At 38.3% G+C, this 72,089-nt stretch overlaps 1 protein-coding gene across 1 annotated transcript; it reads left to right on the top strand.

The window, feature by feature from the left end:
- The first annotated feature begins 28,221 nt into the window (after positions 1 to 28,221).
- Positions 28,222 to 62,642, top strand: Nampt (nicotinamide phosphoribosyltransferase). The gene is made up of 11 exons (XM_042684546.1): positions 28,222 to 28,468; positions 37,412 to 37,568; positions 39,064 to 39,167; positions 42,618 to 42,746; positions 46,345 to 46,503; positions 46,906 to 47,042; positions 51,622 to 51,847; positions 53,930 to 54,049; positions 55,595 to 55,735; positions 57,618 to 57,752; positions 59,819 to 62,642. Exons 1-11 carry the CDS (start codon positions 28,412 to 28,414, stop codon positions 59,927 to 59,929), a joined length of 1,476 nt encoding a protein of 491 aa, XP_042540480.1. The 5' UTR covers positions 28,222 to 28,411; the 3' UTR covers positions 59,930 to 62,642.
- Positions 62,643 to 72,089: the final 9,447 nt, after the last annotated feature.

Raw genomic sequence — 72,089 nt, 5'->3', positions numbered from 1 at the left:
CCTTCTGGGTGGTATTTTTTCAAGGGTCAACAACAGAGCCAACCACCTAGTCACTTTAGATCCCAGAAACCTGAGTGTGGCCCTAATACTTGTCTGTCTCCAGCCTCTCTCTCCTTCTACTCTCAAAATCTGTCCCTCTCTCCTTCTCTTCTTCTCTTCTTCTCTTCTCTATCCTTCTTTGTCCCTCTATTTTTTTCTGGGTTCAAATTCAACCCCACTTCTTCTCAACACCATTAGAATTCATCATCCAAACTGCTTTTTAAGTCTCATGTAGATCTTGTTACTTCCAGTTGTCTTAACTATACAAAGCATTTGTCATTTGGGAGCTTGTCTGAATTCCTTTTCATATTGAGGAAACTCCCGTGGCGTGATTCCTGGTTCACGTTCATTCACTTGTTCTGTCCCCTGGAAGCCAAGGCTCGAGTACCAGACTTGGATGTGTCCAGTGAGCTATCTCTGCATGATATTTTGTGACTGCAATACTATGAAGAATAGAATAGATAGGGAAGCTTGGGATGTGTATTATGGGGATGGTAGCAAGCCAGGATCTAAGAAGGAAAAATTCTACTTGTGTTAGCATTAGAAAGAGACCATGCCCAGCCTCTAATCCTATATTTGCTAAACTTTGCTCTAGTCTTCTCTAGAGCTTCAGGAGCTACTAAACATCTGAGACCAGTTATCTGTTTTAGCTGCTAAAGACAACTATATATCACTACTTATTGGAGATGGCTATACGGAAGACACAAGTTCTCATATATGTTAGCTGTCTCATATGGACACCAGGTATAAGGTACTCACTGAAGGCATGGTTTGGGGGAGACTAAATTGCTGACACCATAAAGCAGTATAAAGGACATGAGAATTTTTTGGTGATGGGATTATTTCTTATAGGGTTGAACTTTGTGAAGAAAGGAGATGGCAACCTCAAATGAATAAACTTCGGGCTCATAACTTAGAAACTCCAACTGTTCTAGACTGGACAAAAAAGAAATTCTTATCTCTGAACTTCAGTGCACATGGAGCTAAAAACTAAAAGCATAACTTGATCCTGTGGATTACCAAATTACCTTGTCAGTTGAATTTACAGCTTTGCCACCATTCTTTGTGCAAAATTGAAAGCATTAAGTTTCATTGCTGTATCTTCAACACTTAGCAGAAAGCCTGGCCCTCATCCAATAAACCTTTGTGAAATGAATGAACGAATCATCAAATGAAAAGAACTCATGTTTGCATTTTTTCTTCTAAAATATAGCCAAGTAGCTAGTAAGAAATGCCTGCAAAGATTACACATTACATACATATTTCAGTGTCATTAAAATCTAGTGACTCTAATCTTATCACTGTATCTCAAAGACAGAAAATCTCTCTACACTGCCCTCCCCGCCCGCACCTCTCTACTACTCCTTCAGTGTTTGGCTCCTGACTGATAATGCAGACTTCACATGCTACCTTTTCAGACTTCAGTGATCTGGGCAAGTAAGACCTAGGCAACTGTTCTTACTCTATGAATGCGGGGAAAGAGTGTAGACTTCCTGCTCTTACCAGATTGCTTTAGTGTACTCTGAAAAGCTCATCCTGTCAAAATCCCCATTTCCATATGATCCACTAACTTGAAATCTTCAGCATCTCATTTAGAACAAGTAGGTACCTTCTATGTACCCAGTCAGGGGTTGAGTCTCAGATTTGCCACTTCCTAACTATATGACCATGGACAAATAATTTGACTTTGCTGTTCCTTATTTGTTAAATGGGCATGATGGTACTTCCACTGGAAGTGTGAAAGCAAAGCATTATTATGTACAAACAAACAAACAACAAAAAAACAACAACATGGCACAGTGCTGACCATGGCCTGATGTCTCTTTTTACAACTGATTTGAGTCCAGTTTGGACTCAGGGTTTGGACTGATTCTTTTCTTTGTCTTCTTACTTCCACACTTCCCAGAGCCCCATATGTTCAAGAAAGCCTGGTAATTTCACAATCTTTCAACAATATATGCCATTGGCTGGTGGACAACATAAATCTCTTGCACTTCAGCACTTGGCTCTGATTCTTTCCAGAAAATCACAATCAATGCCTCTGAAAGATAAGAAAGCAGCCAAATCTGCTCTTTATCCCAGAGTAACTCTCACCTGCACTGAGTTCTGCTTAGCTCTAGCACTCATTCTACTGGTTCTGCTCAGAGATCTCCCCTTTGGGGACACAGTGAAGTGTATAAACAATTGTGTTTTCTGCTTTGCTACCGCTACTACAAAGGATGGCCCACCTCTGGAAAATGGCCCAAAGTGTGCCTGCCTTCTGATTTATGAGCTCACCCTTACCTTGTTTCCAAATAAACCGATAATTCTCCTTCTAAGATTTATTCTACAGAACTGCACCAAAAAAACTATTTAAAAAAATATGTAGAAGAAGGTACCATTGGACATAATTAATAATAGAAAAAAATCATCCAAATGCCCACCCACAGGAATGGTTTATGCAAATTATAGACTATAAGATATGTTACCCACCAGCCAGTAAAATAATGCATTCAGTGTGTATATTCTGCCATGAAAAGCCTACAGAACATTCCAAGTCAATCACAGCTATTTCTCAAGGGAGCAGTCTTACAAAGGGATAACAGAACCTTTCCCCCTATTACTTACAAGTATATATTACTTTCACAATCGTTTCGAAAGAGAACCTTAAGACACCACAACCCTTAACCTCCTAATTTATGTGGTTTATTAAGTTTGAATTCTTACAATCAATGTGCATGTTGTTTGGAATAATATTCAAGTATAAGCTTTATCTTTCTCAATGATATTCAATCAAACTCCTGTTCCCATTCCCACCAGCCCCACTTCCAGATCAGAGGCAAACTTTCAGTATCGTTCTTACAACAGGATACTTTATCTTGTGAGACACACATGGAGTCATGGGAATGCAGGTGTTGGATAAAGAGCTGAAGATGGATACATTCTCATCCTGATAACTTGTAGCTCAGGACTCATTCATTCATTCATTCATTCAAAAAATATAGTTATTAGCCAAGTACTGGTGGCTTACCTCTGTAATCCTACCTACTCAGAAGGCTGAGATCTGAGGATCAAAGTTCAAAGCCAGCTTGGGCAAGAAAGTCATGAGATTCTTATCTCCACTTAACCAACAGCAAAAAAAGCCAGAAATGGAGCTGTGAATCAAGTGTTAGAACACTAATCTTGCTTAAAAGAAAGCTCAGGGACAGCACCCAGGCCTTGAGTTCAAGTCCCAGGACTGTCATATATATATGAGAGAGAAAAAGAGAGAGAGAGAGAGACCACCTCTACTTTAGGCACTGTTCTTGGAGCTGGAAACACATTAGATCCTTCACCTCTTTCTCCATGGTTTGACTTTCCATAGTTTCACTTAGCCATAGTTAAATGTGATCTAAAAGTACCAACTAGAAAAATTGTAGGCATCAACAATTCATAAATGTTAAATGGAGCATTCTTCTGGGTAGCATGATGAAATTTTAGGCCATTTGCTCCATCCCACCAGAGAAGTGAATCATCCTATTCACTATGTTGTAACCATCCCAGTTATTAGACTAGCTGTAGTATTTGTTGTAGTACTTGTATCCAAGTAATGCTTATGTAATGACCTAACACTACCTGAATCACTTTCCTCATTTCATCTGATCATGTAAGCATGTATCATCTGTCCTCACAAGAAGAGTAAAGTACAAGTAAATTACCTAATTTGTGAGGCTAATCATGTAACATTTGTTACAGTATATATTGTTATAATTATATTTGTTATTCTTAATAACTCACTGCACCTAACTTATACATTTAACTTTATCATGTATGTCTATGTATTGGTCAGCTTCTTGTGACTATGTCAGAAATCTTGAGGCAATTGACATACAAAGAAAAAAGTTTATGTTGCCTCACAGTTTTAGATTCATTGCATCCATTGGTCATGTGGCTTTGGGCCTATAGCAAGGCAGCATATCATAGAAGAAGCATGCAATAAAGCAAAACTGTTTACCTCATTTCCAGGAAGTGAGAGAGGAAGCAGGGGCTAGGGTCCTACAGCCCCCCTCAAGGGATTTCCTCAGTAACCTAAGGACTTCTCACAAGGCTCCATTTAAAGGTTCCACCATCTCTCAATAGTGCCACTCTATAGACCAATTCTTTCACACAGGGTGCTTTGGGAAATATTCAAGATTGAAACTAAGGCAGTCTATACAGGGAAATAATAATTCTATCTGGGCTTTGCCACTAGCCATGGTTTGGGGCTACCACTAGTGGTGTCCACAGATAAGAGAAGACTAATCAAGCCTGATAATGCCATACCTCAATGGAACATTCTGGTAAAAAGCCTCCCTAATTAAAGAAAATGATTTCACTTGCTCTGTTTTTCTAAATTTAGCACCTTGGGTATATTGAAGTGGTCATCTGAGATTCGCTTTTCAAAGTCAGTCATATATCTGAGGTGTTCCTGGCCATAAGTATTTTTTCAATAAGTTTTGATGCCAGAGGTGATGAAAATATGTTGTGATATAGCCAATGGAGAAATATAGAAATTACCCCAGTTATAAGACACTCTGAAATAAGATCATTGATCACTTAAATGAATTCAAATAGCAGCCTTTAAAAACATGATTGGAGGGGCTGGGGGTTTAGCTCAGTGGAAGAGTGCCTACCTGGTGAGCACAAGGCCCTGAGTTCAGTCCTCAGCTCTGGAAAAATAAAATAAAATACTAAAATAATTATTTAAAAAAAACTTGATTGGAGGGCTGGGAAGGTGGCTCAGTGGTAGAGCGCTTGCCTTGCATGCATGAGGCCCTGGGTTCGATTCCCCAGCACCACATAAGCAAAAAGAAAAAACCTGGAAGTGGTGCTGTGGCTCAAGTGGTAGAGCGCTAGCCTTGAGCTGAAGAGCTAAGGGACAGCGCCCAGGCCCAGAGTTTAGGCCCCATGACAGGACTCAAAAACAAAACAAAACAAAACAAAAACATGATTGGATCCTTTTCTTCTTTTCCAACATGTAGACTCATTGTGGTGGGGGAAATAACGTCAAACTCTGATAATGAAGAATTTATCCTTAAGTTAGATCAGTAAGTTAAAAGCACTCAGGGATTACTTAGATATATTCAATTTCTTTTTTTTAACATTTTTCATTATAAAGATACTGTACAGAGAAGTTACAGAGACATGAAGGTAATGAGTACATTTCCTGTTGAGCATTGAGCTTTATCTACTTTTTTCAAGAGCTTACACTTTAACCACAATTCACAAATGATCTAAATCCTTATCCTACTGTATCGCATGACGGCCTGTTATTTGACAAGTGTTATCCCAATTGAACTTTCTTCTAGGAAACTTCCATAATTCCCAACTGTGGCTATGGCCATTGTCCTTCCTATAATGAATGTTCTGTTTTTGCAAGCCAGTATTCCAGCCTTAAAGGGTGACCAAGAACCTCCCATATATGGCTATATGTAAGTGGTAGTATATTCCTGATTTTAGGGGAAAATACTCAGTCTTTTACCACTAAGTGTGTTATCTGCAGGCTTCTTATCAATACCCTTTATTACACCAGAAAGTCTTCTTATAGCTATAATTTTGCTGAGAGTCTTTATCATGACTTGATCATTTTCAAAAAGTTTATTCTCGATTTCTCTGAATATTATAGCTTCTCCTCTGTAGTCTGCCAGTATGAATTATACTGATTGGCTTTTTTTTTCTTAGTACTGGGGCCTGAACTCAGGATGTCATGCTTCCTAGCTAGACAGACACTTTGCCATTTAAATCGTAACTCTAGCCCTCCTCCCCTTTTTTTTGCCAGTCATCAGGCCTGAACTCTAGGCCTGGGTGCTGTCCCTGAACTCTTCAATTCAAGGCTAGCACTCTACCACTTGAGACACAGCGCCACTTCGGATTTTTTTTGCTTATGTGGTACTGAGGAATCGAACCCAGGGCCTCAGGCATGCAAGGCAAGCATTCTACCACTGACTCACTTTCCCAGCCCAACTGTAGCCCTTTTGACTGTTTACTTTTGAGACAAGGTCTCACTTTTTGCCCAGAGCAGCAGCCTGAACCATAATCCACTATTTACATTTGCCACCATAGCTGAGATGACATCCTACCATACCAGCTTGTTCTGTTGAGATGGAGTCTTGCGAACATTTTTGCCCAGGATTGGCCAGGAGCCAGGAGCCTCTGATCTCAGCCTTGGAGTATCGAGGATTGCAGGTGAGTCTCTCACACCAGCCTTTTTTGTTTTAATTCCTTCAGGTGCAAGCTAAGTATTGATTAGACAGACCCGGTTCTAACCCCTTTCTTAGTCTCATAATCCTCTATATCCTGTTTAATAAGCACCTTACAAATTTTGGAATGTTGGGGTTTTTTGTTTCATTTTTATTCAACTCAAAATACTTTGTAATTTCCACCTATGAATGCTGCTTTGTCCTGTGAGCTATTTAAACATATATTATTTACTTTTCAAATGTTTGGGATTTTCCAAGGAGATTTCTAATTTATTTCCAGTATAGTCAACATACACATTATGGTTTTAATCATTGTAAATTTTATAAGGATATTTTTGTTGTCTAGACCATGTTCTATTTTGGTGAATGTCCTCTGTGCACTTGAACACAATGTGTAATCTGTTGTTATTGGGTAACATGTTATATAAAGGTAAATGAGGTCAATAGGGTGTTAGTGTTCTATCTTGTCTTATTATGGTAATTTTGAAATCTCTTACTGTGCTTGTAAGTTTGTCTATGGCATTTGTAGTTTTATATATTTTGCCATATATATCTTGAAGCTCAATATTTGGGCACATCATAAGTATTTGTATTCACAACTGTTATGTGTTCCATGAATTAAACCTTTCTTGTTATAAAATTACCACTTCTATGTCTAAATATTGTTATTTTATTTGGAAGTCTACTTTATCCAATATTAATATAGCTACTGAAGCTTAATTTTTATTAAATTTACCATTAATTAATGGTAAATTATCCTTATAAACTACCTTTGTCTTATACTTAAAGCAGTTTCCTTGGGAAGCATATAGATATGTCTTGGTCTTTTGTGTAATCCAACCTGTCCATCACAGCCTTTTAACTAGAATATTTAGACAGTTTTCATTTAATTTGATAATTGATATGTTTGATTTGAAATCTAGTGTTCCAATGTTTATTTTCTAGTTGAATTAGTAATTCATCTAAAATGTGTCCTACAGAAACACATACAAAACTAGTTTTTCCATGTGTTACTTTTTTCTAATTTTTCTGAATTATTTTGGTGCCTAATTTTGTGAATCCATTTATCTCTTTTATTAACTGACTTTAATTACTTGTCATTTTAACTTTTGTTGTACTATTTAAGAGTTTATAGCATTAGTGTGATTTTCTGGTGTTTGCAATTCTTTAGTGAAGGGCCAGATCCCCAGTTGATATTTTATTCTTTCTGCCTGAGGGACTTCTTTAAAATATCTTCCGGTGAAATTATGCTGAAGATAAATTCTTTCAGCTTTTATATGTCTGAAGATGTCTTCATTTTGGCTGTATTTTAAAACTATTTTTCCTGAGTATAAGAGTTAATTTATTGGGTTATTTTTCTTTCACTACTTGTTTTTACTCCACTGTCCTCTCCCTTATTATTCCCCATAAAAGAAATCTGAGGTTATTCTTATTTTTGTTCTCCTTTATATGTCTTTGGGATATAGATGCCTTTTGTTCTGAGAACTTTTAAGATTTTCTCTTTACCACTGAATCTTATAATTCAATTTCGAAGTGATCTGGTGTAAATTTCTTCGTGTTTCTTAAGCTTGAGATATTTTATATCCAGGGGTTTATATTTTTAATTTAGTTTTTTCTTGGTGGTACTGAAGTTTGAACTTAGGTCCTCATACTTGTTAGGATACTGTTCTTGAACCATGTTTCAAGCCCTGTTTTTCACTAGTTATTTTTGAGATAAGGACTCACTTCCTAACTATGCATGTGCCTGAGCTTAAATCTATCTACTTTAGGCTTCACTTCTTGTCTAGGATCACAGACTTGAGTCATTAAACCTAACTTCCCAACATAGAGATAGAATCTCACACACTTTACTGTCTGGGCTGACCTGAAATCATGATCCTCTCAATCTCAGCCTCCTGCATCATTTAGGATGATTGGTGTCCACTACTGTGCCTTGTTGTATCTGTTATGAAGAGATATTTTGATACTGTTCTGTCTGGGCAGCCTTTGAACCATGATTCTCAGCTTCCCAAATACTGATGCTTATTAGGTATGAGCCACTAGTGTGCAGCTTCTAATCACATTTTGAAAATGTGTAGGTTTATGTCATTGCATATTTTTTCTGTACTCTATACCCACCAAATTTGATATTCCAAATTTGATTTCAGGCCTCTTAGAGTTTCTTATATCAATGTTTTCCCTCTCTCCCTCCCCATCGCCCCCCCTCTTACTTTGGGTAATCTATATATGTCTGTTATCAAGTTTACTACTCTTTTCTTCTGCAATACACAATTGGCTGTTAATCCTATCCATTGCACTTTTTATTGTGAAAGTTATCATTTTCATCTCATTACTCAACACTTGTATTTTTTTTATACCTTCCCAGTCCTTATCAGTCTTTTCTCTTGCTTCTGGAATTTGTGGGATACAGATTAAATAATAGTCATAATGATCTTGCTTACCAATTCTGTATTCCGAGTTATTTCTAGTTATTTCATTGGTTTTTTTTTTTTATTACAGCTAAGAAATGTGGGTCATATATCTCTGCTTTTTTACATGTCCAGTGTGGCTGAGGAAAATTCTAAGAGGTCTTGATGGCGGATGCTCTTTTATCATTCCTGAGCCTTGATGAGAGGCTATAACTTATCATTTTATTACATTCTATGTCAAACGGGAAAGTAAAATTCAAATGCCAAATCAAATTGAATTAAGACAGGAGTCATTTTTGTTAAAATACAGGTGATGTCATTTTTTTTCTTTGTGTGTAGGTACTGGAGCTTGAACTCAGGTCCTTGTGCTAGCTAGTAGAGCTAGAGCTCTACTACTTGAGCCACAGCTCTACTTCCTAAGGGTGATTTCTTAACAAGGAAGTTAAAGAATGAAGACAGAAGTCAGAAAAATGTATTCTGATGGTGTCACAAAAGATATAATGTTCACAGTTCCACAACTTCAAAGAAGTGAATCCTGCCAAAAGTCTCATGGCTTTATAAAAGGACCTTAAACTTCAGAAGAGAACGCAGCCCCACGTGACACCTTGACTACCTTCTCAGCCCTTGAGAGGAGAAACAAGTTGAGCTTTGTGCAGACTTCTAACCTACATAACTGTTAGGTTATAAATATGTTGTTTTAAGATGCTGCCTTGGGTTGAAGGCATGGCTCAGGTGGTAGAGCACTGGCCAGTGAGCAAAAGCAAGTGTCAGCTAATGAGTTCAGGTCCCTCTCTTGGACAATAAAAAAGATACTGCCTTAGTCAATTTGGATTTCTATAACAAAATACCAAAGACTTAATGGCTTGTAAACAATAAGACTTCATTTCTCAGAGTTTTGGAGCTGGAAGTTTGAGATCAGGGTGCCAACATGGTTGGGTTCTGGTGAGACCATCTTCCTGATCTCGTACTGCCAATCTTTCATTTCTACCTTCGCATAGTAAAAATGAGAAAATGAAAAGTCTGGGGTCCCTTTTGTAAAGCTCCTAATGTTGTAAAACATCTTTTATTATTACTACACTGGAGTTAGGATTTCAGTATACGAATTTTAGCGGGGGCATACACATTCAGTCTATACTGGTAGTAACTATTTAATTAAGCTGCGCTAAGCAATGAGCACACCTGGTAATGTTGATTGTATGCCAGGTATTGTCAAATTTCACTTGTTTGTGAAAAAATACTCTTGAACTTTGTCCCTAGCACAGTTAGGTTACTTGGCAACAGTTCAGTCCTTTCATGGGTTGCTTTTAAGCTTGCTTAGGTAGGATCAGAGTAGTGTTTAGCCTAGGATAAGTTTTTGTTTTTTTCATGACTATTGAGGCAAAAGTCTTCTGAATATGTTACTTGATTCTTCACAATTAGCAGGGTTTCAAATTTTGTCCATTAGGTACAGGAACTTTCCAGGCCCTGTGTGAGCACCAAGTATTGTGTTCTATAATCCTTTTGGTAGTTTTATTTCCAACTTTGGCTGATGTCATCAGACATATGGGCTTATTAGTGTCCAGCTGAACACTGAAGGATAGCCCAAGCTCTCTCTGTGTGCTGCTCTTTCCTTTTTGCTACCCTGCCCCAAAATCCTAGCTACTTTGACCTCACTATTCTCCTAGCTCTGAGTCTTCAATTCAAAGAGACAGCTAGATTCTTGCTGTCTATAGGTTTTACTTGTATGTTTTTTTGAAGCTCAATGTTTGGGTATGTAAGTATTTACAATTGTTCTGTGTTCTCTATGAATTAAACCTTTCTTGTTATGAAATGACTCTATCCTTAATTACTTTATCTGATATTAACATAGCTACTGTAGTTTAATTTTAATTAATGAAACCAATAACTAATGACATGTGTAATCCCATCCTTATAACCTATTTTTGTCTTATTCTTTTTTTTTTTTTTTTTTGGGTCCGGTCATGGGGCCTGAACTCTGGGCCTGGGTGCTGTCCCTCAGCTCTTCAGCTCAAGGCTAGCGCTCTACCACTTGAGCCACAGCGCCACTTTCAGCTTTTTCTTTTTGCTTATGTGGTGCTGGGGAATCAAACCCAGGGCCTCAGGCATGCAAGGCAAGCACTCTACCACTGAGCCACCTTCCCAGCCCCAAGTCTTGTGAAACTCTTTTTTTTTTTTTGTCTTTTTTTCTTTTTTGGTACTGGGGATCGAACCCAGGACGTTGCACTTGCTAGGCAAGCGCTTTGCCACTGAGCTACATCCCAGCCCTTTTGTCTTATTCTTACAGAAGTTTCTTCTTTTGTTTAGCCAACCTGACAATCTCAACCTTTGAATTAGAATGTTGAAAAAAATTTTAACTTGATTAGTATATATTTATTTGAAATCTGGCTTGTTCAAATGAAATTAGTATTTGATCAGGTATCTATCATCCTGATTTTTTGTAATTTAAATATTTTTATATTCAAATAGTTTGACAAAGGTGTTATAAGTTAACATGTCCAATTATGTGCAGTGCATCTTGATAGAGTTGGCCCTTCCACAATGCTCCCTTCTTACCTATCTCTTTCCTCACCAGTTATATAAGATTCCCACTTACTTTTTCACATACATACTTTGAATTTATGACTGTCTACATTCACTACTTTCTTTTCTATTTGTCCTCCCCCTTCCACTAGCTCCTCCCCTCCAAACCATGTTCTAGCTTCCTGATAAAATTTTGTTAGGGTGTCTGTTAATTATTTAAAGGGTTTACACAATGGACTTTTACTCCTGCATGTCCCATACTTTAGTCAATTCATCATATACATATCTATAATCCATATACACATATATGCATATGTCCCTATGTATATTTACATGGAAGGTTGCATTTTTTTATCTAAGATCCACATATGAGAGGAACAAAGTCAGTTTTGTTTTTCTGGGCCTAGCTAGTGTGAATTTTTTTAGCACGTTATTTCCTTCAATGTCATAATTTCATTCTTCCTGAGAGCCAAATAAAACTCCTGTGTGTGGGAGGGGGGTGTTTTGTGTGTGTGTGTGTGTGTGTGTGTGTGTGTGTGTGTGTGTAACATCTTCTTGATCCATTTATTCATTGTTTCTATAATTTGGATATTGTGAATAGTTCTTCAGTGAACATAGGTGTGCAGTTGCCATCATTATATCCTGACTTTTAATCTTTCAGATAAATTCCCAGGAGTGGTATTTCTGGATTATAAGGTAGTTTTAATTTTAGATTTTGGAAAATCTCCATGCTGAGTTCCATAATGGTTGTACTAATTTACATTCCTACCAATAGTGTAGTAGTGTCCCTCCTCCTCCACATCCTCACCAGCATTTGTTATTGGCCATATTCTTGATGATAGCCATTCTGACTGAAATGAGATGGAATCTTAATGTTACTTTGATGTGTACTTCCTTGATGACCTGGGATGTTCTTCATGTATTTATTGGCCATTTAAACTCCTTCAGAGAAATGTCCATTTAGCTCCTTGGCCTATTTATTGATTGGGCTATTGATTCTTTGGGAAGTTAGTTTTTAAGTTCCTTGTATAATTAGAACCTTGTTAGATAGGTTGCTGACAAGGATCTTCTAAAGACTGTCATTTTAGCTTAGTGACAAAATCCTTTACTGTGCAGAAGCTTTTTAGATGAATGCAATGCCATTTCTCAATTTTCACTCCTATTTGCTGAGCTCACGGAATTCTATTCAGGAAGTTCTTGCCTATGCCTAGTGTGTTCCCTACTTTTTCTTTTAGTTGTTTCAAGGCTTCAAGTTTTATATTAAAGTTTTTTATCTATTTTGAATTGATATTGTTACAGGATAAGAGAAAAGAGGTCCAATTTCATTATTCTGCATGTCTCTTATTGAAGAGACTATCCTTTCTCTAGCACATATTTTAGGTTGTTTTGTAAAAAAAATATCAGTTGGCAATAGGTATATGGATTTTTTCTAGGTCTTCTAGTCTGTTACATTGGTCTTCATATCTGTTTATTACTCAAAACTGACCCTCTTAACACTTGAGCCACACCTCTTCTTCTGGCTTTTTGCTAGTTAAGTGGAAATAAAAGTCTCTCAGTTGTCTGTCTGTGCTGGTTTTGAACCTTGACTCTTAGATGTCAGCTTCCTGAGTAATCCTGCTAGGATTGTAGGCATGATCTACCAGCATCCAGCTTTAATTTTTTGTTTGTTTCACTCCAAGATGGCCAATTCCAGTTAAAACGCTCGAGAAATATCAAAGACCCATTGGTAATGAAAAAATTATGAGTATAAGCCAAGTGTGGTGGTGCATGCCTGCAATATAGTACTCAGGGGACTGAGGTAAGAGAATCACAAGTTCAAGGCCAGTCTGAGCTATACAGTGAGATGTTGTCTCAAAGATTGGAAATTGCCAGGTTAACAGCCCCCATATTCTTGCCATACAGGCTGAGTATGAAGGCAAGAAATACTGAGGGGAAATACAAGAAATAATGCCCTGTGGTAGGATGACACTGTTTCTGTCTTTTCACTATTCATGCTGCTTTTCATAAGGTAACTATGAAGATGACCAAATAAGAGACTGACAACTTTATTTTTATTTAAAGTTAAATAAATATGCAATATATACTTAAAAAAGAGAAATAATGCCCTGTGGTAGTATATTCTTTAGACAGACAGAAAATAGAGGTAGATAGATAAAGGCAAGTAGATAGACAGGGGTAGGCAGATAGGTAGGTAGATAGATAGATAGATAGATAGATAGATAGATAGATAGATAGATAGATAGATAGATAGATAGATGTAGGTACATAGATATAGGTAGGTAGATAGATATGTAGATAGATGTAGAAAGAAAAAAGAAAGAAAGAAAGAAAGAATATATATATCCTCCTCAGCAATCTTCACTATTCACAGTCTTGCTGGATTCCTACTAATGCTGACTAAAGCTGGTCTCCTTAATCAATGGATAAAGATGATAGGGTTGGAATTCAAGGCAGGGTTCAGGTAGTAGAGCACTAGTCAATGAGCAAAAGCACATCATACTAACAGTCAACAATAACTTGCCTTCTATTAACTAGCCCAAAATGTGAGGAATATCTTAATACTAAGAGAACAACATAAGGAAAACTGAGAGGACTGGGAGAAGGCAGCTATGAGTTCATATTAATAATAAAGAGACAATGGAGATGTAAATTGTTGACTAGTTCCTAATTTTCAAAGATATTTTCTGAAGAACTTCTATAACCCACATTCAGACATAATACAGATCTGCTTGCATAATTAGTCTGACTCCTTAGGGTAGTTTTATGGTTTTCATTTCTGGCCCTGTCCTGTCCACAGTTGTTTTAGAGCACTGGGCCATATATTTTAATTAATTAAGTAATAATTAATTAATTAATTATTAGGATTTATATTTGATACTTATAGGATTGTCAACAACTTCCCAGAAAGTTTTAATAAAAGCTTAAAATGAATCTAAGAAATCCACACTTCTAGGGAAAGACTATTCCCGGAAGAAAATATAACTTTGGAATCATAACTGGTAAAACCTCTACCTGAGCCTCTATTCAAGGAAAAAGAATTAATCTAAAACTAGATTGTTATTCTTCTGCAAAGGAGTTTTGGAATATCTTCATATTAATTATAACTCTTGATAGCTGCCTCTTTGACTGACAGGCTACCCTCAATTCATGAGCTTTCTGTTGATGGTTTGCTTTCAACTCAATGAGAATTTCTGCCATTCTCATTCTCAAGTGGTGTCAGTAGTCTTCTCTGCTTATAGGATTAAGAGTAAATTTCAATCAGGAGTTTTGAACCAAGAGAAGACACTGAAGCCATTTCTACCTTCTTACTCCTACTCAATCATGACTGCAAAAAAATAAGCACATAATTATAATTGGAACACTAGCATATCAGCATATGAACAGCAGGTTCATAACTAAATGTTCATTTTGCTTGTTTCTTTACCAAGCTTTGGGGATAGTCCCTTAAATCTAAACATGATAGATGTGGGAAATTATTTTCTTTGGCACAGCTAGAGAATTACTTCGAGTTCGCACTTCTAGTTTTTGATCTCTTCGCCTACTGAGATCTTTAGTTCTAAATTATGTTTTTGTAGTATAGTCCTTAGACAAATTTCTCTTTTAACCTATAATAAGTACCCCATAACAGTAGCCAGTTGCATTTTCAAAGTTGCCACACCAATATCTCAGGCATTGTTCCTCCTATAGCAAAATTCTTTAGCAAGTTCTGATGTGATTTTTGCCTATGACTTGAGGGTCACATCTTGTATCTCTGGCAATATGGTATTTGAAATACAAACTCTTATTTAAATCTTGGTAATAAAGTTTATAATGAAAACTATTTTCAGACCAGTCAGTGGGTTTATTTGATGCCTCTTATATTACTTCATTGAATAAAAATCAAGCTCTTTTTACTCTTCTGAAGGAGATACTTGACTTGATACTCATCAAGTTCAATTTCAATGGAGATGGAGAATGCCTCTTTTATAATTCCAAAGATCTGAGTCCAAGTAGGAAAACTGTAAACAGACCTCTAGGGATTGCTTGAAGATTATTTGTTTCTGTGTTTTTCTTTGGATTTTGTGCACTTCCAGCTCTTGAAAATCTTGGGACCAACTCTAGAAGTATGTGAGCCAAAGGATTAGCTTAATGTAAACTCGGAATTCTTTTAAAGCTTTCACTAAAATGTGAGTAAATTGCATTGCAGTGTGTGTATTATAGTATATTATTGTGTATAGTATAGTAAACCTTGGCTTGAGTCAAGGTGGGAATTACTCTACCACTCTCTGTATGTCACTCACATATTACCCCATAGAACTTCTCTTCAGCTGGTAGGTAATGCCTTAGACAAATAATCCGTCTGATTCAGGAAGTGGAAGTTTCTAGAGTGGAGGATCTTAATCCGTGGTAAGGCTGAAAGGGACGAGATACAGCATGAAAATAACAAGAGAAACTTGGTCAAAATATGGTGTTTACCTTCTGTCCTCATACCATCCCACCTCCAAGATCAGGATGGAAACACAAGTGTTGGGAAAACCAGACATATCCATTTGAGAAAATTCCCTAGATGAGTCTGATACTTCCTGTTTTACAATCACATAGAAAGAAGCAAGGGGTACAACCAAGAGCCATGCGTCCAAATTTGGGCTGAGAACTGAAAGACAGAAAGAGAATCAGATTTAAAAATCAGTGCTTTAATTTGAATCTCACAGAAAAATGAGAAGCAGCAACGAGCTAACAGACTAATCTGTTCAACCAAATGGACAGAAGTGATTAATGGAACAGAAGAGTGGAACAAAAAAGGTTGGAGCGGAACAAGCACATAACAAAGACAGTTGATGACATGAAAACTATTAAGAAAGGTAGAGAGAAAGAGAAAGGAAAACATAACAAGTTTGTTCTAGGAAGCCAGTCTGGATATGGGAACTTGCGTAAGAGACTGATGACTAAGATGCAATTACAGGTGCAGGCTGGAGAAAGACCCTTTGGAAATAACTCCAGTTTTATTTTTGAGGAAGTGAACAAAGATTTGAGAAAAGGCAAAAAAGAAGAACTGAGTTGCAAATTTAAGGAACTAACACGAGAAAGAAACGTTGGAGAAAAAGATATCAAAAGAAAAGAACAGATAACCCAACATGGGGGAAAAACCCCACAAAACATATTCGAAAGTCTGGGCTGTGAGAGAACTATTAAAAGTCCAATATTTCATCAGCCCATAAATCTCATGTCTGAATGCTCTTTCAGAAAAAGCCCATCACAAGCAGTGTTTCTTTCAGTATAGTGAAGCAAGACCATTGTAATGATGGTGGAGGACAAAATGTGTTCCCACTTAGGAGCTCCAGGATGAGGATGAGTGGGAATGGATTTAGTCCATTCTTTGTGCCAAAATAGAAGAGAGGAACTACACAGTGATTCTCACCTCAATTCTAAATGCATTGATAGTGGCTACTCTGGGAATTGATTTCTATTTATTCACTTAAGTCCAAAGTAATATATTGCATTTAGAGCCATTTGTACCTAAAAAGCAACACTGGAATGATACTTGACACTAGAAGAGCTCTCTGTGAGAAGCAGGTAGACATCTATGTAGATACTGACTGAAGAAAGCAGAGATACATGTCTCTCATCCCTTATCGCATGATTTCATGGCAATAGCAATCAATAGTCACTGCACACACCTGGAAGTATTATCTCATTCCTCTTTATCTCAAGGTACTGAGGGATTCTGTCAGAAGACATAATTGAAGAGAGATTATTGAAAAACTGTTTGCAAAAGTATAAGAGTGAGGAAAATCAACAGTTTTAGGTGGAGTATTGCAATTCTCTACATGACTGACAACTCCTGGGCAAGAAGGGATAACAAAAACAGGAGTTACCAGAATTTGTATGAGGGGATAAGCTAGCCCTCAGGAGAGATGACATTTGGTAGAGAAAAAAACCAAATCATGGTCAAATGTGTCTTTCTTCTGTGTAGTGCAAAAATCTCATCTCCTGTGCCTCTTAAGGAGGAATATTCTGATATCAAGACTAACTGGATTCTTTATTCATCCGCCTTTAGTTCACATAGTTGGATTTTGACTTTCTTTGTTTGTGCCAGTATTTCTGATTGTTCTAATTTTTCTTATGAGAAGAAATACCTCCCTTTGTTTCCACATTATAAATGGATTCCAGCTTCTCACTCATGCTGCCTATTACAAGAAATTCATTCCATTTTTTCTTCTGGAAGAACATGGACTTTTTTTTTAATTTGGATTTATTGCCTTCTGGGCCTGCTGAATAAATGTCATTCTAATATTTCTTTTGTAAAAAAGTGATCATAAGAATAGTAAGCAATTACATTACTGAGTTAGTTCAATCCTTTTTTATATCCATCATTGTCTTTTCTCTTTGGCTCTCATGCCCCTTGTTTAGATAAATGATGTCACCCACAAATTAATGCAACAATGACATCTTTCTCTATGTGTTAACTTTTTCTACCTAACTCTAGAATACCTTACCTGACTACTGTGGAGTGGGCCCTTACATTTCATATAGACTGATCAAAGATGGGATACAAATCTTTAATTGCAAAATTAGCTCATCTTTAGAGGTAATATATTCTGAAAGTCAATCTTTAATACCTCGAAGTAAGAGAAATCTTTAGCTGCCATCAGTATTATTCCAACTCTGTTCTGCTGATGGTTTTTGCTGTTTGAACTGATGCAGAAGCCACTGCAGCCAGAATACCAGCAAGTACTGCTAGTGCCAGATGAGCCAGTATCAGTGATGAAAGTGGAACCACCTGTACCCCATCTTCCCTACATATCTACAATCTGAAGCAGACCTAAGCCACAAAGACAGCTAGGGGAGACATAAAACCACACTGGCACCGAGTCCTGGACAGGAAGGACTTTATACCCTAAAAAGCACATTCCACAAATGTATTTTCAAAAGAAAAAGGCTGTGTGCATTATGCTAGCATAATGATGTCAGGAACAAATGACCTAAACGATTCTGCTCCATTTCATTTTCATTCACTGAGCCAAGAGCAATAAACCATAACTGTCATCCACATGCATCCATCTGGATGAGGCTTCAGAAGACCTAATTTTACTGAACAGACATGAAGAAGTCAAGTGCCTTTCAAGGAGGAATGCAAAGTGGCTGATAAATTTAACCAGGTCTTTGTCATAAGCATTAGAAAGAGCCAATTAACCAATACTTACTAGTTTCTACTTTAGGACTAGCTTTGTAGTAGGAGCTTTCTGGCACATAATAAATAAAAGGGAGCTCCCACATCACTGTTTTCCCCTTTCAAAATATCCCTAAGGTATGTATTCAAATGTTTTTCTTTTTCTTTCATGCTATTGCTTCTAACACATTTATAAGATTATTTCTTTGTTGCTTTGTATGTCCCTCCTCCAAGGTATAACACCTGCTTTCACTGTATTTGATGTTGGTATAATTTGTGGAGGGGAAGGGAAAAAACAAATCGTTTAAATAGGGATACAGTTGGACCCATTGCAACAATGAGATGTACAAGTCATTATGTAGAAAACGAACTTTACAACTTTGGTAGGGGGGAAGGAGGGAAAAAAGATTGGGTGAGGAGGGGGGTGGAAGATGGGAAGGGACAGGAAGGGGAAACAAAGGAGGAGGTTACAATGCTTGATAAGAAATGTACTCATTGTCTTGCCCATGTAATTGTAACCCCTCTGTACAGTATTTTCACAATAAAACAAAACAAAACAAAACAATATATATTCAGCCATCAGAAGGCTGCTGGAGAAAATCATTCAGCAAGGACATTAATACCACCTCTACAAATTTATAATTGTGCTGACTTTCTCTGGGTCTTCAACACAACCCAAAATCTATGTTCCACAACAGCTATTTCAAATCTTTCTCTCTGAGTCTATTCTCTTCCCACTCCTAACAGATGATATTCAGGTAGGTAGAAGTCATCAAGTCTGGAACTTTTTCCATTCACTGGACCACAGTTCCAAATATGTCCTTGCCTATACCCACTCTCAGGACTTTCCTGCCAGTCATAATACATGGGTTCCTTTTCCCCTTGGGAGCTTGCTGTCCTTAACTCCTTATTCTTTGGTATCCTCTGCCCTCATTTGTGGGGCTTATTTTGGTTTATCAGCTTCTTGCCATCTGCAAGCCATATAGGCCTAAATTCCCTGACTGCTTGCTTTTTATGCTCTTACCATTTTCTCCCCTCTGAAGAGGTAACCTTGCTTGCTGTTAGAGAAAAGGAGCAAAGACTGCTCTAGCTACTTTGGGCTAATTCTGGAACATTGCTGTTTCTCTCTGGCATATCATATTTGTGAAAGTTCTCTTTAGATCTTGGGTCTTTCCACACTAAGAATGTATAATATCATGCTGAGTAAGTAAAATATTCTGTTTTAAAATAGTGTGCTTTATTATACTTACTCTTTTTAGTTATTTTTCTGTCTAGTTTCTTGAATTAACTTGTTTTTTATCTTTCTTATTTAAAAATATATTGTTTAAGCGGGGAGCCTGTAGATTACAACCTATAATCCTGGGTATTCAGCAGGCTGAGAGCTGAGGATTGCAGTTCAAAGCCAGCTTGGGCAGACAAGTCCGTGAGATTCTTATTTCCAATTAACCACCAAAAAGCCATAAGTGGAGCTGTGGTTCAAGTGGTAGAGTGCTAGCCTTTAGCAAAAAAACTCAGGGACAATGCCGAGGCAGTGTTTCAAGCCCCAGGACCAGCATATACACACATGTACAAACATATATTATTTAATTTAGTACAAATACTCTGAGTACTACTCTGTTAATCTATTAAGTTTTAAAGAACTTCTCATTTTCACCTTACTTTAAAAGTTTATAATTTTAGTGTTAATTTCTGCACCTTAGGTGTTATTTAGAGATATAATTTCTTATTCTTTTGCTAATGTTTAATTTTACTTAATTGAAAGAGAAACAGATTATATGGTTTCCGCTTTCAAATGTATCTCAGAATTTCAGATATTTCTTTTTTATTTGATTTCAGTTTTAGTTTCAGCTTTTGTAACTACTTCGTGGGTACTGGAAAATAATGCCCAGATGTTTAATGCTTTTTTTTTTCTATTTTCCATACATTTTTTCTTTCATCAAAATAAAATATTATCATTTTTCCATTTAAATTATTTTCATCTTGAATCCTATTCTATATGGAATTAATATTGCCATATTTGCTTTCATTTTTATTGGAATCTACCCTGGATATCTGTTTTAAGAAACTTTATTTCATTCATTCCAGGTCATTTTGTTTTAGACATGTCTGTTATTCAAAGCATATGACTGAATGGACTTTAAAAATACAATAGAGCTTTTAGCCAGCTGCCAGTGTCTCAGGCCTGTAATCCTAGACACCTAAAAGGCTGCTATCCAAAGGATGGTAGTTTGAGGCCAGTCCAGCCAGAAAAATATCCAGGACTCTGTCTCCAGAATAACTAGAAAAAAAGCAGGAAGCATGGTTCAAGTGATAAAGCACCAACAAGGCAACCAAACTGACTAAGCACAAGGTACTGAGTTCAAATCCCAGCGCTACCTCCCTCCTCCAAACATGCCTTTTTATGTCTATTGCTAGGGGAAAAAAGTACTTTTATTATTGGCTCACATTCTGACTTTTTTTTTCTATTTCCTATCTATTATTCTTTCTTTGTTGACTTTGTTCTTTAATCTGAAAATCAAGAGAAAATCTTTAAAGTCCAGAGCAAAAATATAGGCTGCTTACAAAAGAATAAGAAGTCTCATGTCAATGGACTTTGCTTTGGCAATGCAGGACATGACAAAGAAACACAACAATAGTTTTGAGGAGAAATTATTTTTAAACTAAACTTCAATGACAGCCAGACTTGGTGGAAAAAGGACATTTTCAAGCATGAACACAGAGGGTTTCTACAGGACTTCAGAAATGTAAGACTTGAGTGAGATGCCATGAAGGAAGAGGGTTTATCAGGTCCTCCTCTGTACCACAATTTTTCATAGTTTTGACTTTTTGAATTTGGGGATCCTGAATTTGGAGCAGGGTTCAGCAAGTGATAGCTATATAACAATTCCACACTGCTGTAATTTTTTTTATAAATGAAGTTTGAGGGAACACAGCTATGTTTGTTCACTTGCATATTTATGGATACAAATTGCAAACCCTAAAATCAAGGATAGAACTAGGGAGGAAACAGAGGTCCATGGGGTTTAAGATTAACCTTAAGATTGGCCTTAACTTAATGACCCTGAATGTGAGTTATGCCTTAAATTTCACCCACTAGCCAATCCCCTAACCTCATCTTGGTCCCTACTTTGCTAAAATATTTACTATGTGACCCTTGAAAGCTCCAGGCCAGAAGACCACATGGACACCGAGTCAAGTACAGCAAAGTTTATTGTCAGAGGTGCCTTTCAGGCTGGGCTCAATACTTGTCATTGTGCAAAGTGGGTATCTTTATAAGGCCAAGAGCTAGGGATGGAAGAGTACTCTGCGGTTGCAGCTGAAGCCAAAGACAGCACACAGCCATGGTGGGGTTTACTGATTGCAAAGTCTTGGCAGAAGGCATTTTGCTGCTGTAGCTAGAGGTTACTGGGTGCCTATGTAGGAGTTAACAATCCGGGTCAGGTCTGGTCTTTTCACCTGATTTTGGGGGAAAGGGCTAAAGATCTAAAATAGAGGTTGTTGAGTCAAAATAGAAGAGGACAACCCTTAATAGAAATTGATACCTGGTTTAAACTATCTCTGAAATTGTTTGTATGACCAGGATAGTTTTTTAAGAGCATGTTACAAACCATGCTTTTCTGCATTTGGTTCTCTCGGGTTATTGAGATATGCTTTTGCTTTCATGGTTCATTATTTTTAGATGCATTTTTTTCTAGGTTATTTTAGAAAAGAAAAGGGTTGACTCTGTTTTGCTAAGCGATCTCATGTCAATTTAGTAAAACACAGACACGTACACAAAACATAAACTCCTTTCCTTTCATTTCTGTCTTCCCCTCCAATTTTCTTATAAATCGATTGTTCGGAATTTTACCTTTTGGGAATAAGTCTAACAGTACTACAGAGGACATAGCATAGTTTCTAACTACCTTTGGTCTAGTTCCTAAAAGGTTCATAAATATATCACTGGAAATTTCATTTGTATTGATATTTTCCTTCTCCAAGTCACTTCATATTCATTGCCTGTGGAATAGAACTAATACCTTTTCTTTTCTTTCATAGGCAAAGTGAAACTATTACTGACTTGTCACCTTGTATGTTCCAAAAGTGGTGCTAGGGGCTGGTATGACAATGGGGATGCCCTGCTCTCCTGGAAAGAACTCAGGCTTTGGCATGGTTACTGCTAGCTGCTTTTAGTCAGCTATTTGATAAGAAATGAGACAACAAAGCCCAGCAGAAAGAACTGAAAATCTTGTGTTTTGACAGAAAAGGGAGGTAAAGAAGGGATAGTATTTGAAGATATTAGCACCATTAAAAAGTAGCTTAGGCTGGTGCTAATGGTGCACTATAATCCTAGCTGAAGGCTAATTAGTATCTGAGGATCCTTGCTTACAGCCAGTCTGGCCAGCAAAGACCATGATACCCTAACTCCAACTACCTGCCCAAAAGCTGGAAGTAGAACTGGGGCTCAAATGGTAGAGCACCAGCCTTGGTCCTAAGTCCCAGCCCAAGTACGCGCGCGCGCGCACACACACACACACACACACACACACACACACACACACACATGCACGCATGCGCACACACACACACCCCTAGTACTTCACAATAGAAAGATACTTTTAGGTCATCTCAGAAATGGCCTACCCCCACCTATCACAGGCTCCAGAATATAAAAGTCAAAGCACATTTAAAGACTTTCATTGAGCTGGGCACCTGGTGGCTCCTGTCTGTACAGTAACCCTAGCTACATTAAAGGCTGAAGTCTCAGGATTGTGGTTCAAAATCAGCCCAGGCAGGAAAGTCTGGGAGACTCTTATCCCCAATTAACCACCAAAAAGCCAGAAATGGAACTGTGCTCAAGTGGTAGCTTTGAGCACAAAACTCAGGGACAGAGCCCAGGCCCTAGGACTAGCATCAAAAAGGGGGGGGGAGAGATAGAGAAAGAAAGAAAGGAGGGACAGAGACAGAGACAGAGACAGAGAGACAGAGAGACAGAGACTTTCCATGGAGAAAATAGCATAGTTATCCCTAGGAAACCCTACTTGGCATAGAGACACCTAAGAATATGTTTCCAAGCTGATGGCTCACCCCTATAATCCTAGTTACTCAGGGGACTGAGATCTGAAGATCATGGTTCCAAGCCACCCCAGACAGAAAAGTCCCCATGAGACTCTTATCTCCAATTAACCACTTAAAAACAGAAGTGATGCGGTGGCTTAAGTGATAAGAGTGCTAACCTTGAGCACAAAGAGGCTCAGGGACAGTGCCCAGACCCTGAGTTCAAGCCCTACAACTGACAAAAAAAAAAAAAGACTGTTTTCACAGCATTAATTTCGCCATTGTTAGTCAAACACCTATACTAAAAGGCTGCTGAAGCCATGGTCAGATTAGACCCAGCTACTGCTTGAACTGGTGGCAGACTTTTACATCATTTGGGTGGTACTTGTTTTTGCACGTCTGCGGAATGCAAGAGTTCTGAGATTGTGGGGGCTTTCACCCAGATTCAAAGGAAAGCAGGGAGGCCAGCAATGGCTGGCAAGATTGGGATAGCTGCAGATAACTGAAAGAGAAACTACGAGAGAAAAGCTGAAGATGCAATGGAGATCCACGGAAGTTGTGGATGCCAGAAACATGGGACACCTGCTAGGGAAAGCTAGGTTCCATGAGAGAGCAGAGACAGCTCAACAGAGAGGCCAAGTGGGTTGCAAATGTCCAGGCCATAAAAGCAGGGCTGCTTAAGCCATCTGAAGTTCACATCATACCAATGTATGCTCCAGATGTCAAACACTAACTTAGAGATCTTGACACTCCTTTCTAGTTTTAAGTCTGATAGCTGAAGTTCACATTTGTCACTTATTGATTGAGTGAGTGTGTGTGTGTGTGTGTGTGTGCATTGCGCGCGCATGCTGATAATGTGGCTTGAGCTCAAGGTCTGGGCACTGTCCCTTAACTTTTTCACTCAAGGCTGATGTTTTATGCTTAAGCCACAGCCCCACTTCTAACACTTAGGTAGTAAATTGGAAAAGACTCTCATAGACTTTCCTACCTGGGCTGACTTCAAAGTGTTATCCTCAGAGCTCAGCCTCCTGAGTAGCTAGGATTACAGATGTGAGCCACCAGCACCCAGCTTATCCTTCCTTTGTTTCCTTTTGTTTTTTCTTTCTCTTTCTTTTGTTGATGGTACCAGATTATTGAATTCAGGAATATCTGCTTGTTAAGGCAAGTGCTCTGCCTCTTGAGACATGTGTCTTAGCCATATTTGCCTTATTTGTTTTTAAATTAGATATTTTGTTTTTGTTTTCTACCTTTATTTCCCATTTTATTTGGTTAAAATTAGAAGCAGAAATTGATACACTGTAAAGCAGCACATCTAAACTAAAGAGGCAGGAAATTTTAGATTTGCTGTGTAGCCTACCTAGATTGAGAAAATGTCTTGCAGAATTTCAGATTTGCAAAAGAGATTCACATCAGATTGACAATTCAGCATTGCCCAGAAAATACTAGAGCATTGCACAGTAAGACAGAGACATTTTGCAATGGAATGCCCATAGACAATCTACCATACAGGTGACCATTATTCTACTATGCCTGTACTTCTGATTGAGACGCAATAGTTCTCCCTTTGTTGGGGGTGGGGGTTATTGAGAGCTCAGCCAGAGGAGTCATTATACACGTACTACCCGCAAAATAATTCGGTCCATGAAGACCTCCGTCTCTCTGTAGATGAGTTTTCGAAGGAAATTAGGACACTGGGAGAGCCTCACAGGGTCTTGTATATTTAAGGAAAAGATCTAAGTTTAATTTTTAAAATCTCCTCTTATAATAATTGTTTCTAGTTGGTAAATCTGGAGATTTGTTTTTTTCTTTGTGTTTCATGCTAATCTCATAGTTCTAAACTAGCTCAAAGTTGGTCTGACACACAAAAAAGTGTGGGCTTACTATATAATAATTTCTATCTTTAGCATTGTGGTTTTCTGTTGGTAATGTGAGATCTGTGTAATACACCTTTGCATTGCTATAACAAAGAGAGAGAAAGGGAGGGAGAGAGAGGGAGAGAAAGAAAGAGGGAAGAGAAAGGGGAGAGGGGGGTAGGGAGGAAGGGAGGGGGAGAGGAGGAGGGAAAGAGGAAGAAGGAAGAGAGGGAAGGAAGGAGAAGGAGAGAGGGAGAGAAGGAAGAAAGACTGAAAAGGGGAGGGAGGAGACAGGGAGAAAGGGAGAGAAGGAGAAGACTGGGAGGGAGGAAAGAGGGAGGGAGAGAGGAACTGAGAGGGGGAGAGAGGGAGAGGGGAGAAAGGAAGTGAAGGAGGGAGGGAGAGAGAGAGAGAGGAAGAGAGAGAGATCCAAAGCACAGCAACTTCATGGCCATCTTTTCCTGTGGAGATTTCTGTGAAGACTGAGATGAATAACTTATATGGGCCTTAATCCAGCTTTTAACAAGCAATGACAATACCTGTGGAAGATTAACATTTTCTTACTTGCACTGATATTAAGCCTTTCATTTTAAAAACCTCGAATTACATTCAAAGATTGTAAGATAAAGATTTGCTGTTAAAAAAAAATGCTACCATAAACAAAGCCTACTTTGTAATCCGAATCCCTCATTTTTTTCCCTGTATAAAATAGCATAGAACAATGCTCAGTTGTAGATAATGTAGATTCCAGAAAGCTAAGAATTTGTCATGCAAGTGAAGTAGGTTACAAAAATTTTACATGAAGAAAAGAAGCACCAAATTCACAGGGGCAAAATCATTTTTTCCTTCTTTTAATTGCCACATTTGAATTAATGAAACAAAATTTCTCAAACTATTTGTTTTTTTGTTTGTTTGTTTTTTTTTTTTGGGGGGGGGTCTGATCATGGGGCCTGAACTCTGGGCCTGGGCACTGTCCTTCAACTCTTCAGCTCAAGGCTAGTGCTCTACCACTTGAGCCACAGCGCCACTTCCAGCTTTTTTCTTTTTGCTTATGTGGTGCTGAGGAATCGAACCCAGGGCCTCATGCATGCAAGGCAAGCGCTCTACTACTGAGCCACCTTCCCAGCAAACTATTTGTTTTTTTTTAATAATTTTTAAAAAAATTTATTTGTTATTGTAAAGATGATATACAGAGTTTACAGTTACATGTCAGATAAAAAGTACATTTCTTTTTGAACAATGTCACCCATTCCCTCACTCTCTCCCAGCTTTTCCCTCCCATCCCGATCCACAAGTTGTGTAGTTCATTTTCAACATAGTGTCTTTCCCCAGTAAGCAATTCAGTTAACAAAATAACAACAAGAGTCTTGTGTCCCACCTCATTGCTGAAAATAATTCTAAATGAATTAGCAGAGGTTAATACCTTGCTTAGTGAGGATTGAAGGTATGCACTTCCAAGACTAGAATCTGGATTCTACCCGTATGGGTGGAGGAAAGAACACATAACTGACAATAAGTTTGGACCTGGGCCTTTTATTTGAAAAGTCGTAGTTGTGCTCTGTTCCCTTGAGATAAATGCCTCTAGATTCACAAGTTCCATACTATTGATCCTCCCCCCCTCTACACACACACACACACACACACACACACACACACACACACACACACACGCGCACACACACACACACACACACACGCGCACACACACACACACACACACACACACACACGGGGTGGGGGTGGGGGGGCGTGAAGTCTAACTGTGTATCTAAGATAAGGCAATTAGAAAAAGCAATACAAATAAAGGCTAAAAGTTGCCTAGGGATGAAAGGATGCAGTTGTTTCATGGGTGCTGAGTTTTAGTTTAGAAAGACGAAAATGTTCTGGAGATAGATGGTTGTAGAACAGTGTGGATGCACTTAATGCCACCAAAATGAGGTTAAAAATGAGTAAAATGGCAAATTTTATCACAATTTTGTTTTCTTCATCAGTCGTGGGCCTGAACCCTGGGCCTGGACGCTGTCCCTCAGAGACACATCTGGCTTTTTCTGCTTATGTGGTGCTGAGGAATCGAACCCAGGGCCTTATGCATGCAAGGCAAGTGCTCTACCACTGAGCCACCTTCCCAGCCTCCTTATCACGATTTTTTAAAACCCCAAATCTTCACGTATGGAGCATGGGAATTGAGTAGCTGAGCACAGGGAATCTCACTTCTATGCAAAAAATGCAACTGTTGGGGGAGGTGAGCCCATCGGCTGTCATTTCACTTCGTGATCGGGGATTGCTAGCTCATTCCGGAGTTAACAATCACAATGGTGATTTAAAGGGGGAGGGGGGGGCTCGCTGACACCCTGGGATTCGATCCGCTCACGGAGGGGGAGGGCTGGGCCCAACCGCAGCCTTCCCTGGCAGGCTCTGTTCAAAGCATCCTTGAAGGGAGCCCGGAGCCCAGACCGCCGGGGAGGGATGGAAGCAGACCCACGCGTCCGATCAGGGGGACCCCACGATTTCGGTGAGCCCGAAGCCACCGAGGGGGCCCGAGGATGCTCAGACAAAGGTAACTCGGGCGCGCGCGGGGACGGCGGGCGGCCGGGGAGGCTCCGGGCCCAGCCGAGCGGCGAGACGCCGGCAGGAGCCGGGGCCGAATGAGGCAGGACTGGGTAGCAGCAGAGCAAGGTCCCGCCGGCCGGGACGGGAGATCCCGCTGCCGGCGGGAGGGACGAGGCCGGGAACGCCCTCCCATAGGGCTCCGCCCCTCCGCGTGAGCCCGAAACCGAGGCGAGTGCCGAGGTCACGCGCCACAGCCGCCCGCAGCCCGGGCCTCCGCGGGCCCCAGAGCGGCTGAGGAAGAGCGCGTGCCTCACGTCCTCGCCGAGGCCCCGCCCCCCGCGCTGCGCACGCGCGGCCGCGCCCCGCCCCTGGTCTCCGCCGGGGGCGGGGCGGGGCCGGGAGCAGAGCCGGGAGGCCGCGGGGAGCGCGCGCCAGCCGCCGCCGCCGCCGCCGCCGCCGCCGCCTCCGCCTCCGCGTCACGGCTCCCGCCCCGCCCTCCCGGAGCCCCTCCCCACGCTCGGTTTCTCCCCGGTCTCCCGCCTCCTCCGACCGGGTGGTGACTTAAGCCACGGAGCGCGGCGAAGCCCTTATTTTTCCTCCTTCCTCGTAGCCGCGCCGGGGAGCTCGCGGCGGGCGGCCCCTCCGCTCCGGCCCGAGATGAACGCGGCGGCAGAAGCCGAGTTCAACATCCTCCTGGCCACCGACTCCTACAAGGTAGCGGCTGCGGCGGGCGCCGGCGTCCCGGGGCAGCGCGAGGCTGCGGCCGCCGGGGCCGGGGCGCGGGGCGCGGCGGGATGGGGCAGGTGGAGCCGGCGCCGCAGTGGAGGAGGTCGGCGGAGGAGGGATGGAGGCTCGGGAGGCTGGAGGCGGGGCCTGCGCTGCGCGGTGCGCCGCGAGGGCTCGCCGGCGTGCCGGGGCGCACGCCTCCCCGGGACCCGGCCTCTGCGCCCTGCGCTGGCCCAGGCAGCGGTGACTGGTTAGGTAACGGCCCCGGGTCACGGCCTCGGTGGGCGGAGCGGGCTCCGGAGCCGAGCAAGGTCCCGCGCGCCCGCCCGCCCGCCCCTGGCCGGGCAGGTACGTCCCTTCCAGGGGAGGAAGGTGGTGGCGCCCTCCCGGCACGTTGCCCGGCCCAGCCTGGGGCACAGGGCGGTGGACTCACGTCTGTCCCCGGTGGCCGGGGTGCATTCTCCGGTTCATCCTGCTGGGCCGCGTGCATCTCCAGCTCTCGTGCTGACCGTGCTCCTGCGCCTGACCCCGGGGTGCGGGGGCCACGGGGTCGGCGCTCCTTTAGGGTCACGACGGGATTTCCGTGAAAAGGAAACTGAAACTCGCGGAGATTTAAAGGAATTGGAGTTTTCACCCTGCAGAACTTGTGGAGAGGAAACGGCACGCGTTGCTTTAATATGCCTATTGGATGCTTGCATGCTTAGCTGCCCCATTAATTTTGGTTGAAACTCAAGTCAAACTCACAAAGAGACAGAAAAGGGGGGGAATCACTAGAGGGAAAGCCTCGCCAGCGTCTCCAAATTATACAAAGGGAACTTTGATACTTTGACTAACTTTGCTTAGCCAAGAGGCTTGCTTAAAAGGTGAAATGTCAGAGGTCAGAAATACTAATCGTAGAAAATAAATTTTTAGCTTTTAAGTTACATGGAGCAACATGGTAATTTTTTAATACAGTAATTAGCCTAGTATTCTTGTGTCTGTCTGGATTTTCTCTGGATTCTATTTATTATTTATTTATTATTTGTCTGTACTGGGGTTTGCAGTTAGGGTGCTGTGGTCTGGCTTTAACCCACAAGGCTGGCACTCTACCACCTGAGCCACACCTCCTTTAATTGGAGATGAATCTCTCCTATTGGTCTGCCTGGACTGGCTTTGGAATCTAGACCCTCATCAATCTCCTGAGTAACTGGGATTATAGGTCTGAGGGTACTGACACTGGGTTTGTGTTTTATTTTTTAAACCTCAAATACTGGAGAGAATTCCATTTTATTTCAGTACTAGTTCAATTTTTTTTTTTTTTTTTTGCAGTTAGATTAGGATTCTGTTATACTTGGATGAATTTCCATTGAGTGTCAAGTCTCTGTAAGGGAATTTAAAGAAAGAAATCTGTACTAATGCAAGGGCATGATCATTTCTAGTATGGTTCTTCACCTGACCCTAAAACTTCTGCTTGAGTTCTCTTAGTTCAGTTACACTGCTTTTGGTATCTTTATTAATGATGTTAGGGTTTCATCCATTGCTTTTAACTCTTTAAAATAATTTTCAGATTCTTAGCTCATTAGCTGTGGAGTAAATTACTGAATTGTAAGTGGGAAATGTAAATAAGTCAGAAGCAAAAGGGAATGCAGGTCCTGGAGCGGTTTTAAGGAATGTAGTGTTTTTATTTTGTGCTGATTCTGGGGCTTGAACTCCTCAGGGTTTGAGCTCAGTCCCTGAGCTTTTGTGCTCAAGGCTAACACTTATGACTTGAGCCACAGCTCCACTTCTGGCTTTTTGGTAATTAATGGGAGATAAGATTCTCATGGACTTTTCTGCCTGAGCTGGCTTCAAACTGCACCTCAGCCTCCTGAGTAGTTAGGATTTCAGGCAGTTTGGTCAAATTTGTTAAACATCAGTTTGTGGGTAGGGAGTGAGTGTAGTTAAAATAATGAGTTACCTTAAAATTCTATTTGGGTTTGTGGTCCTGTTTTCATAATACTGGGGATTGAACTCAGGGTCTCTTGCTTGCTAGGTAAGTGCTCTACCAGTTGAGCCACAACTCCAGCCTCCGTCTTTGCCTTGATTGTTTCAAGGTAAGTTCTGGTTTACACCAGCGTTGGCCTGGGGTGAGATCTTCTAACTTGTGCTTTCCCTCCACTGAATAAGATGGAGTCTTGTGTATTTTTATGCCTAGGCTGGCTTTGAACTCTCAGAACTAGCTACCCTTAAGTTTTCTAATCTTCTAGCAAATTATACTTACTTGCACTATTAGAATTTGTACCTACGTAAATTTTTACCAAATCAGGCTGTTACATTTTATCCTTTTTCTTAACATGAAATATTGTCAGAAGATTTGCATCTTGGTTTTGTTTTTTCACTTTTCCCTCTAAAAGTCCCTTCAAGGGGATTCAGTCAGGTTGTTATTTTTATACCAGTGGGTTACAACAATATACTAACATACAGGATTTTTGTATTCCACAATCAGATTTGGTCATTGAGTTTCTTTTTCCTTGCCTTTTGAATGGTCCTTGCAGTTTCTAGTTTTGCTTTTTTTAATCATAGGCAAAAAAGAAGCACAGTGTTAATCTTGAGGTTGAAAGTGATGACACTATTTGGAAATTGCTGTAAAATGTTACAAATCCATATCAGTTCTCACAAACTCTAGGCAAACATCTGTATGTTAATGGGAAAAGTTAAATATGTTGATTTCTTCTAAAATTGAAGGAGGAATTATTGATTGCCCAAGCACTGCATGAAGGGATTTTTGGTACAGAGGTGGACATGTACGCACATGGCAACATGTAGGAAGGTAATCCACAACAATTTCTGCTAAAGGTGGAACATTTGAAATTCATTGTTTCTGAAATCTCATACTTATTAAACCTAATGTGTAACTAAGAACATGGGCAAATGTGGTTCTTCAGTTTTCAGGACTTTTTGTAAGTATAAGGGACCTAATCTTAACTTAAATACTTTGTTGATCATTTATGTTTTCAGAATAGCTTTAGGCAACATTGTTCTGCACTAAGTGTATTTACATTGTGCTAAACCAGCTAGGACTGAAGGTGCCAATTGTAGCCATCAGAGTGCTTCAATAACATTTGTAAAACAGATAGGTTTGCTTCACTTTAAGATAGCCATTGATTAGTTTCTAAATAATTAGAGCATTTAAAGATGCTTGTCCCCTGTCATTCCCCCTCCCCAGTGTGTACACTTGGTTTGTTACTACAGCAGAGAATATTTTCAGAATGTCTATTTTTATCTGTAGTAGTAAATTAATAGAAGACATCAATTATACTATAAAGGACATAACACACAGAAGTAATCCTTACACAATGTGTGGTTTACATCATATCACATTATTTATGAACCGAGCTGTCCAGTGTACCTTGCTTTTCAAAAGGCCTTTTATAAGCTGGTTAACTAGAACTCATATGGTTTCAATCATTTCAATTATTTAATATATATTAAAGACTTATCTGGCATTGTAAATGAAGACAGTGATGAGCAGTGTATACAACTCACGATGTAGGAAGATTGATTTTAGAAATGTTTCAAAGAGCTGTCCAACTGATTTACAGTAATGAAACAGTCGAGATTTTGTTTTTCTAATGTCTTAATTAAAAAACCTAGAAATTTGAGTTACTTGAGGAAAATATTTTGGAGATGAGAATCATGTGGGCCAGTTCTATCTGGAACATTAGCCTCCCATGTCTTCCTCTGAGATGTTCCTATTTCTCATAGCTGCCTCTTTGTCACTGCTCCTAAATGAACACTAAAGTACTAGTATAATGGCTCCCATGGTAGCCTGACTTTAGTCATAAAGAGGGTACTGCTGAAGTTTGTACCTGGGAAACCACTTATCAGTCTAGTGATGATATATATATCATCTGGGCTGGGAAGGTGGCTCAGCGGTAGAGTGCTTGCCTTGCATGCATGAGGCCCTGGGTTCAATTCCTCAGCACTACATAAGCAGAAAAAAGCTGGAAGTGGTGCTGTGGTTCAAGTGGTAGGGTGCTAGTCTTGATCTGAAGAACTGAGGGACAGCGCCCATGCCCAGAGTTCAGCCCCCATGACCAACAAAATAACTTTAAAAAAAAAAAAAAGTCTATCTATTGTAGGGCTAGTGCATCATCTTCTAATGCCCTTAGATACTGTATATACAACTAGACTTGCTCAGTGGTCTTGAATATATTATCTCATATGCTCTTTTTTTAATGTTAGCAGTTAAAACTAAAAGTATAACTGGAAAAAAGTAAGTTAGTAATAGTTGCCTCTGGCTATATGATCTCATAATGAGAGGAAAGATGTTGGAAGGATATCAGAAAACTTCCGGGGGCTCTAGAGAAGCAGCTAAACAACATTATATCTTACTCTCCCAGAAAGATTCTACTCAAATTTGTCTGTGCTTTTCCCCCATGAATTAATCATACTATAAACAAGAATACTTAGCCTTGGCAATACAAAATTTTGATATAGATTGCTTACCAACAAATACTGCACAGTGGAAAAGGCGCTCCACTTATTACCCAGAATATCTTAGCTTATCTTTTTTTATTTCCTTGGCAAATCTGTCACAATGCAGACACTTAAGTTCTGCTACAAAGTATCTGTTCTTTACCACTCTTGTGTTAATATTATATAGATGCTCTTCGCTGTGGGAGGTCTGTGTAATAGTAAAGTTGGCTGGAGTTATATCAGAACTTTGTCTATACCTAATCAAGATTTTTTACTGTTTTTTTGTGGGGTTTTTCTTTGGGGGGAGGGGAAGTGTTGGTCGTAGAGCTTGAACTCCTGGCCTGGGCACTGTCCCTGAGCTCTTTTGCTCAAAGCTAGCATTCTACCACTTTGAGCCACACCTCCATGGACTTCTGGTTTTCTGGTGACCTCTTGGAGCTAAGAGTCTCTCAAACTTTCTTGCCCAAGCTGGCTTTGAGCCACAATCCTCAGATCTGGGCCTAATGAAAAATTTTACGTTTATCATAGAACCATTTTCTCTAGAAGTCAGAGCAGTGTTAAAAAGTGAATGTGATTTAACAGCATCCTTTTTGTATTTAATTTTGAATTCTGTGAAATTTCTTGTAAGTATTACTTACATTCAAGACGGATTTGATTTCGTTACAACACTTGATTTCTCCACTCATTCCCTCAGTCTCCATTGTCTTCCTCATATCATAAATGACACCATTATTGATCCTGTTGCTCAAGCCAGAACTCTAGTTGGTGTTTTTTTTTTGTTTTAACAGAGTTAGGGTTTATAGTCTCACACTTTCTTACATGGCTGGCACTTTGCCATTTTAGCTATGCCTCCAGCCCAGCTTTTTGCTGGTTATTTTGCAGATGAGTCTCAGGGCCTTTTCTACCCAGTCTGCCTTAAGCCATGATCCTCTCAATCTCAGCCTCAGTAGCTAGGACTATAGGTATGGGCCATCAGCACCCAGAAAAAAGGCATCATTAATACTTCTCCATTATTTTTTCCTATGTTCAGTTTGCCAGCTCTGTTCTCCTTGTTTTCCAAAATACTGGACCTGTTCTTTCTTCTACTGGTTTTGGATAGTAGCCTCTTAACTCCTGCTTTTGCTCTGAGCACCCTCTAATCCATACTCTACTTACTACCAGCCTGACTCTTTTAACATGGGAGCAGGAGTGTGTAATTTAGTGTTAGAACATGCACTTAGCATATGCAATATCCTTTACAATCTCCAGCATCAAAAACTTTTTGAAAAAAATGTGAATCAGATCATATTCACCCTAGCTGAAAGCATAGTTAGCTTCCTTTTGCACTTGGTAAAAAAATCAAAGCTCTACAGTAGCCTGAAAGCTTTGTGATCTTTTCCCAGCTTTCCTCTGACCTTGTCTAGTCTGAGCACCAACCGCAGAGGCCTCCTTCTGTTCTATCACTTGTGCCAAAGCATTTCTGTCTTGTCACGTAGGGCTTTCTGGGCATCCATTGTAAGTGGTTCCTAGGCCTCCTCTACTTCATCATTTGTACAATTTTTCAAAGCATCCTCTTGATCTGAAATTATTTATGTATTGTTTTTCTCATCCCCCCCCCCCCCACCAGTTGTTTGCCAGGGGACTTTGTCAGTCTCTTTTACTTTTCATCCCCAGCATATGGAATATAGTAATGCTAAGTACATAAGCAGTAAAGGTTATATAAAGTGTTATACAGAGGGGTTACAATTCCATAAGTCAGGTATGAGTACAATTCTTGGATGTTACCCCTTCCTTTGTTTTCCCCGTTTTCCCCTCCTGTCCCTGCCTACAAGTTATTCAATTTTCTGGTAAAGGTTCCTGACCAGATTAACAGTAAATGGAAAAAGAAGGCAATAAACTAGCAAAACTAGAGTTGTCATCTATTCATTATAAACTTGCTGAGTGTTAGGTATTTAGTAAATAGAAAATTATGTTTCATGGTTAGTTACCTGTGAATTTGTCTAACCAGTTGGAATTCTCTTAAGACTTCTAAGCATACCTTCATTTATAATTAAACAGCCTAAATGTTTAATATTAATCTTAAATAATACTTGTTTCAGAGAAAGCTCTTAAATATTTAGGGAAAAGTGAGTTTTACAGTACCAAAAAAAAAACCCAAACTGTAGTCTTAACACTTCAAAATTGTAATTATTGTCTATAACTGGAACTGTAATTATGTGATGGAAAAATTTAGTATGCTTTTCAACCCAGATGGAGCTAAATAGCTTAGAGCTATTTCTACTCAATTTTTGACTACTTTGTCTTCTCAGGAGAGGAAAATAATTTGCTTTATAGTATTTGAAAATCTGATAGAAGATGTACTAATAGATATCAGAACTATGGAGACCAGGCTAGGGGGTTGGTTAGTAGTAAGAGAGGGGGTAGATGGATGAAAAAATGAACCAGGTACAACATAGCCAGAATACTTAATGTACACAGGTGATAAAGTAATTGGGAATCATGAAATTAGTCTCTTGGAGGGAACTGACCAGATGATGAAAAATGGTAGAAGGGGTGACTGATCAAGAACTGGCTACTTAGACATGTTCAATTGTAATCCCCTTGTACAACCTTTTAAAGTTGAGAAAATAAAAGACTAACTGTAGGTCAAACCAGAATGGATGCCGTGAGATATGCTTGTGGTCTGTATGTCTTTTATCAGGGTGGCTATCCTCATTACTTAGTTCCATTGCAGGAATTAGACTTATTACATTATAAATTGGACATTTTTGTGTTTTCATACATCTTTAGGTGGAAGTTGTGTCTAATCAGTTTAATTGAAATAATGCTTTTAATAACATTTATTGCAGAAGTATAATAAATAATTATCCTGCTTTTGTGTTTTAGTAGGTTAAGACGTTTAATTGTTGTGGGTTCTCTGTTACTGCTCATTTAAGCTACTTCTTCCCTCTTAAAAAGTGAGATCAACATACATCTGGATTTTACTGAGCCCCCCCAGTGTCTTTCAGTATGTAAACATCTGTTATATCTGAGCAAAGCAGGGCCTCAAGATTCCAGTAGAACTTAGGTTCCAGTCACGTGTTACTATAAAGATTAACCCCTAGCATTGACTGTGTGTAACAGAAGAGAGGCTGTAAATAGGTCATTGGAGAAGGAAAAGGATGATTGTTCGTAAGTGTTGATGGAAATACATGTATTTTAGCATTGTCATGCTAAAGATTCTTTTTTTTTTTCCCCTGCTTATGTGGTGCTAGGAATTGAACCCAGGGCCTCATGCATGCAAGGCAAGTGCTTTACCACTGAGCCACCTTCCCAGCCAAGATTCTTTAGGATAAATCCAGATTGTACTGAGATTGAAGTTTGCAGCCAAGCAAAGGAAAACTTCCATCATTGCCATGATTGGCCCTGTACCTTAATCACCCAAGCTGTATCATTCCTATTCTTTCCACCAGGCCAAATATACATTATTCTTCTAGTCATTTTTTACTGCTAAAATGTTTTATTATAGTAAAAACACTGAAATAAAAATTCTGATGAACATTTTTAACTTTTAAACAAAATCCGATAAAAAAAAAAACTGTTGCTTTAACGTTTAAAAAGGAGAAATCTCTGCTAAGAAATCTTCATGACTCATAAATAACTGATCTTGTGCTGTATAGGGATTTGTTTTCCAGTTAGGATTTGAGAAAAAGAAAGATTATTAGATATATTTTATATATTTATGCTGCTGCTATTGCTTTTATGGCAGGTTTTTGTAAGTGTCACTGTGACAGCCATGAAGAACCATCCTCAGTATTTACTTATATGTAAATGAAGAAATAATTATGAGCCATCATGACCAAATATACACATTCAGATAGTAACACTACAATTATAGATTGAATATTCCTAATTCAAAATCCAAAACATTTTGTGAACGGTCACGATATCACAAGGGCAAAATTCCGTATTTGATGTGACAGGTCATGGTCAAAACATAGATACATTAAAAATAATGCATAAACTTACTTTAGGTTATGGGTACAAGGTATATATGAAACTAATAAATTTTGTGATTAGATGTGGGTCCTGACCCCCAGGGTATCTCATAAGTATATACAAGTATTCTAAAATCCTAATCAGAAGTGCCACTGGTCCCAAACATTTCAGATAAGGAGTACAAATACTTAACATGTCCAGATCTGTGGAGTTGGTTCATTCTTTAGTATTGGTTATACACCCTGTAGGGAGTTGCTTCTCATCTGAATGAAAAGTGGCTATTTCCGAATCCAAATGAGTTTCTTTGCCAACTCAGAGGCTTGGTACCTACTTAAGTTTGGTCTCTTGAGTTGAGGTTTTGATTTTAAGATAAAGTTTCATACTAGGTAATTGACTTTTTTATTCTGGATGAGAGGATGGGGGAGTTGATGAATAGCAAGCATGAAGTATGGTTTTCCTAGATTTGAAATAATTTCAAGCCTTTGGTTGTGATTCATATTCTCTTTGGTGTTTTCTAAAGTATTTCTCTCCATATAGGTTACTCACTATAAACAATACCCACCCAACACAAGCAAAGTTTATTCCTACTTTGAATGCCGTGAAAAGAAGACAGAAAACTCCAAAGTAAGGAAAGTGAAATACGAGGAAACAGTATTTTATGGGTTGCAGTACATTCTTAATAAGTACTTAAAAGGTATAACTTTTCCTAGTACATTTAAATCTCTTGCTTTTGTGTAACTTCATATTTTTCCATATGCTATTATTTGAAGCAAATTTTTGAGTAATGTATGATAGTTAGTTACTTAAACCATACTAGAGATTTTTTTAGGAAATTTGTAACCTGTTTAAGTTCTCATCTGTAGGTTGAATCCATTAAATCTTAGAATTTGACAGGTATATTTGGTGTGCTTGAGTTTGAGAAAAGTTTTCTTGAAAATAGTAACTTTCAGAATAAATTTAGGAAATCCAGTCATCTCAGAGGCTAATCTTGTTTGCTAATAGAATTTAGTTAATAAAGTAAAGGATTTATTATTGACTGGGAAGCATTTTGAATTATGGTAGCATTTACAACTAGAATATTTTTATGCTAGTCAGTTTTATAAGGACTCATCTTTCAAAACTATTTCTAATTGTGGACTTAAATTTCAAATGTATTGTAAATAAAACAAGAAAATCTCAATAATTTCTTTGCTGTTTCTAGTCTGTGTGAGTATATTAGAAATTTTTAAATAATAATTAGCTTGTAGTTTAAGACAGATTAAGCCTAATTTTGTTCAAGTAATATCTTTTCCATAATCTTGGCCTAAAAGATGTATATTATTGAAAACATAGCTAGATAGCAAAAATACCTCTTTGTAGCCAGGTGCCAGTGGCTCATGCCTCTAAGCTTCTCAAGAGGCAGAAACCGAGAGGGTCACAGTTCAAACCCGTGTAGTCAGAAAAGTCCATGTAACTCTGTCTCCAATTAAGAAGCAAAAAGCCAGGATATAGGTTTGGCTCAAGTGGTAGAGCATTAGCCAAACTGCAAGCTTCTCAAGAATGTGAGGTTCTAAGTTCAAGCCCCAGCCCTGGAAGCAAGATATTTTAAGTGCATCAACTATAAACTTTGTGTAGTTTCCAAAGATAGATAGTACACTTGAATTCAGTTTAAAAGCTATCATATGATGAATTACAACTGAAAGGTATGGATTGCTTGATCTAGGCTAGCATTGTAATTATTCTGTGTTGTGACTCATTTATTCCTCACACTATCCTCTAACTAGGTACTTTACCATTGTCCTTGTCCTTGTTTTACAGAAAAGTTAGCTAAAATGTACTTAGGGAGAGGGCAATAATTTGGTAATTGTGAAAATGATTGGTTTACCAGCCCTGAGGCATCATATCCCTTATGAATGAATACAATGGAAAGACTCATTTGAGAAGTATAAGTTGTGTTTTAATCATCTTGAATTTAAAGACTATCTTAATGTTTTTTAATACTATGCAAGTAATTTCTATTTATCTGTTTTTAAAATAAAGTAACATGTTTAAAGTGGTGACTAAGAGAACAAATTCCTTTTCTGACTGCTGTTGACAGGGTGACTTATTTAACCTCTCATTATTACTTTTTAAATCCATAGAATGAGTGACAATTCAGCAACTCACAGAATGCCTTTAGAAATGTAAACAGGACATGTATATCCTTTTAGGTAAAGTAGTGACCAAAGAAAAAATCCAGGAAGCCAAAGAGGTGTACAAAGAACATTTCCAAGATGATGTCTTTAATGAAAAGGGATGGAACTACATTCTTGAGGTAAAAAGTCATGTCATGTTTTGACCTGTTTTGGTTTTCTTAAAATTCACCATTTCTTGTCTATAGTTAACAGTTCTTTTCTACTCATGATATATGTTTAGGGTATGTGGCTATTTGGGGCATTCTTTTTTTTTTTTTTTTGATCAGCTGTGGGGCTTGACCTCTGGGCCTGGTGTTGCTGTACCTGAGCTCTTCAGCTCAAGGCTAGCACTCTACCACTTGAGCCACAATGCCACTTCCGGTTTTTGAGTGGTTAATTGGAGAGAAGAGTCTCACAGGGACTTTCCTGCCCTGGCTGGCTTTGAACCTCAATCCTTCAATCTCAGCCTCCTCAGTAGCTAGGATTACAGGTGTGAGCCATCGGCGCCCAGCTTTGGGGAATGCTTTTATTATTAAGTAGTTGTACAAAGGGGTTACAATTTCATAAACCAGGTTATGAATACAGTGCTACTTGGTCATTGTCATCCTTTCCCTTGTTCTCCCCATTTTCCTTCCTCCCATCTCTATCCTCAAGGTACATAGTTCATTTTTTACAAAATGTATATAGAATATAATGATTGCATTTGCTCACTATTTCTCCCTCCATTCCTGTGCTCCATCTAAAATGTTTTTACAAGTGAATTTAAATTTAAACTTCCTTTGAAAAGTAATTCATTCTTCTTTTTTTTTTTTTTTTTTTTTGGTCCGTCGTGGGGCTTGAACTCCTCTGGGCTTGGGCACTGTCCCTGCGCTCTTCAGCTCAAGGCTAGCACTCTACCACTTGAGCCACAGCGCCACTTCTGGTTTTCTAGTGGTTTATTGGAGATAAGAGTCTCATGGACTTAACTGCCTGGGCTGGCTTTGAACTGCAGACCTCAGATCTCAGCCTCCTGAGTAGCTAGGATTACAGGCATGAGCCACTGGCACCCGGCTAAGTAATTCATTCTTAAAAATACACATATGAACATATGTTTATTAGTAAAAATACATTAATTATTAAGACCTTTGTCATTTCAAAAGTTAGTTCTGCTTCCTTCACTAGAAAACTATCTAGAAAACTATCACTGCTTTGCAATGCTGAGAAATTTCTCTCATTGAATTGTTATGATGGTTTGGTGTAGATCAAGGGAGTTGATTTTTATTCTTCATTGTGCTACATTAATACTTTAATGTTTGAATTTTGCTTAAACATCTGAGTATTCAAAGATACAGAAATTGAATTATGAAGGATTGAATTTGTTCTCTGGTAGTTTCTATATTATGAACAAACAGGAATGGAATATGACAGTTCACAATGTTAATTGTTCATTTCTGTCGCACAAATGAGTCTTTTACATGGTACAGACAATATCAAACACACTAATCAGAAATACTTTCTCAAAAATACAATTTCACTCTTCGGTATTTATAGTAAGCACACACTACTATATACTTTAAGCTAAGTGAAATCTGGATTAACTCCTGCACTTGCCCCCTCTCCCTTCCCTATGATATGAAGATAAAATACAATGATGTTAGGTGCTATACTTACTGTTTCCAGTTGCTGGGGATGGTAAGTCTTCATTATGTACATTCAGGATACTTTAACTTTTTCCAGAGATAGTCTTATCTGGTCCCATTTCACAGCATCTAAGACCTAAAGCTGTTAACTAACTAGCCCAAGGCCTCCCAGTGCTTTTGAGTGCAAACCAAGCCTTGTAAGGCAGTATGTTTTCTATTCTTATCATGATGTAAGCAGTGCTTCTCATTGTGCATAGTTTTAATTGCCTTGTCCTAGGTTTTATAAATTGCTAGAATTTCTGAAACAACTTGCTTCCTACCCATGTTGCACATAGGGCCTGGGGTGGCAGGTCAATAGGAATGTGCTTGACTAGTGTGCCTAAAACCCCTGGGTTCATTCCTCATCAAAAATGAAAACAACACACACACACACACACACACACACACACAGGCACGCACGCACACACACACACACACACAGGCACGCACGCACACACACACACACAGGCACGCACGCACGCGCGCGCACACACACACACACACACAGGCACGCACGCACGCACGAGCAGGAGGGGAGCTGTACAAGTGTGGTTACAGTTAAATTCCTAGCAGCACTCTATGTAACAAAATAACATGCCTAATTTTAGAGGAAATTATTGAATTAGTAAGAACTCATATCAGACTTGAGTGTTGAATGCTAAGTTTCTATGATTAACCTGTCTGCTTTCAGGTCTACTGGCATAATAATACAAAACTTATTTGTATTGTTTTACTTTTGAATAGTAGTCACTTATCCTACTGTCTTTAGCCTTTCACTTGAGAAAGTGACTATAAAGTTCATTCTTGGAATACTTTTAGACTATGATGTTCCAATTTATGTAACAACAGAGAAAATACTGGGTTATTTTCTGGGGGGGAGGGGTCCAGTCGTGGGTCTGAACTCTGGGCCTGGGCACTGTACCTCAGCTCTTCAGCTCAAGGCTAGCGCTCTACCACTTGAGCCACAGCGCCACTTCTGGCTTTTTTCTTTTTGCTTATGTGGTTCTGAGGAATTGAACCCAGGGCCTCATGCATGCAAGGCAAGCGCTCTACCACTGAGCCACCTTCCCAGCCCTGTTTTTTGGGGTGTGTGTGTGTGTGTGTGTGTGTGTGTGTGTGTGTGTGTGTGTGTGTGTGTGTGTGTGTGTGTGTGTGTGTGTGTGTGTGTGTGTGTGTGTGTGTGTGTGTGTGTGTGTGTGTGTGTGTGTGTGTCTCTGTGTGTGTGTCTCTGTGTGTCTCTGTGTGTCTCTGTGTGTGTGTGTGTGTGGTGGGGCTTGAACTCTGGGCCTTTCTGGCTTCCTAGTGGTTAGTTGGAAAAAAGAGTTTCATGGAATTTCCAGTCCAGGCTGGCTTTGAACTGTAATCCTCAGATTTCAGCCTCCTGAGTAGCTAGGATTACAGGTGTGAGCCACTGGTGCCCCGCTTGTTTTTGATCATTTTTAAATAATCTTCCTCTTCTAGTAATAGGTGCTGTTAGCAAAGACACTTGATAGCGTTAAGTGTAAAAATTAGTATCATTGCCTAGGTTTTTAATCATTTTAAATAGGGGCTGGGAAGGTGGCTCAGTGGTAGAGTGCTTGCCTTGCATGCCAGAGACCCTGGATTCGATTCCTCAGCACCACATGAGCAAAAAAAAAGAGAAAAAGCCAGAAGTGGCGCTGTGGCTCAAGTGGTAGAGCGCTAGCCTTGAGCTGAAGAGCTGAGGGACAGCGCCCAGGCCCAGAGTTCAGGCCCCACGACCGGACCCAAAATAAAAATAATAATAATAATTTTAAATAATTTTCTTTTAGGAACATTCTAACTAGATTTTGCTAACAATGTAACATGTACAGTTGCAATTTCTAAATTAGAGATTTCGCTTCTATAAGATGTAAAAAGCTTTAATAAAACAGGTCAAGTGTTATCAATGAGTGAATTCATTGTCTTTTCCAGAAGTACGATGGTCACCTTCCAATAGAAGTAAAGGCTGTTCCTGAGGGCTCTGTCATTCCCAGAGGAAACGTTCTCTTCACAGTAGAAAACACAGACCCAGAGTGCTACTGGCTTACAAACTGGATTGAGGTGAATTTTTAAAATTCTTACTATTAATCCAAAATAATTGAGCTGAGTTCTATGTGCTAATAACTTTTCCAGGCCTCAATTTCCAGTTGGTGATGGCTTAGCCAAATTTCTGAGAATTGCTCTTATAACTCAGTCTTGTCTTATTTGTTTACATTCTAAATATGTATTATCTTAGAACAAAGTACATTTTTAGTAACTTAAGACATTTTATGTATATTCTGTTCCATTTAGACAAAAGGAACTTTGTTCCAACTTTTAATAACTTTTATCTTCATTCTTTCTAATCAGTTTAGTCCTAGGCTCTACCACTTGATACATTTCAGCTTCTCATCTAAATATAAACAAGATTCACTATTCATATTGCTTTATTTTCTAAACCTGAAAGGGAAGCACATTATGGGCTTCTAGTTTATATTACAAAGCTTTTTATGTTTTCCATGTACTTACTGCCTAGACTATAATAATCGACTTCCAACAATTTAATATGGCTTTCATAGGTAAAAGAAGATACCCTTCCAAGTAACTATAGAAATACCACCTTAGTATCTGAGAGGTATTTACTTGGTTGTTACTACTACTCCTTGGTTTATTGATTTAAATAATTATTAGTTATTATGCTATAAAGTACATTTCAGGTCCTTATTTTGTGATACTGGATTTGAACTCAGGACCTTGCACTTGGTAGGCAGGTGCTCTTACCATTGAGCCATTCCCTAAGCACTTTCTTATTTCATTGTTTTTTGACTAGTGTCTCACATTTATGCCAAGGCCATCTTAGACCAAGATCCTGCTATTTACACTTCCTGAGTAGCTGGAGTGATAGATATAAGCAACCTCATCTAGTGTTGGTTGAGTTGGGGGTCTTGAAAACTTTTAGCCCAGGCTGACCATGATCTGAAATCCTCTTTATCTCTACCTCTTGAGCGGCTAGGATTATAGATATGAGCCACTGATTCTAGTTTGAAGTTCATTCTAAAGACAGAAGTCAATATACTACATTGACAGGAAATTTAAAACGTTGTTAGACTTTTCATGATCTGTCAACTAATAATATGCCCAGAAAAAATATACATTTAACCAAAAAAAGAGTTTTTAATAGCCTGTATTATACATTAAAACTCTGGATTAATTGAACTTAAAAGAGAATGGATCTTAATTTTGTACTGGCAGATGTTTTAAAATAGGTAATATAAAAACACAAGAGTGGAGATTGTTGCTTTCTTTCATTTTTACTTTAGCGATAAGCATCAAAGCCAGGGCCTTGCAATGCTAAACACCTTGCAATGCTCTTACCACCGAGGTACAGTATAAAAATAAAAACTGTAATAAGAAAAATTTTAGATGGCAAACATGGCAAGATTATGGAAGGCTTCCATGCTAATCAGTTTCACTTTGCTCCCTGTACATAGTAGGTGACCATCAGAGGTTTATAAGGAATTTGCTTTAGAGTTATAACTGGTCACAGTAGGAAAAACACAGTATTTCCTAGAAGGTAAAGACTGGAAGTAGGAGAGTCCTGGCCACTGGCAGTGGGATCAAAGAAAACGTTCAAGAGTAGAATGGTTAGAGATTAGTTATAGAATATAAATTAAGAGTTGTATCAGATTTTATTATATAACAAATTACCCCATAGTTATTAGCTAACCAAAACTGTTGCATCCTATGATTCTGTGGTTGACAGAATTAGATTTATGCAGGTATATTCAGCTGTGGTAAGGCTAGGGCTACACAGTCTACAGTGGTCTCACACCAAAGCTATGGTCAGCTCAGAGAGATGGGACTGCAGTGTCTTGCTCTGTAACAGGCTTTTTCACAGCACGGCAGTTTTTTGTTTTGTTTTTTACTATTTGTTATTTAACTATTACATCTCCACATCAGCGTGGTGGTTCTAAGAGAATGTGAGAATCTTCAAATCCTTGAAATTAAGGATTGGAAATCTCTTAGCCTGATTCCCACATTCAGGTCATAAGAATAGTCCAGAATCAAAGGCTGGGAAAATGGACTCCATCCCTCAAGGAGGAGATCTGCCAGGACTGTATTTAGTCTATCACATAAGAGTCTAATGTTATAGTATGAGTTGACCACATTGGCAAGCCTAAGGTTAAGTAATCTTTTGGCTGTTTTTACTTGCTTTATTCAGTGATCACTTAACTAGTCTTTAATTGTTGGAGGGTTTTCCATAAATTTCAAATGAGAAGTTAAGCATTTTGTTGTTGTTGTTGTTTGGTTTAGACATTTGTAGCAGTGTTTTCTAAAATAGATCTGAAGCTACATCTTATAACATGCTATTAGGCTTATAATAGAAAATTATCCAGGAATGGAGACGTGAATTCCCAAATCAAAATAAGTAATATGGTTGCTCTGATTAAGCATTATAATTTTTTTGGAGTTCACTGACTGTCAAGAAAACAAGGGAGGGCTGGGATGTAGCTCAGTGCAAAGCACTTGCCTAGCTAGTGCAGTGTACTGAGTTCAATCCCCGGAACCAAAAAGGAAAAGACAAAAAAAACCCAAACAAGAAAGTAGAAATCCAGCAATTTTAACACTTCCTTATTGAGAATTGTGTCAGTCTACAAAAGAAAGCAAAAACTTAAAAATTGTACAGTGTTTGATGAGGCTTTCTTATTATAAACTTGGATAAAAGCTAAGGATATAAAGCACTAAGTCAATAGGATTCTTTTGTACTAAGCTAAAGTGTCTCAAGTGATACTTGTGACAAGTGACTTGACAAGTGACTTAATCACTTGTCATTAAATACAAGAAAAGTTAGATTCATGTGCACCTAGAGCTTCTTAGAGAAGTAAATAAGTAACTAGTATTATTAAAGCCAGGTACCATTGTCTCATGCCTATAGTTCTAACTACTTGAGAGAAGCTGAGACTGGGAAGAATGCAGTTTGAGGCCAGCTCAGACAGAAAAGTACATGAGACTCAAAGAAGAGCTGGATATGGTGACACATGCCTGTTATCCAGCTAGCTATGTTAGGAAACGTAAAATAGGTATATCCCAGCCCAGGCAAGAAATGAAACCCTATCTCAAAAGAAGTGAGCACCATAAAGGACTAAAGGTGTAGTAAAAGTGGCCCGGCATTCAGACTCCAGTACTAATAAAACAAAAAAATGGAGGGAAGAGCTGGAAAAAAGAAAAAAGAAAAGCTAGTAGTATTCAAGATCTAATCTCTAAACCAATGCTCGTTTATCATCTGTTTGATGCAGGTCTACATTAAATGCAAAATTAAGAATAAGCATTTTTAAAGCCTAACAGCAATTTATTAAGCTATTGGCCCTTAACAGATGGAATTTTTTTAAATTAGTGTTTAGCACAATCTTAAAAAAATGATTGGTTTCTTTGGTGCTTTGGAAACTATACTGTTAAGGCTTAGTATACTCACCTTCTTTGCTGTTGACTTGCTTTGAAATGCACACAGTAGGCATCCTACTGTTTAGTTGGAATGTATAACTGATATTTCTAATAGTGCTAAAATCCAGGATATCCTAGACCCTTTACCTCTTCAGGGTATCCTGAAGAGAAAGCTCTTCTCCTAAAAGAACTCAGGATTTTATGTGTTAATGTTTGTTGTTAAAATTTGTTATTACAGACTATTCTTGTTCAGTCCTGGTATCCAATCACAGTTGCCACAAATTCTAGGGAGCAGAAGAAAATATTGGCCAGATATTTATTAGAAACTTCTGGGAACTTAGATGGTCTGGAATACAAATTACATGATTTTGGCTACAGAGGAGTCTCTTCCCAAGAGGTAAGGACGTGAAATGAATCTCATCTAATAAAATGTAGATTACCAGTTAACAGTAATACCACAAACTTTGAGGACATTTATTTGAATTGACATTTTTTTTGAAGTAGGCCACCTTTTGAACTTCCAAAGACCCAGTCCACAAATACATACAGAATACTATGTGTCAGACTTTATTCAAGGTACATGGGATATGTAGCTTTCAGCACATGTCTCAAGTCCTTTATACATTAGTTGAAAGGATGGACAGATGATATATGTATACCAGATATATAATGATGATAATATTAGATAAAATGTTACAGAGAAACATAAGCACTGGCAGGGTAAGAGAACAGAGGGAAATGGGAGTGGGACAAATCTGGAATTTTCTATTGTTAATTTTGGTTTATGGTAATTTTCTAGACTGCTGGCATTGGGGCATCTGCACATTTGGTTAACTTCAAAGGAACAGATACAGTAGCAGGAATTGCTCTAATTAAAAAATATTATGGAACAAAAGATCCCGTTCCAGGCTATTCTGTACCAGCAGCAGAACACAGGTAAAATTCTTATTTTTTTATACTACTGTTAAACATTGAACCTATTTTTTCCCCTATTTGGTATTTGTCACTGAGCAATTTTGCTTTACAGAACCAGGTACTGTAATAAACATTAGTAAATTTAGTATTTAATCTCTGTATAAAGATTAGTATTTGGAAGATACAGAATTTTTAGTAAAGCAATTTAGGATCTTTTTTTCGAACATTGCCAAATTGATTTTAGGTGATTTTTTTTCTTTTGCTATGTTGCCGTATACAGATAGCTTTTTCTTTATTAAATGAAGTCCAAAATACTTGAAGTACTGTTCACTTTTTCCCTTACCTTTTTTCATGACTTCATCTGTCTTTGCCCTGGGAAATTGTCATCTAGACAAGCAAGTAAACTCTTTCAATGAAAGAAGAGTTCAGATTCTTCTACTTCATTATTTCCTCTTACTAAACTATACCATGTCAAATGAAATTGAGCTTGCAGCAGCCCTGGTCCTAAAATTAACTTTACTCAAAATGCATATTAAACCTTATTTCTGGTTCTTATGACAGAATTATTTACTATAATCAGTCAGGAATATTAAGTTTTACTCCTGCTTGGAAATTGCAGGCCCTACAACTAATAGTGAGTCTAGAATAAAGCTAATCTGCATTATTATTGCTATTTGATACATGTTGTTTGACCAGCTTTCTTCTGCAAGGCACAGTAAAGATAAAAAGAACTGACCCTATCCTCAGGATAAAAACAGTACACTAGTAACAGTATGCTCTGTTGGTTAAGTACTTTTAAAGAGGTAACAGTAAGGTTCTACAATGGTATATAGCAAGGAGAAGAAGGATCATATTCCCCAGGTAGGATCAAGAAAGCTTTATAGAGATAGTATGTGAAATAGTGACTTCTTAAAGTTAAACAAGGAAATGAAAGGCAGGCATTGGGTGATCATTGTCTGAGCAATGTTTTTGTGTTTTGTCATGTGTCACACATGTTGATAACAGTGTTGTGTTCAGGGACTCAGACTTTGTAGAGAAGACAGAGTAGATTGATGGCAGATTATAATTAATAAGATCCTTCAAGTTTATTTTGATATCGAAGTTTACTGAGTGCACATCATACTAGCTTGTTCTTACCTAGGCATTTTCAAGTGGGAGCAGGTTCTGATGTTTTTGTGAAAAATTATCAGACACAGATTTTAGCCAGGCTAATGGCATGGTTCAAGGGATTAGAGTACCTGCCTTGAGTTCAAATCCCAGTACAGCTAAAGAAAAAACAAGCTTAGAAACTTAAAATAGTATTAAGGTGCTAAGGCCCAGAACCAAGTAGCTAAATGAATGGAAAGAAGTAGATAAGCACGAACAGTAGTTTAGTGGCTAAAACTGCTAAAACTTGATGATTTGAATTAGGATTCAGTGGAGAAGATTCAGTAACATTTCTGAGCATTGCTGTATTGGTATGGCTTATTCAGAAACTTTTACATGAGGTTTAGATTTAGAATAACTTAATGTGGGGCATATATGTCTGTATATCTTTTAAGAATATGTGGCAGTCACATGTTAGACTTATTCTCTGATTGTTTCAGAGCAGTATCTTCTTTAGGACTTTCATGTGATAATGAAAAAAAACATTGATGTTCCCTCTGCCCACATATAAATCTATTTTTATGATTCCTTATGATATTCACTATATTTTACTTTTTATTCACTGTATTTTACTTTTTAACATGTAAGAATGTTTCGGCAGGAACACTTTTTAAACGATGTAGCACATAATAAAAGAGCATTGAAATTGGAAAACTAAGTGACAGCTGACATTGGTTGACCTTGGGCAAGTCATTTATCTCTCTCTTTAGTTCTTTTATCCAACCAAACAAAAAGAGGAGCTAAAATTTGAAAACAGTAAGCCATTAAAGATAAATGTTGACATCTGAAATAACTTCACAATAAGAGAACTCAGTAAATTTAGAAATAATTCATTGATGTAGAAATAATCAGTTGTATAACTTTTTCTTCAAACTCTAGAAAGGTATTGAATGGTATTTAATTTGATGTTTGAAATTAGGTAAGTATGGTTTATACTCACAAATTCACTCAACAAGTACAGAAACACTGTTCTATATGGACTTGTCACTGGGTGCCATAAGACCTGTCTTCGGGATGATGAGATGAAGGTATTCAAGCTCCTACCTAACAAAGTAGATCAAGAGCCCAGAAGAAACATACAAATAGTGGGATATAGAGCCCAGAAGAAACATAGAAATAGTGGGCTATAGAGCCCAGAAGAAAACATACAAATAGTGGGATCTATCACACTGGGTATTTTGAACACTTAGTGTTTTACACAGCAAGCAGTTAAAGAGAGAAAGTGCCAGGTCAGAATCAGGTTAGATGGAAGAAGGAGAAAGCTGCATCTTGGGCACACTGAAGATCACAGAAAGAAAGAAATTTCAAAAAGCTGATATGCTCAAGATGTATCTTGAAGGTCAAGGACGGTCAGTAAAGTAAGATGAGAACTCAAATTGGAAATTGTTTGCTAGACATGATACACAGGAAAATAGAGCTAGATGACCAGTGATAGTAAATAGTAACAACATACACAGTGAACTCCTGTAACTCTAGGAGTTCATTCTTACACTGGAAGCTTTCTAGTATTGTTGATCATTGAGCTGGTTCCACCCTTTACAAAGAGGACAGTTGCTATTATGAACATAAGACAGGGTTTTCCCTTCATCCCTATCCTACTTCTCCTGTTGGCCTGCAGATGCTTATTTGAAGTGCAGAAGTGACATCACAACTACCAACAGCTTCTAGTTTATAAGAAGAGCATCCACTATGAAACAAGCCCTATCTTATTTTTAGACAGTTTCTCAGTAGCCAAGTCTTGATAATGTTGAAGTATGCCTACTCAGCTACTCCCTGTGTACTACAAACAGTAGTACACAGAATTGTATAAAATAGTGATTGCAACCTGGGCACTGACAGGTAGCTCGCCCCTATAATCCTAGCTACTAGGGAGGCTGAGATTTGAGGATCACGGTTTGGATTTGAGGATAACGGTTTGAAGCTAGCCCAAGCAACAAAGTCCGTGAGATGTTTATCTCCAAATAATCAACAGAAAACTGGAAGTGGAGCTGTGGGGCTCCAAGTGGTAGAGCACTAGCCTTGAGTAAAAAGTCCAGGGACAGCGCCTAGACTCTTGAGCAAGCCCCGTGACTGACTGAAAATTGGCAATTTCAGACCTAAATTTAGTGGTGTTTTGCTAGTCCCAATTAAGGCTGAATATTTCTTTTAGCTAATGGTTACAGAAGTCTTAAGTCTGTGGTCACTTAGCCCCATTGCAGTCAGTGGAGGGGCAGTCCTCAGTGGCAGAGCAAAGCTGCTCATCTTCTGGCTGCTGGGAAACAGGGTCTCACCCCAGTGACCTTCCTTCCACTAACCCACAGCACTACCAGTCTTCACATGGGAGCATTTAAGGGGCATTCTATTACCAGTTTTACTGAACACAGGTTTGAGGTAAATTAATACCTACTTGGACTTTGCAATGAATGGGCTACTTACTTTTCATTATTTTACTGGGGAAAATAGGGTGAAAGCCAAGATTAGAAAGTTAGCAGGGAAATAAAAATTGATTTATATAAGGAAATAGGGTTTAGTCATCAATGTGAAAATTACTATTTAAGAATTTCTTTACTTATATATTAGTTAACCAATTATACATTAGATATTCTATTTAAAAGGAAAAGCATTACTGAGGACATTTCTGCCTATTAGAAACTCTTATATTTTCCCATTTTAAGTATGTTTTTTCCCCAAAGTAATTAAGATCTGCATTCCATGAGTAAATTAAGTGATAAGTGCCTCTATTACTGGCCATCTGAAGTTGTAACAAAGTTAAAGTAAAAAAGACAAAGCTTGGCCAGGCGCCAGTGGCTCACATCTGTAATCCTAGCTACTAAGGAGTCTGAGATCTGAGGATCATGGCTCAAAGCCATCCCAGGCAGGAAAGTCCGAGACTTTTATCTCCAATAAACCACCAGAAAACCAGAAGTGGCGTTGTAGCTCAAGTGGTAGAGTGCTAGCCTTGAGCTGAAGAGCTGAAGGACAGCACCCAGGCCCAGAGTTCAAGCCCCATGAACGACCAAAAAGAAACAAACAAAAATAAATAAATAAAGCTTGTATTTCTATTGTTGGTATATGGCTTCAGAAGCCAAGAGTTTGCCATGTAGCAAAGTAAGGGGATTATGAGGTTATTCTTTCTAATTTCCTTGAGAGAAGTAGGGAGGCATTTATCAAGTGTTTAAGCTTACTGCTTTTAAATAAGATTTGGGAATAATGAACAAAGCACAGACATACACACAAAAGCTCATTATTAGTTGAAAGTAAATAACTACTGAAGCAGAATATTGTTATTTGTGGTTTAAAAACAAATTGGCCAAAGGATGGTGTAACACAAATAGTCCTTTTGCCTTCTGACGTACATGTATTAAACTAAGCCCCTTACCTATTCGTGATGTAGTATAGCAAACATAATAGTTAATGGTGCTTCAGGAGTATATATCTTGCCTATATAAACTTGTGTTTTTATTTTGTTTTCTAGTACCATAACAGCTTGGGGGAAAGATCATGAAAAAGATGCTTTTGAACATATAGTGACACAGTTTTCATCAGTGCCTGTATCTGTGGTCAGCGATAGCTATGACATTTATAATGCGTGTGAGAAAATATGGGGTGAAGATCTAAGACATTTGATAGTATCAAGAAGTACAGAAGCACCACTAATTATCAGACCTGATTCTGGAAATCCTCTTGACACTGTATTAAAGGTAAATTTTAACATCTTAACTTGATTATGAAATTGCCGATAGACCAGATATATCAACACTACTTGTCATTTAAAAGCTTTCTGGACCAGTGTCCTTAGTTTGAAAGTTGCAAATCAGAGAGAATAATAGATTTGCCCAAGGTCATACATTAATAGCAGAGAAAGAATACCAAGAGTTAATGGAGTGTTTATAAACTGTCAAGTAGACAATTAGGCGCTGCTGAATAGAGTCTTTGTTATGTGTCTTCCAAATTAATAGCATTGCCATTTTAATCAATCTCTGATCTGATCACCAAATTGTGGTTTCTTTTATAACAAGTCATTGTAAAATGCTTAAAGTTAGTACAGAAGAAATACATTGGAATAAAGATAATTCAAAAATATGTTTCAGGGCTTGGAAGGTGGCTCAGTGGTAGAACGTTTGCCTTGCATGCATGAGGCCCTGGGTTCAATTCCTCAGCACCACATAAGCAAAAAGAAAAAAGCTGGAAATGGTGCTGTGGCTCAAGTGGTAGAGTGCTAGCCTTGAGCTGAAGAGCTGAGGGACAGCGCCCAGGCCTAGAGTTCAGGCCCTACAACCGGACCCCCACCCCCACCCCCCAAAAAAATACATATATATATGTTTCAAGCTGGGTGCCAGTGGCTGATGCCTATAATCCTAGATACTCAAGAGTTTTGAGATCTGAGGATCACATTTCAAAGCCAGTCCAAGCAGAGAAGTCCATGAGACTCTTATCTTCAATTAACCACCAATAAACTAGAAGAAACGCTATGGCTCAAGGGGTAACAGCACCAGCCTTGAGCAAAAAAGCTAAGGGACAGCACCCAGGCCATGAGTTCAAGCCCCACCAACAGTGCACACACATGTGTGCATGTAGACACGCACACAAAATTTCTCAAGTCGTTCTGAAAAAGACACCATTGTTAATGTAGTAATGTATTTTTGAGTATTTAGGATTCAGTTTGCCTTTAAATTTTTTCTAATGCTAATGTTAGGTGCTTTAAAAAAGTCATATAATGAACACTGTATGTTTTAACGAAGAAAAATGTTTAGAGACTAGGTTAAAGTAAATTGTTACTTGTCGCACAACATATAAAATATGGAGCCCGAGTATACTGTGTAGGTCTTTGACTGCAGCTTCTCTACCAATGATTTTCTCAGCTAATGAGCAGATGATGTTACTCTTGGGGTGGGTTGGGGGTGGACATAGACACAAGGAAGTCTTTTTAAGTGCTATTAAATGGTACACCACTCTGAACACCTTAGCCTGAAATATTTGTTTAGCAAACTAAACAGTTCTCATGTTTTTATCATTGCATAATAAAAAAAGAACAACCTGAGTTATCTCCATGCAGTTTTCATATCACTAGGTTCTTTACACAGTTCATTGAGAAGGAAGTGATAGACCCAGGGAAGGAAATGTGTATAGATTTTTGTATCTGACTGAGTTTTCCTGAAAACTTTTAAGTCTATGTTTCAGTATTTTAGCTGCTACAGAACTTTTAGTAAATGACTGGGAAGTGTGTTTTACATGTCTGTGCAGCGTAACTTTAATAGAAGAACCTTAGAGAAACTATATAGATGATTCATTTCCAGCTTAGTCTTATCAGTTTCTCTGATAAAAATATAAATCCAGGAAGTGGCGCTGTAGCTCATGTGGTAGAGCGTTCGCCTTGAGCTGAAGAGCTGAGGGACAGCGCCCAGGCCCAGAGTTCAAGCCCCACGGCCGACCAAAAAAAAAAAATATATATAAATCCATTTGTGACTCAAATGCATTTATATTTATGTCAGACAAAAACAAAACTGTTGAGCACAAGCATAACTCAAATGAGATGTACACTCAAAAGTTTGTTTTAATCTAATACAATGAAATTTCCCCTTGAACCTGTGATTTGAAAGATGTGAAGGAAGAAACCTGTTTTGAGCCATGTTCTCGTGTGAAACTTCAGTAGGAAATAGCATACTTGTTTCTAATATGATTTAAAAGGATTGGGTCTAAGTTTTATAAAGCATTAATTTTTTGGCTTTTGTATTTTTTTTCCAATGTCAGTTATTTGTGTCTCATGTTTTTGTTTCATGCAGGTTTTAGATATTTTAGGTAAGAAGTTCCCTGTCATTGAGAACTCTAAGGGCTACAAGTTGTTGCCACCTTATCTTAGAGTTATTCAAGGGGATGGAGTTGATATTAATACCTTACAAGAAGTAAGTTTTATATTGAAAGTTCTAATAAGAAAATTCTTACAGCTAAGCTAATTTTAAAGCATTTGAAAACAGTTGTGAATATGAATTATGTCTTTCCTATGGATTTAAAATTTAGAAATAATAGCTTAAAATATAAAGGCACCAAAACACATTTGTCCAGGCCTCATTTGCTATCCTAGATTGTAAAGACATACCACTAAGAAACAAAAAGTCACAGTCTTTGAGTTTTAATTATGTAGATAGAGCTTCATATATTCTTAACAATATAAAATTTGATATTGAGTACTTTTTCAGAAATTATAAAATGGTTTTCGTATCTCTTCAAAAATTAAGTATTGACTGTCACTATTGTTAGATCCAGCTAAATAATGTACTATGTTATGTTAAAAACTTTCCTTTTTGTGTTTCTGAAATTAAGTTTTTTAGGAACTTATTAGTGTTTGTTTTTTGTCAGTCATAGGGTTTGAACTCAGGGCCTGTGGGTGGCTGTCCCTCAGCTCTTCAGCTCAAGGCTAGTGCTGTACCACTTGAGCCACAGCGCCACTTCTGGCTTTTCCTGTTTATATGGTGCTGAGGAATCAAACCCAGGGCCTCATGCCTGGGAGGCAAGCACTCTTACCACTGAGCTACCTTCCCAGCCCCATGTAACTTATTTTAATTATTACCTTAAATACTTCATTAGAAATTGAGAATACAACTAATATCATAACATCATCTGTCATAAACCTCTTGTCATTTTGATGTGTGCCACTCTTAGAATTTGGGATTTGTTAAATAAGAGGCAGATTGTAGGTAAACAAATCCCACTTAGAGGAAAGAAATACGAATGCCATTGATAAGAAACAATTTTTCAATGCAGTTTTTAGATCTACCCCTTGAAAAAACTATTTTAACTACCCAAACTGCGTTAGACAGTTCTTTTTGGCTTGTAAATAATCATACACTCTAAAATGATCCACTTGTAATTTTAAAACCATATTTTTACTGTGAGCCACTTTAAAATGACCCTAATATAACTGCTTATGTGAAAGGAATATTATTGTATTCTTATTGTTTCTATTACCACTGACTTCCATGTCCACTACCCATGCCACACAATATAACTAATACACATAATATATTGTGACTTGTCAGTGATGGAGTCATCTCTGAAGGCTTGTAATTTGTGGCAAATGTTTTGGTCCCATTTCTGTTGCTGCTGGCATCAGGGCAGTAATATATGAAGGTGGATAAAAGACATCTATTCAAGTAAACTTGATATTTATAGCCAGCTTTCACCCTCCCTCTCATTTCCTTCTCTCTCCCAACCTAACCACAATGATGACAAGACAAATTCAGAACTATGAAAGAAATCCCCTCAGGGGATTGGATCCCCTCAGGTTGGATGGGTCTTTAAAAAGAAAATGTAGAATGTAACTGAATAAGCCTTATTATTGACTGTTGGCAATACTTCTCCAGGGTGCTTTATTTGTTAATATTGTTCCTTGAAAATAACCTTCATCTGCTTCCAAATTATTTAGGTTTTGTCTGTTTTTAATCTTCTAGATTGTAGAAGGCATGAAACAAAAGAAGTGGAGTATTGAAAATGTTTCTTTTGGTTCTGGTGGAGCTTTGCTACAGAAGTTGACAAGAGATCTTTTGAATTGTTCCTTTAAGTGTAGCTATGTCGTAACTAATGGCCTTGGGGTATGTCCTTCAGCTTTTACTCCCATGTTAGCATCCTCTTTTAGTTATTGAGTGCAATAGTCCAAGGACAGCATGGTCCACTGTTAGATATTACTGACCTCAACTTAGAAAAAGAAAAGAAGAAATAAGGTAATAACATGATGAAGGAGGAAGAAACTTGGATAAAGGAGAACCAATGAAGTAAACATTATTTGAGAGATCATGTTCCCATACCTTTGGATCAAAAAGTTGGCCACACCAGTTGCTGGTGGCTCACGCCTATAATCCTAGCTACTAAGGAGGCTGAGATCTGAAGATCATGGTTCAAAGCCAGCCTAGGCAGGGAAGTCTGTAGTCTATGAGACTCTTATCTCCAGTAAACCATCAGAAAACTGGAAGTGGCACAGTGGCTCAAGTGGTAGAGTGCTAGCATCCAGGCCCAGAGTTCAAGCCCCACAACCAACCAAAAAAAAAAAAATTGGCCATATTTGAATAAGAATGTAAGCTAATCTGCCCATCATATATCAGAGATAATAAAGGTGATATAGATAGGCACAGAACTTTAGTGTAATTATGAGACTGTTTGGGGAGATAAAAAAAGGAGAAGGAAGAGATGATGGAGGTGAATAATACCAAATATATTGTATGACGATGCATAAGAAATCTCACTGAAGCCAGGAAACGGCCTGGGAAACCATAGCCAGAAGTTCAGACAGACACTATTATTGAGTAGCCTGATTAAAAGCACACAGGCATTATTTGCTTTAAGCCTCACCATCCCTCAATATATTAACTCCAACATTTTGCTTAAAACATAAAAGGGAAGTAAAAGCAAAAAAATAAAGTATGTAAGCAGTGTCAACAACTCTTTGAATATGAAGTTCCAGTTGTGACACCAGAATCATATTCAGGTACCAAGTACAGTCTCCCAAGTCTTTAACTATCTTGAGGGAAGGGAAGTTAAGTGGAGCAGTGGATGGGGGAGCTAAGACTCTCAGGTAAACCTACATTGGTTCTGTGTTTGTATGTGTATGTGCATGTGCCTGAACTCAGGGCCTGGGCACTGTCTCTGAGCTTCTTTGTTCAAGGTTAGTGCTCTACCACTTAAACCACAGCTCCACTTCCTGCTTTTTGGTAGTTATTTGAGATAAGAGTCTAATGGACTTTTCCTGCCTAGGCTGGCTTCAAATTGCAATCCTCAGCTCTAGCCTCCTCCTAAGTAGCTAGGATTATAGGCATCTGTTACCAGAGCCCAGCCTGAGGTGGTTCTTTATGGACTCTCTCACCTAACTTTGGAAAGTTTTGGGGTTGTCTCATTTGTTGCTTCTCACTGTGATTGCTGGTAGCATCTGTTACGTTTTGCTACCTTTCTGATTCTGAAGCAAACATTCTGCTTTCTTTGGGTTTTCAGAAGTTTTACTTCTGACGATTTCAAGGTAATAGTAATAAGAACAGAAGAAAAAGGTTATAAAAGAGAAAGCTTTTATCCTATATAATATCTTAATTCCCCCCTTCAAAAGTCTTACAGATCCTGTATATGTGTACATATATAATTGCAGCATAATTCCTTTTTTTGTCATTAGTTTAAATGCAGTTTGTATCTTAAGGATCACAGATTTTATAATTCTCAAAGATACTTAAATGGAATATCAGACTTTTTTTTTTCATCACAATTCACAGCCCTTCAAACAAGCTAAAGAGTTATATTTCGAAAGTCAGATATGGATTTGTTCAATTAACCCTGTAAGTGTAAAACTTACATATTTATATAGAACAATATGTATGTGTCTGTAAATGGTGCTGGGGCAAAGCCATGACTTTTTCACATGCTGGCTGGGCTAGTGTTCTACCCCTGAGTTTCCTGGGGTTTTCTGAATCTTTCTGTTGCTTACTTGATTTTCAGATTAATGTCTTCAAAGACCCAGTTGCTGATCCCAACAAAAGGTCCAAAAAGGGCCGATTATCTTTACATAGGACACCAGCTGGGAATTTTGTTACATTAGAGGAAGGAAAAGGAGACCTTGAGGAATATGGTCACGTATGTATCTTTACTAATTAGGGTTTTTGTTTTTTTTTTTTATAGAATTGGGTTTGCTCTCCAAATTAATATTTTTATGTTTTATTTTTAAATTTTTTTCAGAGTGGTTTTGTGACAATAAAGTTATTTTTTGCCATAATGGCCAGCATGGTAGTGATTGATGACTAGCTTGTGTAAATTTAGTCTTTATCTTTCAACCAACAGTGACTCATTCCTTAGGAAACAGTGTGAGGAATACTTAGCGGGATTTTATTAGACTTCTTATAGCTTGTTTGTATTCTAAAGTACAGCTTATGGTAATACATTAAATAGCTTATCCAAAATCTAAAATATTTTTGAAGGTAATTATTTTTAAAACTTATTACTATCCAGTTCAGATCATTTTTCATTAGTGTCATTTGATTTTTCACAGCACTCTTCTGATCTAAAAAACACAAATTAAATTGTCCTTAACTATGAAAACAGAATGAGTTGATTCTGATTACATAACTAATAAATGATGAAACCTTAACTAAGGTTTCTGATTAAAGTCAACCAAACTACAAAAAAATATATGCTAAAGTAGTCTTTATAATCAGATGGTTTTTAAAGTACAAAGATGTATTTATATCCATATATTCAAAAGTTAGAAATTTTCTGGTTTCAAAACCACTGTTTTAGCTGGGCACTAGTAGCTCATACCTGTCATTTTAACTACTCAGGAGGCTGAGATCCGAGGATCACAGTTCAAAGCCAGCTTGGGCAGAAAGTGTGTGAGTCTCCAGTTAACAAGAAAAAGAGCTAGAAGTGGAGCTGTGGCTCAAGAGTACCATCCTTGAGCAAAAAAGCCAGACAACACAAGGCCTGCAACTGGGTTCAAGCCCAGAGCCAGCACCAAAAAAAAAAAAAAAAAAAAAAAGCCACTAGAACTAGAGTTAATTTTTTTTTCATTATAGAGGGAAAAAAATCTCAAATTCGTGTTTTCCCAAAAGTTTACACTAACCACAAATACACTCAGGTTTTTAAATCTATTATTGTGCCAAATTTATTACTTATATCTGTTACATTATTAAGATTTTGGCTGGAATTAGTGAAGTAACTGAGGAAAAATACATTAAGAAATCAAACATTTAGAATTAGATCCTTTTATATAGTCTCCAGACAATCTTTGAGTAGGTTTCACTTAACTGTTGGGGCTGCCAGGATTTTTGTCACATTAGCTTATCTACCATGACCTAGTCACTTGAGACTAATTCCAAATAAAAGCCTAATTCCATGAATGAGATACTGGAGCATCTAAGGTTAGTAATCTGTTTGCAGGCATTTTGATTAAGGAATAAGAATCAGCATTCACTGGTAGTTTAAGTTAATGAAAGAAAATAGTACAGCCAGAGCAGTGTTATTAAAAGCAATGCAAAAGTATTATATTCCTGTGTACTTTCAGACTAGATAGAAAAGTAAGATTTATCGGTGCATTTCTTAAAAGGAAACAATTAACTCCTTACTAAGAGAGAAGTGGGTGTTCTGAACCCAGAGGTTTAAACTTCATTTTCTCATCTATGTTACCTTTGTCTAGGTTTTTAAGTGATTTTATGTATTATGTATTTATTATGATTATGTATTATATATTTATTACGATTTTTAGAATATATGGAGTCTTAGCCTAGATATTATTTTCCCTAGTCTTGGGACAAGAAATCAATACTTGTTTTTGTTAGGAATTTGGATTTTTTGTTTTTATTTTTAGGTCAAAATTGAATGGACAAGTTTTAGATGGACAAGTATATAACCAGTGCTAAATCTGTTGGCCTGCATGTAGAGGTTTGGTGCTGGCAGGCTGTCCTGCTGCTCTGTCTGCAATGGTGAACAGCAGCCACTTTCCAAGCTGCCACTTGGAAAGATGGGCCAACCAGGCTTTTTGGTTTTCCTTTAAGAAAAGTGACCTAAGATTGTCATATTGTAACCTTACCAACTTTCGAGCGCCGTCATCATCTTTTGTATTTCAGTAATAAGGCAAAGTCATCAAAGTGTGGTTCCAATTTTCCACTTGATATCTCTTAATAGTTATTAAATTTACATTTCTGTAGGATCTTCTACATACTGTTTTCAAGAATGGGAAGGTGACAAAAAGCTACTCATTTGATGAAGTCAGAAAAAATGCACAGCTGAATATGGAACTGGAAGCAGCCCCTCATTAGGCTTTGCCTTAGGCCTGGGTGTGCGTGTGTGTGAGTGTGTATACATGCCTGTATACACACCTGTGTGTATGTAATGCGTAATGTTTATTGTACAGCTATGTGGGAATTCTTTGTGTTTTATGATACATTACAGCCAAATTATTTGTTGGTTTATGGACATACTGCCCTTTTTTTTTCCAGTGTCTAAGTGATCTCAGCTTAGGAAATACACATAACCATGTAAAAGATTAATGCTAAAATGAGCTTTTTAGGGCCCTTTGCCAGTAGATAGTAACTCAATCTGGTATTGATCTTTTCACAAATAACAGAACTGAGAAACTTTTATATGTAACTAAAGATCACATAAAACAGATTTGCATAAAATTACCATGATTGCTTTATGTTTATATTTAACTTGTATTTTTGTACAAACAAGATTGTGTAAGATATATTTAAAGTTTCAATGATTTAACAGTCTTTCCAACTTTTCATGATTTTTATGAGCACAGACTTTCAAGAAAAATACTTGAAAATAAATTACATTGCCTTTTGTCCATTAATCAGCAAATAAAACATGGCCTTAACAAAGTTGTTTGTGTTATTGTACAATTTGGAAATTATGTCAAGACATACCCTATAGAATTACTAACCTCACTGCCCCTTGTAGAAGATGTACTAATCATTCTACCTTAAAGAAAATAATGGTTCTTACTGGAATGTCTAGGCACTGTACAGTTATATACCTTGGTCATTGTAATGTATCAGTGAAATGCCAAATTTGAAAGGCCTGTACTGCAATTTTATATGTCAGGTATTGCCTGTGGCTCTAATATGCACCTCAAGATTTTAAGGAGATAATGTTTTTAGAGAGAATTTCTGCTTCCACTATAGAATATATACATAAATGTAAAATATTGACAAAAGTGGAAGTAGTGTATTTTAAAGTAATTACACTTCTGAATTTATTTTTCATATTCTATAGTTGGTATGACTAAAATGATTTACTGGAATGGGTAGTGAGTGTACTCGTTTTAAGTGTTTTGATTCTGTTATATTTTTCATTAAGTTTTTTTAAAAAATTAAATTGGCTATTAAACTGTATGGACATCATTTATAAATTTTAAATTGTATCCCTCAATAACAATCAGGTTCTTAAATAAGGATAAGTTATCCCCAGTGAAAAGCAGGCTAACATGAACTTTTGATTGAAGTGTCTTAACTAAATATAAAGTTGGCTAAATTTAAAACATTCAACACCCAAATGTTAAAGAGTAATTAACTGCAAGATTGAGTCAGTCTTCACATCTGAGTAGAGACCATTTTCTTGGCAAATGACTCATCTACGTAGGTCTGTTCTTCTAAGGCAAGGGTCAGCCAGCTATGCCCCACAATCCAAATCTCAAAGACTGCTCCTTTATGTGTAAGTACATATATATCTGTGGATGCTTTCCCACTACAGTGGCAGAAGTTGTGACAAAGACAATTTAATCCACAAAGCCTGAAATGTTTATTATATAGCCTTTTCACAAAATCACTGCGAAGTTTGCCAGCCATGCTCTTCAGAGCAGGGGCAGGAATAATGTTGGTTTAAGAGTCTGGAATTAGAAGGCTAGTTTATAAAAGCTTTAACAACGTGACAGTAAATGTAAAGTTCTAAGGCCATAAATTATCTAAGAAGTTACATAAGAAAATTGTTTTTAACTAACTATTCTGTCATGAGAACTTAATGAGGTGAACTATTCTGAGCAATGTGTTATAGTGGCATTAAAAGGAATATAGGTTTTTACAGATAATTCTGAACACTTAGACCAATAAGCAATATTCACATATAGTGAGCATCTTCATGCTATAATCCATAATAAAAGGTTATTTTAACTTTTAATATAGTTATGTAAAATCATTAAAAAGGCACACCTTCACAAAGTATGTTAAGGGGTTTATAGAGAATTGAAAGTATATTTATTGCCAATAACAGCCTTGATAACCACAATAATTTTTTCCATGTTGTAAACATTGGAATTATACTACAGGCAGTATTCTTTATGTTCTGTGAATTTCAGCAGCCAACTTTCAGTGAATGTTAAAGTCTGTACATTTGTACCTGAACATAGCCCAGGAAGAAGGATGATTACTTCTGTTAGCTCTGAACCATTTGGAATGAATTCATTCTGAATTTCTGTCACTAAGCCATTGGTATTTGGCCATCCCTATTCTGAGCACCAAATGGTTACTGTGATTGTCAAATAAAATTGTGCTGTGTGTCAATCTTAAATCAGCCTAACTCTTCCTGACTAGAAAAGCAAATGGCATATATGGGTTTAAAACATTGGATTTGTAGTTGACATTAATGAATTAATCCTCAGTTCATATTCTAAATAGGGGTAGGAGTTCTGTGTTAAGACTCTTAAGTTATTTGTACCCTATACTTACTATAAAGTAAAATGGTTTTTATGATTACCCCTTATTGCCTTTCTTGTTATGAAAATTTTTTATAGTGAAATCCATCTTGGAAAATTAGAAAGAAGAAAATAGAAAAGTATTTATTGTTCTGTTTACCATAATTTAGAACTCACACTTAAGCAAGTATTTTGTAGTTTTACATTCCTTTTTAACCCATACAATGGAGAATGTAAGATTTTCTCCCAAGTTGTATATTGTCAGTTCTAATATGTATTCAACATCAATGATAAAGATGTAATAAACATGGAAATAAAGTTTAGTTCCATTAGTGAAATGTTAAGTTTGTGTCCTTTAAATAATGCCCATTTCTAGATCTACCTTGTTTTTAGATTTTCTTCCAAAGAATTAAGAGAGGGTGAGAAGTGTCCAGAATGACTTATTCTCTGCTTTATGTACCTATACTACTACACTGTAACACCTCTTACTAAGATCACTGGGAGATTCCAGATTCAAGAGACAAGCACAATTCTGGGCTAGGGTTCGCCATGCCATGGAGATACATGCAAGTAGTTTTATGACAACATAGCCTTGTCTACTCATTTAGTTGTGGCTAGTGACTGCTCTCATTCTACCATGGCAGGGTTGAGCAGTAACAACATGGAGTATGGCCTGTGAAGCCTAAGGTAATATACAGTCTGGACCTTCACAGAGAAAACATGACAGCCAGCCATAAAGAAGGGACCTAGGACCAAACCATAAGTAACTATAAAGGTAACTTGCTTTACCTACTAAATACTGCTTTGTGTCTTCTGCAACTGCTGTTTCAGGCCCTCTGATGTAAAATAATACATGAATCACCTGTCTAGTCTTCTTGTTTTCAATCTAGCCTCCTCCACTGCCCCCCAGAACAGTCTAACAACTGTCTCCTGAGTAAAGCATCTGTTTCTCGTAGCCTACAGAATAATGCCTAGAATGCAGCCTAACCCACCATCTTCTATGATCTGGGCATATTGCTTGGATAGCTGTGTCTTACTTAACATTGCCTTGGTGTGCCACCATCACTGACCTCACTTTTGCTCAGCTGTGCAGTACTCAATGCGCCATTTCCTCCATTACTCTGTTCTGCCTGGGCATATTCTGACACCTCTGCCACAATGCCTCCTTTAGATATCTCATTCCAAAAATAACATTGCCAAGAAGTCTTTTCAGCAGTTCAGTCATCTGCTTCCCCATCTCATGCCCTTCCTGTGACCTCTGGGTATTGAGCACTTGGCAATCCATGGATGTGAGATTCTTGTCTTTTAGACCAGCACATGAACATCAAAATGTCTGTTGAATGCCATTGAAATAAACACTTTTTAAAAAAATGTCTTCCTAACCTGACAAAAGACTAAGCAAGCTTTCTCAAATTTCTCAAAGAATTCCTAATGTAATATTCTAAGAAATATGAACACAACAAAACAACAAATGAGAGCAGAAAAAGTATACTGAAATTATGAACATAAAAATACCTATTCTTTTTTTAGAAGTATTGTAAAACTTGAAAACACCTGCAGGAAATAGGGAATCTAATGATGTAACAGATTTGAAATTTTAATAAAACACAGTAAAGTAAGAAATCACAATAACAACTAGGTTAGACAGCTAAGAAGAAAGTAATAACTTAGAACACAGGTCAGAAGTTATGTAGCATGTGGAAAGAAAGGCCCAGTAAGATAAGCAGTGCTAGAGATGCCACAATACCTCATTTCAAATCATTCTGCAGAGTCAAATAGCATGCTGCAGTGAGGGACATATTTGACCCCAGTTAGGGCAGTTAGGGATAGAAGGCAACCAGGACAAAGGCCCACATGGCAGGGAAACAAAGGAAGGTCTTAAGTTCTAGCAAATGTGGCACCTGTGCTTGGACCAGACACAAAGCAGGAAGTAAGCCATCCTACTTTTGCCCAGGATGTATGGCAGAAACTTACATCCAATCAGAAAGGCCTTCAACAGTGAGTGACCATTGCTTAACAAATAAAACCACAGATACATCCCCCGAGAGGGAGGGGATTAAGGACCTAATATCTAGGAAGCAAGGTCTCCTCCCCTCTCAGGGAGCCTACCAATTCTTCCTATTTTTTTCATGGTTCTCACTTCATCTTCAAGTAAACAATTCTGTCTACCTTACACTTTTCTGCCTTTTTGTTCTTTAAAAGGCAGAGAAAAGGACCCAAACAGCCCCCAGACCATATTAAACCACATAGCTATAGCCTCTTCAAGAAAGTGTGGAAAAACTCTTCACATATAGAAGAATGAAATGAATTTCTGTCTCTCACCCTGTACAATAATTCAAAATAGCTCAAAGATCTTAAATGCAACACCCAAAACATTGAGATTACTAGAGAAAACAGTAAAAATTTTCTTATATATCAACTTTATAAGACTTCAGTAACTCAGGAAGTAAGCCAGATTTGACAAAAGGAATTGTATCAAATTATGAAGCTTCTGCGTATCACCATCATCAACAACCACAGAAAAGAATTACCATAGGTGATGGACTACAGAATGGGAGAAAATCTCTTCCAATTACTCCTCTGATGGGATTAATGTCCACATTATATAAAGAATTCAAAAAACAAAAGAATCCAATTAATGGTGGCTCGGGTAGAGCGCTTGCCTTGCATGCATGAGGCCCTGGGTTTGATTCCTCAGCACACATAAGCAAAAAGAAAAAAGCCAGAAGTGGCGCTGTGGCTTAAGTGGAAGAGTGCTAGCCTTGAGCTGAAGAGTTGAGGGACAGCACCCAGGCCCAGAGTGCAAGCCCCATCACCGGACCCAAAAAAATAACAACAACAAAAAAAGAATCCAATTAATGAAGAGCACATAATAGTGAAATGCAAAAATGAGGACCATGTTTTTTTAAATGTCCAGATACAATTTCTAAATGGCTATTAAAAAAAAAAAGCATCCAGAGTAGAAGAGATTCTGTTGGAATGAAGATCACTGATCTCTCTCCAGAAGACGATGCAATGTTCCAACAGGAAGTAACTGCCAACGCAGACCCCTATTCCTACTAACATTGTATCTTGAGAATGAGAATTTAAAAACTTCTGGACCATCAAACTCAAAAGTTTGCCAGTTGTAAAATTGGTTAATCACTTGTAGAAAACTCAAGCTAGATCCTATATATCACCCTGCACCAGAATCAACTCCAAGTGAATCAAAGACCTCGGAGTCAAAGCAGACACTCTGAAAACATTACAGGATGGAATAGGAGAAACCCTAGGTCTCCTTGGCACAGGCCGAATTTTTTTTTCTTTTTTTTTTTTTTGGGGGGGGGGGGTGGTCCGGTCGTGGGGCCTGAACTCTGGGCCTGGGCACTGTCCCTCAGCTCTTCAGCTCAAGGCTAGCACTCTACCACTTGAGCCACAGCGCAACATCCGGCTTTTTTCTTTTTGCTTATGTGTGCTGAGGAATCGAACCCAGAGCCTCAGGCATGCAAGGCAAGCGCTCTACCACTGAGCCACCTTCCCAGCCCCGAAATTTTCTTAATAGAGACCCAGAAACACAACAAATCAAAGAAAGGTTGGACAAATGGGACTGCATGAAATTTCAGAGCCTCTGCATGGCAAAGGACATAGCTAGCAAGATCAATAGAAAACCCATGGATTGGGAGAAGATCTTCACTACCCATACAACAGACAAGGGTCTCATATTTAAAATATACCTGGAACTCAAAAAATTAAATCCCCCAACAACAAATCTTCAAAGAAACAACTGCCCAATAAATAAGTGGGCTAAAGACTTAAAGAGAAACTTCTCTGAGGAGGAAAGAAGGATGGCCAACAGACACATGAAGAAATGCTCAACCTCTCTAGTCATAAAAGAAATGCAAATCAAAACAACATTGAGATACCACCTCACCCCATTTAGGATGGCTAGAATCAAGAACTCTAATAACAACAGATGCTGGAGGGGATGTGGACAGAAGGGAACCTTACTGCATTGTTGGGAGTGTAAACTTTTTCAACCACTTTGCAAAGTAGTATGGAAGTTCCTCAAAAGACTCCACATAGAGCTTCCCTATGACTCAGCAATCCCACTTTTGGGCATTTATCCAAATGATCACAAACAAGACCATACTAAAGCTACCAGCACAACTATGTTTATTGCAGCATTATTTACCATAGCTAAGATATGTGGAACCAACCCAGATGCCCCTCAGTAGATGAATGGATCAAGAAAATGTGGTATATATACACAATGGAATTCTATGCCTCCATCAGAACGAATGGCATTCATTGCCCCATTTGTTAGGAAAGGGAAAGACTTGGAAAAAATTATATTAAGTGAAGTAAGCCAGGCCCAAAGAAACATAGGTCCTATGGTTTCCCTTATTTACAATTACTAGTATATGTTTGGGACAAGCAGAAAAGGTCAAAAGCTATGTACATATGACCAGATAAGATGATGTTAAGTGAAATGAGCCCCAAGATAGGGACACAAGTGGTTTTTTCTTTCTTGCTTTTGTTTCTAACATATTTATAATGTACCATTTGATTTTTTTTTTGTTGCTTTGTATGTTCCTCCCCCATGGTATTACCCCTGTTTTCACTGTATTTGATGTTAGTCTAATTTGGGGAGGGGAAGAGAAAAAACAAAATGTTTAAATAGGGATACAGGTTGACCCATTATAACAATGAGATGTACAAGACACTACATTGAAAAATGAACTTTACAATTTAGAGGGTGGGTAGAGGGTGGAGTGGGGGGGGGGGTAGTTGTGGAGGTGGGAGGGAAGGGATGGTAGGGGAAAAACAAAGGAGAAGGCAACAATGCTTGATAGGAAATGTACTCATTACTTTGCTAATGTAACTGTAACCCCTCTGTACAGTATTTTTACAATAAAAAAAACTTTAAAAAAATTTAAAAAGTAGTAACATATGTATGAACTTAACAAACATTCATTATATGAAACAATAAGAATCATGGGTTAAAGATTAAAATAGTATTCATACAAGTATAGTATTAAGAGCAAAATAAGTGAAATTAAAAATGTTTCAAACTTCATTCATCATAAAGAAGTTAATTGTTGCAACATATATATGAAGTATATATACATGAGGTATATATGAACTATTTAACATATATGAAGTATTAACATATATATGAAATATATAATAGCAAAAGGGCAGGTGCTTAAATTTTTTAGGAAAAAATAGAAAACAAGTGGCAGAAAATAAGATTAGTCATAAATCTATGTAATATAAGTTACATTTATATCCTATACACATGAAAAAACTTGTTAAAAGAAAAAAATTTAATCTATTTGCTATTTTTTTTTTTTGGTCCGGTCATGGGGCCTGAATTCTGGGTCTGGGCACTGTCCCTCAGCTCTTCAGCTCAAGGCTAGGGCTCTACCAGTTGAGCCACAGCGCCACTTCCGGCTTTTCCTGCTTATGTGGTGCTGACTATATTGCATCAAGCATATGGAAAAGTGTGTTCTCTTCCTCTTCCTCTCTCCACTTACACCATCTCACTCCTGATGGGTTTTACAAGTCCCTTCCTCTAGGAAGGCCCCTCAAGAAACATGTTGGTCTCCTTCTAAGAAGTACAGTAACAAGGTTTCATGATTTGCTGGGCAAGGCCATTGCCAGTGCAGCACCTGCAGACAATCAAGCTTCACACAGCTTTCAGTAAAAAAGTGCTTACAGATCTTAGAGCTCTTCATCAGGCTCCCTGTCTCTTTTTGCTGCAGTGTCATCTGACTTAGCCCTGTGAGACTGATTAGTGGGAGCCTTTCAGCTGTTTTTAGTTCCTCCTGTCAGTGACTGGGTTGTTCTTGGAGTAGGCAATGAGAATGGAGAGTGCCACATCAGCCTCACCTCAAGCAGTAGATGGCCTACCATATTGAGCAAGGGCTAAGAAGATGACATTCTGGATGCAGAGCCTACTAGGCTAGGTAGGCAAATAAAGAGCCAGATGCAGGCCAGACTGGCCCAAGGGCTATGCGTGAAGAATGCAGAGAGAGAAGTAGACACACTAGGCCATTTGCAACCCACTCCTAGTTGTAAAATCACCCTGCAGGTCATGAGAAGAACCAGAGATGCTTTTTCTCCTTCACCTTCCTCTCAGAAGCTTTCTAGTGTACTTGTGCCTCAAGAAACAGGGAAGGCTTTCTTAGACCATGCAGCTAGGATGTATGCCACTAAATGCTCTAGGATGTACGCCACTGGATGCCATGGATCTGGGATGTATGCCTCACTCAATGCCAAGTATCTGGGATATTTGCCACTCAATGCCAAGGATCTGGGATGTATGCCTTTCAATGCCCTGGGAAAGCAGACTGCCCAGTGGACACACACAGGCAAACTCCTTCAGCACCAATTTCCTTCTTTTCTCTGTTTCTCCCTACTTTATATGTGTGTGTGTATGTATGTATATGTTATACTAAAACAAAATCCTTGCTAAAACTTTCACCTTGTGAGAGTCTCCTTTGGTGAGACACCCTGACATTCTTGCCATGCTAGATCTCAAGGATATGTGGGACACGTGATTTCGCATAGAAACAGAGAAGCAGAGGGAAGCCCTCATCCATCATCTGGTGACAACTGGTTCCTGAGATAAGTGGTTGAAGTGAGTGAGGTGATGGTGGTAGTAGTTTCCATTGGTTACATAAGAGGTACCTAAAAACTGCTTTTGTTTGAGAGACCCATTAACTAGGAAAAGATTAAGTGACAACCTCCCCCCCACACACATATACACATACTTTGTATCTGTATCCTAGGATCTGAGCCATTCTCCTGAAGTTACATTGAAACCAACTTGGACTGCAGGAAAAAGAGGATAAGAATCTTGAAGCACAAGGAAAACTTCCCTGCAGACAGTCAATGAGTTAATGCCTTCTTATCATCTGTGTCAAAATGAGAAACTGCCCCCAAGAAGAGAATGGTCAAAAGCTCAGGACAGACCACTCACCATTCCTAAGCAGGAATAGTGATGGGCTTGGTCCTCTCTGACCCCAAGTGATGAAGTAATAATAAACTTCCCTGGAACCTCCCCCGCCACTCCCTGAGATAAAAGGTAAAGGTCCACCAGGCCATATCTGTTACTAGGAATGCCTAATCATTATCTACAACTCTCCCCACCCCACCCCCACCTTTCTATAAAACCTAAACCTGTCACTGCTCTGAAGATGGCTGAAGATAGGATGAAGTGCTGTCTTCCCATAGCAGGTCTATGCTATGGAATAAATCTGTTTTTGAGACAAAGAGAAAGACAGACAGACAGACAGACAGACAGACAGGCATTAGAGCTTCAGTCTAGGAAGGTCACAGTGTTAGGCTTTAAAGAAAAGCTGGCTTTTATAGTTTTTTTAGCTGTATGAATGAACATGTTTGCTCAAAGTACTAGTCAAAAATAACAAATCACAGAGTGGGCATCAGTGGTTTATGCCTATAACCCTAGCTACTCAGGAGGCTAATATCTGAGAATCAAAGTTCAAAGCCAACCCCTGAAGAAAAGTCCATGAGACTCCTATCTCCAATTAATCACCAAAAAGGTGGAAGTGGAACTGTAGTTCTAGTGGTAGAGTGTTAGTCTTGAGCAAAATTTGCTCACAAACAGTGCTCAAGCCTGAGTTCAAGTCCCATGACTGGCCCAAAAAGCAAAAACAAAAATAAATCAGGACTTCTCCAATCTTTTGAACCAGTATTTTCTTCTTATTTCAAGGAAACAAAAAGAAACTAGCTTCTCTGTCTTTCTCTTCTTCCCATGCAGAGATGCTATCCATTGTAAGGAACAAAGTGCTGAATGAGAAGAGAGAAAGTGTCTGTGCACAAGAACAGTATATCTTCTCATCCATGGTGGCGCTGTCTTTAAATGTACTCTGTGAAACAAGTCTTAACAAATTCAAGAAGATTGAAATTGTATCTTGTGTCTTTTCTGATCACAGTAGAATAAAACTAGAAACAAGAGAAAGGTTAGAAGTTACACAAATAGATGGAAGTTGAACCACACAACTTTAAAAAAGTCAGAAGGGAAAATCAGAAAACCATGAAACAAAAATGGAAACACAACATATCCATATCTATAGAATGCTGCAAAGACAGTACTCTGGGGAGTATATACCAATGAGTACTGATGTCAAAAACATAGTTCAAACAATAGTTAATATGGCTTTTCAAAGTCTTAGAAAAGCAAGAACAAACCAAACCCCAAATTTCTAGGAGGAAAGAAATGATAAAGATCACAGTGAAAATAGAGCCTAAAAGAACAATGCAAAGGATTAATGAAACAGAGTTTGAAACAAAGATTTTGTTCTTTAGGAAGAAAAACAAAATTGCCAAACCTTCAGAGAGAGGCAGAGAGATAGAATACCTAAGTAGAATGTGAGATAATGCAACTGATACTACAGAAATTCAAGGAATCATTAAGGTTTGTGTTGAAAGGGATTATACTGGAAAAATCTGGAAGAAATGCACAGATTTCTGGGCACATATCACCTCCCAAAATTAAACTGAGAGGATATTTTAAGAATTTAATAGAATAACAATTAATGACACCGAACCAGTGATAAAAATGTCTCCCTTTGCCCCAAAAATACTCCCTCAGAACTGGATAGATTCACTACTAAATTTTACCAAAGTTTTAAAGGAGAACTATCACCAATGCTTTGCAAAATATTCTATAAAACTAAAGGTAAAGGAGTTCTTGCAATCTCACAAGTTTCTCATTGTCAAAACCTCTCAAGTGCTTAATAGAAAACCATACACTAAAAGTCCTTGATGGACACAAATGCAGACCTCTTCAACAAACTACTTCTAAATCAAAGTCAACCGTTAAAAAAAGAAACAAACCATATACTATAATCAAGTTTGTTTCATTCCCAAGAGGCAAGAATGGTTGACTATGAGAGAGAAAAGGAAGGGCTGATACTATCCAAAAAAAATGTATTTACCTGAGTTATGTAACCGTTCTGCACATCACCTTTATAATAACAATAAAAAAATGTTAAAGAATGGTGGAATACTCACAAATCAATAAAAGTATACCAAATGAAGGGTTAAGGTCACATGATTATCTCAACAGATACAGGATCCCAGAAGCATGAGACAATTCTGAATGCCAGTTGTCAGTGACTCCTGGCTGTAGTCCTACCTATTTGAGGGACTAAGAATGGGACCAGTCGAGGCAGTTTGTGAGACCCCTCCCCCCCCCCCCACCGCCCTCACCGCCACGCCGCTTCTGGATCTGTAGCTGGGTGAAGTGGCACATAACCTAAATTATATGGGAGGCTAAGACTGGATGGACTGTTCAGGCCAGCCCAGCCTGAGTAAGAAAAGTTCATGAGACTGAGTCTCAAAGAAGAGAAGCGGAATGAGGAAGCCCATGCCTACCTTCCCAGAAATTAAAATGAAGGAAAGCAGAAAACAGGCAGGTCGCAATCCAGGCTCATGCTTGGGCAGGAAACAAGACCCTATCCTAAAAATGACCAGTAAAAAACAGGGTTGGATGCAAGACCTAACAGTAGAGTGTCTGCCTCACAAGTGTTAAGCCTTAACTTCAAACCCCAGTTCTACCAGAAAGAAAAACCAACTACAAAAGGTTCATATCTCTCCATAAATAACAGGTATATATGATAAGGCCATAGCCAATATCATACTTAAAGAGGAAAAATTAAATAAATTCCCTCTCAAGCCAGGAACAAGACAAGAGTATCCACTATCATGGGTCTTATTTCATAAACTATTAGAAATGTTAGCAAGAGTAATTAGATAAGAACAAAATAAAAGACAGA

Source organism: Dipodomys spectabilis, unplaced genomic scaffold, assembly GCF_019054845.1.
Source record: "Dipodomys spectabilis isolate Male_0828 unplaced genomic scaffold, ASM1905484v1 ptg000089l, whole genome shotgun sequence".
In the NCBI taxonomy this organism is placed as follows: domain Eukaryota; kingdom Metazoa; phylum Chordata; class Mammalia; order Rodentia; family Heteromyidae; genus Dipodomys; species Dipodomys spectabilis.
This window is presented reverse-complemented; position numbering and strand designations above follow the sequence as displayed.

Excerpts from the sequence above, each read along its gene's own strand:
- Nampt (XM_042684546.1), top strand. The coding sequence starts at position 28,412 with ATGAACGCGGCGGCAGAAGCCGAGTTCAACATCCTCCTGGCCACCGAC. Across the intron at positions 28,469-37,411 it reads TGGCCACCGACTCCTACAAG|GTTACTCACTATAAACAATA; the intron begins GTAGCGGCTGCG and ends CTCTCCATATAG. Across the intron at positions 37,569-39,063 it reads TCTTAATAAGTACTTAAAAG|GTAAAGTAGTGACCAAAGAA; the intron begins GTATAACTTTTC and ends ATATCCTTTTAG.